Below are 70,958 nucleotides of genomic sequence, written 5' to 3'. Positions count from 1 at the left end.
AGAAATATTCTGAAATATAATTTGTAATAACTGATTTTTTGCAAGGAACATACAACACTAACTGGATATATAGTGTGAGCCAGAAGCAAAACATCAAAATATGGTTTTCTTATAACGTAAATGACAAGGACTGCATACAGTTTTTGCTGTGACCACCCTAAAGCTTCCATTTATTGATATACCCGCACCTCCTCCCATAACAATGCCATCAATTAAAGCAACCTGCCAAGATAGAGATTAATGTTTAATGATCACCGCATGAAAAACCTACAATTATATCCGAGGTGTATACACATTGATGTGCTCTCAGCGTAGCCACTCACATGAGATTTCTTATAGGTTCCAACTAGGTAGTTCACATTATATTCTTGAGAAAAGAAATGCATTGACTTGTCATGGCGCCCTACAACAATGTCACATATTTTCAAGACCAAGAACCAGGCACATCTGATATTGCATGAAGAAAAGGAAAATTACTATCAGTCTAATTTTACCTTCCTTCCAGAAGCGATAGACCTCTGCAACATCACCACCAGCACTGAAGGCTCTTCCAGTTCCCTACCATAATCAGGTTTTCAATGTTCAATATCCATTTAAATATGTTCAGATCAAGGAAAAGCGAAGATGGACACATACTTTAACAAGGATCAACTGAATCTCCTCATTCTTCTCCCACTGTTCATATATATCTTTCAAATATCCAGTCTGTGCAAGACATGCAACCTTTAGATAATCAAGAAAAGAATTTATTACTATGTTCCTTTTGCATTTAGATTCATGTATGAGCTTGAATGGTACTAATTTTTCATTTTATGTTTTCATGTTTTTGCAGTTACCACAAGGTTCAGTTTTCTTGATCCTATTCTTCTTAAATTTATCATACAAAGAGATGCAGAATGAGTGGAAACAGCTACAGAAATTTATCATTTTGTAAAAATAAAAAATCCCTAAACACTGATAATGCTTATAGATGCATCCATGCAGCCATAGTGCATGACCATGGTTCTGCTTATGCGGATCAGAAGAGGCCTCACCATCCAATAGGAAATAGCATTCAACTGACGTGGACGATTGAGTACTATCGTCCTTGAATGACTAGTCTCTTCAATTAACACCTGCCATTACGAATTCAAGTGCCAGAAAGGTGTCAACATCATGAAGTTGGCTTGATAGTTATACTTGCAAATTTAACTTTTTCTTCCATTAGTGTTTAAATAGATCTCATTTGGGTGCATTCTTATATGCAGATCATTGCATAAAAACACAGTTGCTTCAAACTAGAGGATTTGAGATCAACTTAATAAATATATTCATTTTCTGCATGCGGAAAGGTGATCGTCATTATCGAAGGGCTGTCAATTTAAACCGGAAATGAGGATTTTGACATTACAGAAATATTGATAACGGCAGGCAGGATTTCATCTGCCAATCCTAATGCTCATAAACATAAAACAAAAAATCCAACTAGGTGCCTATGTAGATTATTAAATCCAAAGCAATTACGAAAGCCATTTTACACAATGGTTTCTTGTGAGGCATTAATCCTGAACATACTTCAAATACCAACTTAAATGAAAAAGTATAGTGTCTATGAAACTAAAATTTATAAATAGCACTCTAGATCCTTGATGTCAATGGGTACATAAGCATAGATGTTAAGGAGCAGAATCTTCACCAGAATCTCAGGAATGATTAATGATGGCTTAATGATAAAGTCCATGCACTCAAAGAAGCTATGTTGCCAAAAATCAAAATTTAAGAAATTGAGTACATCTATAATTAGCAAAGAGAAAGTCTCCATTTGCAGGCATTTATCAGGTTTAATTCCAATTATTGAATCCAGGGCTAACATTAAACAGAGAAGCAGTGTGGCTTTGAGGAAATGCAATCGTCAATTATGCGGCTGAAGGCAGCACAAGTCACCATACTGAACAAGTCTATTGGAGATCTTCTCTCTTTCCTGGCATTTCAGCTGATCAATTGAAGCTGATGTACCAGGATACATTAAGATTACTAATATTGCAAGATCTAGAAAAAATAATTAAAAGAGAAGCTTAATGTACCTGTTTTTCCATTTCAGTAGGTGTATGCTCAGTAGAGAATGCAAAGGCCATAATTTTCCTTGACCTTTCAAATAATCTTTCAGACTTAAAACCTGAGGCTGCCATGAAAGTGAGAATTCAAGACAGGAAAAAGAAACGAAAAAGTACTTGCCAGAATCAAAAACATTGTAGCAGAAGAAGCAAGTGAAAAAAACGAAGTTTGATAGAATCAGCAACATTCTAATAGAAGGTGCAAGAAACGGAATTGGGAACTTCCAGAAGCAAGAAACAAAAGCGAAAATTGAAGGAAGGATCCGAGGCTTCAATTCAGAAGAAGGTGATCACTTGAAACAGAAGGAGAATCGTGATACCAAATACGCAGGATAAACATTAGAAAACAACGGATCAATCCAAACTCGGAAAGAGAATTTAAGACTTGAAGCATCAACAAGAAAACCAGAAAATGGAGGGAATGATTCAAAATTCACACAGAACCGATAAGCATTCGGACAGAAAAAAAGCATCCAAATTTCAGAAAAGAATGTCTACAGGATGGCAGGATACAAACAGGTGACACAATGAGAGAACACTACAAAACAGGAGAAAAAAAAAACATGAAAAATTCGAGACATGAGAAACAGAAGATGAAGAATGAAGGAAGGAAGAAAAGGGAGACGAGACAAATGCGACAGGAGCAGAAGCATTGTGAACAAAATCCAAGAGCGTGGAAATAACAAGGAGGAGGATAGATGGAAAGAAGGGGTTGGAGAAACGCAGGAAAAAAAAAAACAGAAAAAAGAAATACGAATCCAAAGAGAAGAACGGATAGGAGGGTGAAGGAATCAGAGACGTGGTGACAGAAGACATGATGAAATACCTTGGTCCCGATGAGCTGATCGCAGTGAACGTGAAAGCGTGGAGAACATCGTCTCCCTCGCAGGCTGCTTCAGTGTGTCAGGTCTGTGTGGGCGTGACGGCTCTCTGCGGAACCGTTAACGAGCCCCATTGAAATGGAATAATAATTCATGGGCCATCGCCATACATTCATTCAGTTCATTCATTCAATTCATTCATGAGGAAGAAGATCAATCATCATCACACACACACAGTTATTATTATATGCTCATTGCCTTCATTAATCCAACCCACCCAGGCTAGGCTATAGGCTATCATGCTAACACTCAACAAATATTGGGGTTTCACTGCACATATACAATGTACATAATACATATATATTATATACATATCAATCGATGAATGAATGTATGTATGTATGTATGGCGATGGCCAATGAATTATTCATTTTCAATGAGGCTCGTTAACCGATCCACAAAGAGCCATCACTCCCACACATACTAACGATCGATCAATGAATTTATGATCAAATCCGTAGCTCGTCGTCCTCCCGATCTGCCGATCTTGAACGAAAACCTGCGGAGCCATAGGAGTGGCGATTAAATAATGCATCAAAGTCCAAAAACATGCGCATAACGTGTGAAGGCTCGGGAACCTGCCCAATTGTACGCATTCTCGAGCGCGTCGGCCTCAAGAAGCTGAAAAACTACTCCCTGCTCGTTGTCAAGTGGATATTATGATAAATGATGTTTGCTCATATGTAGCCACCGGTGCCAAATGTGGGCTATTGCAAGGAGAGGGGTGATGTCGTTTGCACAATTATTGCTCATGTAACAAAGAGGTATGTTCTTTACTCACCTTTTCTAATAAAATAATAGGAGGCTCACTCCCACGAGAGTACGTTAAATGAAACCATACATATAGACACAAAATGTTGCCTATATTGCTCTCCTCTCCGTTCCTTTGCCCAAGTGTTTTGAGAGTGTATGTCTACACATATGTACATCCAATGGCAAATTCCAGGGCCATTTCTATTCATTGCACTTATTGAACTTGCTAGGAGAGGGTTGACTATCATTTGACATCACCTTGGTTGTTTAAAGCTTATATCATTTTTTCAAAGCATGGATACTATAAAGCTTATAATCCAATATGAGAAATAGCCAATGCCAATAGCTACCACAAAGCTTATAATTCATGCAAAAAATAGTCGACGCTTCTTTGTGTACATCCTAGTTTCTAATGTTAATCAGCAAAATATATGCTCCATGTCTAATGCTTGTCTTTTAGTTCAAATGGAAATGCACGTTTTTAATTCAAATATTCATAAAACACTATATATGGTCAGAAATTTTGGGCTTTCATGAAAACACTAAACACTAATTGAATGAGAACAAGATACTCACTATCCACCACCCTCGAATGGAATTCACATTTTCAGCAAGATACTTTGGACAAATCCATATAAAAGCTGCTCCTCACTAAGTGACAAATTCATCAAATTTATGGGTTGAATCCTGGTTTCTCTCCTATTTGTCTCACATACACCCTTTTTCAACATAATTTGTCAACTTTGCTTATAGTTATAACCATCCAACAATTTTGTTTTTCTATGACATCAAAACTTTATGCTACAAGTTACAAGTACAACAACCCATATAAACCCTCAATGTTGGCAAAGAACTTGTGGAACACAGTGATTTCCATCAACTTTAGGGGATAATTTCCCTTTAACAGAACAAAGACTATCAAAAGCAGATCAAACCTTCATCCAGTTCCATCTCAAGAGATGCAGGTTTTATAAACCACTCAAAGATTTCATGGACTAGACATTAAAACACATGCGTATATGTCCTGGCATAGTATCATTCGATGTAAACGATATGCACTAATCTTTACATTACTTCTCTTACTAGGAACACATTGCTTATTCATGATAATCTCTCATCCTCATGCTTGACAATTGTTTTTTGTTACAAAGAACTTCAGGGTCATCCAGATGAATTATTAATGGACTTCAAACGTCCACAAAACAAATAATATTGTTATTAATGCAGTTCTCTACTGGAGTTGTAGCTCCATACATAAAAAATCCAATGAGCAATTTTTGGAGTGAATAGTTCGGTATAGGAAACTGATCAAAAACCCTCTTCAAACGTCTACAACTTCAATCAAGGAAGGCTCATAGTCACTAGGAGCTTCGAATCCCAACAGATTCATCATAGTGGCAGCCACATTGGCAAGGCCAGCTTGAGGAAGATCAGTGCGAAACCGAACTCCAGGTGATAAACCAGGCCCACCAATGGCAATAGGTACCTGGAACAACACAAATCACATTATAAAACATTTTCTCCATTCTGTTATTTGTGATGAAGCACTGCACCAACTTTTTAAGCTGGTTAACTACGCCTTGCTACAATACAACTTATGTTTCAGTATTTTTTGCAATTAATGCCAGAAATTTGTGGTGGTAGGGAGGGATTCAAAGCTGGAAAGAGAAGTGCCTCCATTCCACATTTTTCTAGAGAAACAAATCACCCAGGAATTATCTAGAGAAATTAACCATAAAACAAACTTATATCATCAAAGCTTAATTAACCATGATGGTGATTCTGGCTATGAACCCAGCAACCTAATAGAGGACGTATAATGTAATACCAAGGGCAAGTAATAGCTTGCTCCCACAATTTGCTGCATAGATAGCCAGCCTATGAATTACCTATCAACATTGAGAACATAGAGAGGCAGATACTACATAGTTTTATACATGAATTATATATATATATAGTTTCTCGAGAGGAAGGGCCAAGAAAAAAGAACACAAAGAGATGTTTTCAATCGAAAGTTTCAAAGAACATGAGTATGCAAATAACTGAGTTCCACAGATGGAGCAATGTCATGAAGCTATTTAAAACAATTACCGGAGAGCATGTATGCGATGTGAGAATTTGGATGTTTCCACTTTTGTCTAGCAAGGGTTGGGTAGTCTTAGGGTTCCTTTTCACCATGTCTTCAGCATTCCCATGATCAGCAGTTACAAGATATATACCTCCAACCTCTTCCACAGCATCAAGCATCATCTGTTGACATGACTGAGATGATAAGCTTATGCGTGCTAACACCAAACTATGCAAGAAACATAAGCTATCAAAATTAAATTGATGTAGGACATACCGCTAGCTGTTTATTACTAAGAGAGAATAGATTAACTAGCTTGTTTACAATTAAGAATAATTATTATGTTATCCTCACTGACTCATGATGATTAGCTACATGTGCACGTAAAATTAATAGGATATTGGAATTGTTTATGCATGTGTAATATTTCGGTCATGATCCATAAACAGTACCTTAACAGCCTTATCAGCTGATTCACAAGCAACAATTGTAGCATCCAAGTCTCCTGTATGACCAACCATATCACCATTTGGCAGGTTTACGCGTACCTGTATCATGATATTTATCAAGAGTTAAGGTCACACTGATTATAAGCGAACTGATTATATCCAAAACAAGAGCTATGCTTAATTCCTATAAATATATATACACATGTACCTGATCATATTTGCCACTCAAAATTGCATCTCTTGCTTTTTCACCAATTTCAATGGCTTTCATCTTGGGTTTCTCATTGAATGTAATGCCCTGATCACTTGGAATCTCCACGTATGTTTCCAATGCTTCATCAAATAAGCCTGATCTATTTCCATTCCAAAAGAAGGTAACGTGACCAAATTTGACTGTCTCACTGCACAGCAAGACTCACACATCGTCATATATTATAACACTGAGTAAAACCAAACAGAATGCTCGATAATAAGAAATCAAAAAAATTACCTGCATGCAAAGGTTCGAACCCCATTCCTTGCAAAATATTCACCTGAAGTTCGATCAATCTCCGGAGGGCTCACCAAGTATTTACTAGGGAGCTTCAATTCACCATCATATTGGAGCATGCCAGCATAATGAATCTTAGGTACTCGAACACGATCAAATTTATCAAATTTCTCATACTCCAGGGCTTTCGCCAACATTATCATTCGATCTGCCCGAAAGTTAAAGGTGACAACTGCATCTCCATCAACGATGGGACCAACGGGTTTACCATCTTCACCAACAATCACAAATTCAGGGCAATATTGATCATTAAAATTAGGAGTCACTTCTTTCAGGTGTTTGAGGGCTTCTAAAGCACTCTTATATTTATTTGGAGCTTCTCCCAACACTTGAGCATCCCATCCTCTTTTCACCACATTCCAATCATTCTAAAAGGAAAAAGAGGAAACAAGAGCAGGCAAACATCATTATTTACTATCTGCCATAGATGTTGGAAAAGCATTCAAGTTCATATTCTTGAGGTTTATGTGTACATTCGTCTAAGAAATGGGATCTAGTGAGTTCAAGTATAGTTAGAGAAGTTTTAGTGTCTTTGCTAAGCTTAGTTGTTGGATCAAAGGAAAACTGAAATGCATGTATTTTTCTCTAGCATACAGTTTGTAAAATACTATTCAAATAAAGTTTTTAAGATTTAGGGTTTCTCATAATGTTCTATAAAGTTGAAACATAATGATAAAGGTTTAGGTTCTCTCAGCTATAAAATATTATATGAAAAACATAACACCCAAATATATTGCAGTGTTTTGCTTTCATACTACCAGAATTAGATATAGATAGTTTGTTCTATACCATCATGCATTATACCTCATATCGATCCATGGTCACATGCATGCGGCCACCTCCAGAAGCAATCAAAGCATCAACACCTTGTGCTCGAAGCTTTTCTAATTCTTTCTCTAATTGTTCCACAAACCCAAAACTGGATCCATCCAAGACATCTCTACCATCAGTGAGGATATGCACACGAATCCTCTTAGCACCATTGGCGGCAGAACCTCTCAAAAGACCCTGCCAATAAGATCAACTACATATTGTGAGCGACGACAATTGTATTTGTCACTAATGTCAGTGTTTGGAAAAAGATGGCCTCGTTTAATAAAGAGGTGGTTCAAATTTCAAACTTCCCCATTGGATTTTTTTGTAAATGTACACAAACTATTTCAAAATATATACATGTACACACACAGACATATACATACATACACACACTGTACCTCGTTTACAAGCCCTATCCAAATAATATCGAACACGTATACATACATACACACACTACATATACACTTGTATGAATTCCAGATTTTTTTCATAAACTTCCAAAAATAATTTCTTGCATGATAAGGAAAACTAACTAGCTTTCTAAAAACATTTTTTCCCCTGATTCACATGACACATGCTCGCATGAGTTAATATGTGAGCTACATACCTCTAATTGATCATACCGAGAGTGTACACCACCATCACTTAATAGGCCAATCAAGTGAAGTGTCCCATTGGGAAAGCATTCCTTTATATAATGGAAACCCTCACCCTTGAAAAGCTTGCCAGTGGCCAATGCTGCATCAACTAGCTTTGCCCTGTATAATAATATTCCATCAAAACCCGGATGATTTTTAGTTTATACTTTTTCCAATCAGTAAATGGTCAAATCACAAGAAGTGAAAAACAAAGAGAATTGTTTTAATATACTCTCAGCAAATTAGAAACATTGTACTCAAGAACTAGCAAAAGGGAAGGAGGAAAGTAACCACAGAAAGTACATAAGGTTGTCGACGCAGAAAGCTATATAGGAAGGTGATTATTGTAGGAATTAACGAGAAAAATATGGGCTCTAAAATAAAGGAAGAATTTTTAAGTTGTTTAGCAATTACCCTTGCTCAAATATTCTCCCTGCACCCAAAGCATTGTGCCCAACTTCACTGTTCCCCATATCCTCCTCTGTAGGCAAGCCCACAGCAGGGCCATGTGCCCTCACTAATCTCCACCGCTCTGGAGCTCCCTAGTAGAAGTAATACAACATACATATCATGCATACATTAACCCTATGAATCAATTCAGACCCGGACAAAAAACAAAGAGAAGATAACAACGAAAAACTGGCATATACAGCGGCACTAGAGTCTGGTATTAAGGCTTGCAATGCGAACATAGAAAAAAAACAAATTGACAGATATAATAATAACCCTACTAATAAAGACATAGAAGAGAGGGAGTGAAAAAGAGCACATTGAGATTTGTGTATGTGTTTTATACAGAGAGATAACACCTTCTTGAGGGCATCCATGGTCGGGGTGTTAGCTACGTGGATTGCATTGTATTGGTCAGCAATCTGTTCGCCCCATCCATCCAGTACAATCACAGCGAGGGTCTTCCCTTTCTGAAGCTTCCGGTGTGAAGGTAATATCATGGAACTCTCTTCAGTGCTACTCGACATTCTGCAAAAAAATAAGCACACCATCAGTTGCGAACCTTAGATTCAATATATCCCATGCACAGTAGTTAGTGAAACATTAACCCTACAAATTTGCCTATAAGGTGTATAAAGGAAACAGAGAATGAAAAGAACTAGAAATTCCGTGCATAAAATGAGGAAAAATCTGTTGCATATAAGAAAATAACCTATATATCTAGTGATTAAGAAAAAAAAATCTGGAGATTTTCACGTGCATATATATGAAAAAATCCAATACAATCTAGTGCGGATTTTAAAGAAAAATTCCTAGGGTTCTGGGGTATATGAGAAAAGCCTCGAATTCATGCGAGGGGTTATTGATTCATACAGCAGGTAAAGAAAACCCTAGAAGTCTAATGCATAACGTTATCAACTAATTAAAGAAACCTAAGTGTACAAATTTGCATATAAGAAGGAAAAAAACAAAACCCTAGCAACCCACTATACAAATAACAATAGTAAGTCTCGAAATCTGAAACCCTAGGGTTGAAGGCAGGATGTTGGGTTCTAATACAGGTAAGGATGATATGCGACTGATCTGCATGATCATTATTTCTCAATGGGTTGATGCGAGAAGAAGCTCTAATCAAAGGTCGTACCTTCCTGTGTGCGTGCGAGAGAGAAAGAAAGAGACAGAGCCCTAATTAGAGATAACTTTCTTAGGATAAATACGCAGAGAGACAAAGATGAAGATGATAAAGAGTAAGGAATCAGTATGTAGACAGAATCGACGAAGAGAGAAAAAAGATGAAGGCTTGTTTCTTTATTACAGTAAAAAATAAAATAAAAATTGATAAAAGAAGCACTGACAAGTGTATGAATGGATGGATATACATACACATATGTATACGCGGATATACGTATGTATAGGGGGGGAATACGTATATACATAGACAGTTAAAAAGAGAAAGCATTCGAGTACGTGTTGCAATGATTTTGTATGGAGAGAAAAGGGAGAGGCAGGATTCGAACCCAGAGCGATTGAGACAACTGCTGACCCATTTGCAGAGGAGGCTCGATGACCCCTTCTTCTTCGGCGCCATTATTGTCGTGATGGATAAATAAAGATCAAACCAAACCAAAAAAAAAAGAAGCTTCCTTTGTTGTTTTTTTCTTCTTCTAACACGATCACCTCCACCACCACGACAGAAACACAGAGAATAAACTGCGACAAGAACAACAAAAAGAAAAGAAGAAGAAGAAGAAGAAGCAAAAAGAGCAGGAGGCAGCTAGCTAAGAATGGTGTGTTGTGTACGTTCTCGTCTTGCTTTGCTCTCTCTGTCTCTCTCTCTCTCTCTCTCTCACACACACAACTACCACCACCAATAACTGCCGTCTGTCTCTGTCTCTGTCTCTGTCTGTGCGTATGACTGACTGACTGTGTCTTGGGGCTGTTGTTCTCTGTCTGTCTGTCTGTGTCTGTCTGAGAGTCGTGAAGGAACACGACGCTTCCATCTGAACCATCACCCCCTCCCGGAATTCTCTTCGATAATTGTCTCTCTATTATTTCACATATGTACATACATATGTATCCTGCAGGATTCCATTATTCTGTTCTCCACGGAAAACATTTCCATTCGTAATGAGAGACGGCCACCCCCGTCCTTTTGGCCTGAGGAGTCAATCAATCGGTTGGTTATTTCTAATGACTTAAGAAACCCTACCCCACTTTCTAATGTACTAAATGTACGCTCTCTCATGTCCGGCCGCCCGGCTTCTAGCCTCTCGATCCCAAAACAGATGTGTCACAAATGTGTCTCGCACACGAGACACAGGACTTGCCTCTGGTTTTTGAATCCAAGAAGGTCGAAACTGTTTGCGAGAAAAAAAAGGAGGTATAGGTATGAAGTGTGCACCCGAGGTGGACCAAATAGGCTCTCAGTCTTACTCTCCTTTAAATTTGTACTCTAATGTTTGAATGACATCCTAAACAATTATACAAGGTTTCTAAGGTGTTGAGCCCTCCATAATTTCATGCATAGTATGAACCATACGTGCATTCGCATTCGAGTATGTTTCAATCCCTCGAGTATGGAAAACACCCTCGAAGTATGGTAAATACCATACTTTTGTATTCATGATTAGTAATTACTATCAGGTAAAGCTTTTTTTAAAGGTCAAAAAGTGAGAAAATAAAAAATAAAAAATGTCAAAAAAAAAAACCTGAAGTATGTTTTCATAACATGCACTATTACACACTTGTTTGCAAACATATGAAAACGAATATTTGAGCATAAGGATGCGAATATTACGTTCTATGATTTCATGCATGTACAAGAAAAGGAAAACACAAAACCAATTTTCCTTAGACACTTATTCCTTTATAAAGTTTTCCCATATTCGTTTAATTCTATTTGGATCCATTCCCTTTATAAATAATATATTCAACGACATTTTATGAAAACGGGCACACCTTCTTCCGACTTCACAAACCACACACGATGCACCCACTCAATTTTAGCAGCAATACATAACAATCAGCAACGGTTCGGTTCGGTTTGAGAGGGTCCAAACCAAACCGCGAAACCTTTAAACCGAACCGTTAAACTTTTTCAAACCGTTAAACCTTTAAACCGTAAAAACCGCGATTTCGTGGTTCGGTTTCAGTTTTCCACATAGGTCAAATTTTTATTTATTTATTTTTTTTAATTTATAATATTTCATTATTTAGAATTTTTAAAATTTTTAAGATGTTCCTAAAATGTGAGAATAAGAGTAAAAATGAAAAGATTGTTTAAAAACAATTTTTAAAATTTTTAAGAAATTTTCTTTAAATAAAAACCATTTAACCGTTTAAACCGCGGTTTTTGACTGTTGAAACCGAACCGAACCGTTAAAAAACCTAAACCTAAACCAAACCAAACCGGTGAAACTGTTAAACCGCAGTTTCGCGGTTCGGTTCAGTTCAAACTGAACCGTTGCCAATTGTTAGCAATACAAGAGAAATATCCAATAGGAATTCAATTATGGTCTGACGTGTTGCAATTGTATGCTACACTACAATATGCAAAAAAATGTTGCAAAGTAACCAAGATACGTTGGTTGTATAGATCATAAGCTCAAAATGCACACTTGCTTGTGTATCAAAATATGTTGGCTTAAATTTGTAGATCCTCACCCCATGAATTTTGTGATAAAAAGCATTATTAAGAAATTTCATAAGCAACATAGGACACATTATATTACAACACGATCGTTTTCTAATTCACATAATTTCTTTCCTAATTATTATAAATTAAACAACATAACTTTACATGTACTTCTTAAAGCTTAACTCCATCTATAATAGTGATGTTCCAAAAGTCACTAATGCTAAATGCCATTATGCAATTCCAATCTTTTCATTGGAAACAACTATGAGTCATTGTTTTAACAATATTCAAAAAGTTTAGCAAAAAAGTATTTAATGTAATCATGTGTTAGGGTACAATCTTGGCGTTCATTATTTATGTCACCAAACGGCATGGTTATCAATAACGTTCATAGAAATATCACTTGGATTCTAACCATTACATGTTGCTAGCCATGAAATGGATACAACAAGATGAGCTGATTCAATGGTGGTGCATTGTGTAGTGTTTGGAACATAAAGCATGAAAGTTTGTTCATCCAATGTCCTCAATCTTGATTCATTTCCCATTTCAAAGGGTTTCATTTAATGTGCAACCATTGCATTCCCTTTGTCCATACTGCAAATGTTATCTTCTTTGATCAAATTCTTCCTCTACCTTTCACATGATACATGGTGGTGCTCTGGTATAGTTTCTGCACACTCCATCTTGATGTCATGGATATGATCATCTCCTTGCTCAGTTTCTTCTTCTACCTTCTTCACATGATATAATGATATAATTTTCACACTCCATCTTGATGTCCTAGACATGACCATCGGTGTTGTTTTCTTACTCACATACAAAGCCGATCCTTCTACTTCAGCTCATAAAAATCAGCCTTACATAGCGTATTTTCATCAGCTAAAAAGGACTGAAATTTTCGGCATTCCAATATCTTCGCCCGTAGCGAAACTGGTGGAATTTTTTATATGTTTTTTCTAAAATTAACTACATCTTTGGGAAATTTTACGCATAAAAATCTAGTTAGTATTCCAAAATACCGGCATACAACCAGACTGGTGGGGTATTTCAACCTTAAGTGCACTCTTGCAATTGCTTGTATTGTTTCTTACCACATTAAGAACATCTGTGAAGTGGCGCAAAAACAAAAAAATTGGAATAATGATGAACCATTGTCACTCTACAGCTACATTCTGCAATCTACAGCAGAAGCTTACCAACAATAAATGAAGTCAGTGGAACAGTAAAATTATCATCTACCCTAGTGCTTATTGGCAATGACTCTACAAATGTTGTAACTAACGAGATCACAAAAGTAGAGATCACTAGCTTCGTGTTTAATGTATAGAAGCCGAAATAAGCGAAATAAGATTCATACCTGCATTCACACAAGAAGATATAATTAGGCCTTAGTAGAAATGCTTATCTATCTCTGGACTTCAAAAGTATGCTTCCTTATTTTTTTCAAAATTGCTTATATATGCTTGCTCAAATTTGAGCCCCCTAATCACATCAAAGTTAACATTGAGCATATCATTATACTTTGAACTGCTAATTATAGGATTTAATTAAGTTAAATCAGAAGCAAATCAGACCTAACGCTAGAAAGACTGATATATCTAGAAAGTGAGCACATCCTAACCAGGTAATTAGAAGAACAATTTGCTACTACTGCTTCTAATCTGCTACTTTGGCAAATAGGAGCCCTCATTTGACCAAGCATATTCAGGAAATTCCAAAAATAAGCAAGCACGTATTTCGAAATTCTGATGTACATAAGTTTGGCTATGTTTTGCAAGACGGAACTTGGGGGCACAGGTAGCCTCATAAACTCATTAAAGATTTATAAAGTACTTGCTCGAAGCACCCATATTCTGATACGTATAAACATAGTTTTCCCAGAGTTTAAATAGAGAACCTTAAGATAAAATTTAGGGATTAGAATGAAGATGGTTTGAGTTTGAATACCCGATACAAAAGATGAATCCAAACATTAGCATTGCAAGGCTGCCGATATATGACTTCTTCTCATTATATGGAAGCTTTGCACTACCAAAACGCCTTCCAATAAGATCAGCAAACCCTAAAACATACATATAAACCATTAACTTCAGGTTTTAGAGTTTCGAACTGGAAAAAACATATGAGACACATTCCCTTACCATCTCCAGCACACAAGTTTGCAATCATGATAGGAGCAAGAGGGGATGATCGCCATACACATATTGTTGCAAATGCAATTGTCATTGCATAATAGAACGGCCCTTTTAAAAGCTCCCTACACGTGATAATTGTGAAGTGCTATGACACAGAGTGTTCATATTTAAAACTTGGAAGCTTAAATTGTGTTATAATTTACATCATAATCATTACAGCATGCTTTTTTTATAGTACTTACTCTGGATTTCCATCTCGCGTCATGGCCTTCACAGTAGCATCATCTTTAAGGACTCCAAACCCTAATGCAAGTACCCGTAATCCATTGATAACGACTGAAAATGCTGCGATGTAACGTGCCAAATCACCATCACTGAAAGACAAATACAATAATTTGAAGACAATGCATGACCCACACAACGAGCTACCCCTCTCTCTCTCTCTCTCTAAATAAACACTTTAAACTCACCTAAAGAGTGGCCAGAACAGCATGAAAATCATACCAATACTTATGTGCACAAGTTTTCTGCTTACATTCTGTGAAAAAACGAAACCAGATTGGCACAACATTTTTACCAACCAAATCGCTACATAATTTGTATTACCATATAAACAGATATTCATACAATCAGTGACATTAATACGGCCATATTCTATCTGCATGTCCAGATCTGATGTACATTTCACTGAACAGTCTCAAAGCTTATGCTACCTGAGAAAAGACGTTCCTTTTGGCGAGAAAATCCCAGAATTTGAGAGACGTTAAGCTTCCAGCCATGGTGACAACGCCCATGGCGAGGTCGTGGACAGTCTGGTTATCAGAAATCATGGCGGGAAGGTTAGCCCTGCAAACACAGCTAGATCGAGTTGAACGCAGAGAATTAGGAAAAGGTACTCTGCGGGTCGTTTTGATTCTCTGCCAAGAAGAAGGAGAAAGAGGAGAAGGCGAAGGCGAAGGAAACAGAGTGCGTGAGTGAAATTGGCTATGGCGATGGAGAAGAGAGTCCATTTTTATTTATGAATCACTGGCGTAATCTATAAAATAAAACCAAAATAAAAGGTCAATCCTTAAAGGCTGGGTCTTTTGGTAAGGTTGGGTCATTCAATTGGGAACCCCCTTAGTTTCACGCTCTAGAACCCTCTAGAACCCTGCTATTGCAACCTCCTCTAAACGGTTTTGGTTTTAAATCGTTTGTCTTACCTTTCCTTGAATGGTTTAGTTTAAATGGCTTAAGAATTCATAAACGACTTGGTTTGGTTTTTGTTTTATACAAATGGTTCGCACTCTAGAGCCTTCCTAGCAACTTTCACTAAACGGTTTTAGTTTACATGGTTAGGCTTCCCTTTCGTAGAAGGGTTTAGTTTAAATGACTTCATATGTTCATAATTGGTTTGGTTTGGTTTTTGTTTTATATGAATGGTTCGGTTCGGTTTCAAGGCAAAGAAACCAAACCAAATCAGGCCTATTGCTAGGCATCCTAAACCCTAAGAATTCATAAACGACTTGGTTTGGTTTTTGTTTTATATAAATGGTTCGCACTCTAGAGCCTTCCTAGCAATTTTCACTAAACGGTTTTAGTTTACATGGTTAGGCTTCCCTTTCGTAGAAGGGTTTAGTTTAAATGACTTCATATGTTCATAATCGGTTTGGTTTGGTTTTTGTTTTATATGAATGGTTCGGTTCGGTTTCAAGGCAAAGAAACCAAACAAAATCAGGCCTATTGCTAGGCATCCTAAACCCTATGCAAAAAAACTTGCTTGGAACCACAATGGGATGTGATAATATAATAGTCACAAGTAAGCCAACATCTTTAAGCAACTAGTCTGAAAGGCTACTATAGTTAGTAGTGTCGATATCACTTTTTCATCACAATTGTTACCTAGTGCGAAACATACACTAAATAGAGTTACTTCCACCTTGTAATGGCTAAGAGATAAACTTAGTTCATCTACCTTAATGAGAATCCAACCTCATAAGAAACAATTAACTCCTACACACCAAGATGGCATAGTTACACATGGTTAGATGGAGGATCATGATGTGTAATCAAGTGGCAAGACTTGAGGCACATTCTACCTATTATTTCAAAGTTCTTTTGGAGCAAGGATAAACAAGGCGGACAAAGTTTGGAGGTAGCCTTGAAAAGTGTAACCCGAACAAGAAATACTTCATACACCACAAAACATTTCATTAGGTACTCTCCTCGAACCAAACATTTGTTTTCCACTTTATATTCGCAAAATCATTATCAATTACAAAGAGGTTTAGTTTCTCCTCCTTAGACATGGCTCCTCACATGTTTACCTCTAAGTTGAACTTCCATTCAGAGAATAAAATAAAAGAAATACTCTTTTAACTTTGCATATGAGAGACCTTGCACCTCTCAACAATAGAAAACATACCAAACTGTTATATGGAAGTTGGCGTAGTGGTTAAGGCCCTTGCCCTCTAAATCACATGTAGGGGTTCAACTCCCTTCCGCCCACCTTCACATCCTTACCTGGGGAAAATAGCAATCAATAATACCCCATCCCGATACAAGGCGGCAAAAGTACAAATCTTTTACTTTTGTATCCAAGAGAACATGCACATCTCATCAATAAAATACACAAGATAATGAAGCCATATTCATAAGGGGATTAAGTTTTTGGTCTTTGAAGGTTCAACAAGCCTATCAATCACATCATTAATGTTTGTTGAGTTCTTGCAAGAAACAATGTAGGAACACACTTCACGGTCAATTAATGTTGAAGGAGTCCTACTTTTTGGGAGGAAAAAACAGATGAGATGCAAAATGGAATTCTCTTATGTACATGAATGCAAATATGGAAGTGCCTAAACTAAATAGCATATAATTTTGTATAAGAGGAAGAGAAAGGTGCCTATGTAGTCACCTTCTCTCTATACAACCACCACTTACTAAAGATAGGTGGAGACTTAACTACACTAAATATGTGTCATAGAACGTTAAGGTTCTATGGCACACTATTAGGAGGTGGGGTGTTCACACACTTGAGTATACTAAGGTGTGTTCCCACACTAGAGAAGTTGAGTTTGATTCTCAACACACAACTTCCGGATGCCGAAAAGTTGGTTCCGGCTCACCCCTGTGTTAGGGTAGGATCCGGGTGTGTCTGGAGAAGTCATCGATGAACGTCACATAGTATCGCCAACCACCGAATGTTGTCGTTTGGGCCAGTTCCCATACATATGAATGTACAACATCCAAGATCCCTTTGCTCACGTTCCTCTCTTTCGAGAACGGTTGACGATGTTGTTTACTGAACTGACAGGCTTTGCATATGCCCGTAATCTCCTTCTCAGTAAAAGTCTGGAGTTTGATGACAACTCCTGTCGACTACATTCCTTTGAGCTTCTGGAGATTGATGTGACCGATTCGTTTGTGCTATAGTTCTATGTCGGCATCGGCTTTATGGCCCTTGGCAAACATTGTTGATTTCATCTCATGAGAATCAAGGATGAACATTCGACCTTCTCTTCGACTACGAGTGATAATTCGGCCTTCCTTTTCGATGAAGCACTCGATGTCGTTGAAGTGAATTTGCATGCCCTGTTCCACGATCTGGCAAACCAAGACCATATTCTTCGTTATCGTTGGAACATGCAAGATGTTCTTAATGTAGGTCTTGTTGTCCTCTTCGTCGAATGGGACATTACCAACATGGTGAATGGGGTGAATTGTGTCATTCCCAGTTTCCACATAGCCAGGTCGTTCGGGTTATTGAAATTATCGAAACCAATATTCATGAGACATCATGTGATTGGATGCACCTAAATCAACAAACCATATATTTTTCTGAGTTGGAGGTGATTGTCGGGCATGATTCCCCAACCTTGTCCTCTTACTCCATCGAAAATCGAATAGAGCATATGTCCTTGCACATTGCCTCTTGTCTGAACATGATTTTCTTCGACCAATAGCATCGATTGGAGATTGAAGGAGGGCGGATTCTCCCTCACGAGGACAACCGACCTTATTGCACCGAACCGAGGTGTTAAGCCACCGCAACATATCTGCACCATTTCATCGTTGTTGATGTTGACGTTAATGGACCTGAGGGCATCGCACGACTCCTTGATCTTTAAGGTGTAGTTGGCGATCCATATCCCTCTGTTGAATATTGTTCAACTCTTGACAGAGTTGAAGCTTTCTTGCGGTTGTGTTGGCCGTGAATATCTTTTTGAGATTCCACCACGCCTCCTTCGAGGTTTTGGCCTCTTGCATGTAGTCGAGCATGTGATCATGAACGCATGATGCAAAGTAGTACAACACACGACTCGTTGCTTGCTCCCAAGCTCGGTAGTCAGCATGTGTTGGGTTGGGTTGTGTTTCTTGTGCTCCTTCAATATAACTCCAATAGCCTTGGCTAACAAGGTACTGGTGCATCTTGTACTCCCAAGATACAAAGTTGTTTCTATCGAGTTTCTCGATGGGAAGAGCACTTCCTATCCGAGTATTCATGTTGAGATGACTTGTTTGGAGCGAGTTTTCTTCTTCTTCTTCTCTTGATACGGGTTATGCAGATTGCTGCTATAGCGAGTGAAGGTTCTTCGTGAACATAGACTTAGACACAACACATGTGGATGGGCTTGGATCAGGCTACCAATCGCTCTGATACCATGTAAAGAACCGTGAGTGATTTTGTGCAGCGGAAGAGATGTGTGTGTGTGTGTGTGTGTGTGTGTGTGTGAGAGAGAGAGAGAGAGAGAGAGAGAAAACACAATGTATACAGAAAACGAGAAAAACGGTATTAACACGATAAGAATGCACCAACAACTTACAAAGAGGAAGAGAAAGGTGCTTATGTAGTCACCTTCTCTCTATACAACCACCATTTACTAAAGAGAGGTGGAAACTTAACTACACTAAATATGTGTCATAGAACTTTAAGGTTCTATGACACACTAGTTACTATATTAGGAGGTGGGGTGTTCACACACTTGCGTATACTAAGGTGTGTTCCCACACTAGAGAAGTTGAGTTTAATTCTCAACATATATCACACACACAAGTGCTTGAAGTTCCACATTTGATAATGAAAGTCTGCTTGGATAATGCTTTGGGTTGCTGATTGATTCTGTTGCCAAGCACTAATAATGGAATTCCATGTAAAGAGGGTTTTCTTCGCAAGTCATGAAGCTCACCTTTTGCAATAGATAAGGTGTCCTTGTTTGTTGCATCAACAACATATCTGGGGAATAACTTGTAGCTATTAGGATTGTTTGTGACCCTCATAACATAACTTGCCTTAAACAAACAAAAGTTAAGATCTAAAAGTACATTTGTATTAGAATTTATAATGTATTTTGCAACATTATATCCCACATGTTTTCATGTTTAAATAAATTATTTTCATTGTCTATTAAATCTCTAAAACTAGGGTTTTCATTAGCGTTAAGGATTTTAAGAGGATCTAAGAAATTAAAAATTCTCATTATTACAAGGAGAAGAATGGAACTTCCAATCATGTCAACGTTCACGGTAAGACAAGATGAAAACCATGACATTGTCACTTACACAATAACAAATACACAATATCGCTCCCATTTACTCCAAAATCGAGGTTGACCTCCCAGATCCCACAATTTGATAGTAACATTTCATTTAATGACCTTATCGCATGTTAAATCCAACCTATAAGACATTGACTCCTTAATTTTCTGAGAAGTATCTTAATTTATATTTAGCTTGCTGAGGGATTTGAATGTAATCTATTATTTTTTGCCTATAGTCAAATAGTCAAAGAGATCTTTCAACATATACCACAGTTTCACTCCGTTAATGCACTATAATTTGTATCCAATTAATATAATTCCCATTACTGAGAAAAAGTAGGTTATTTTTAGTTATTCAAATCATTTTACCTTACCCCAATCCTCCAATAGTTTGGCTTCTTATTTCAACGAAGAAGGTTGTTTCGAATTATTTATATGGGGCTAAAAACTTATAGTAGGAATCATGTCCTCACTATATCCACCAGTCTGCAAATGCAATGCCCCATGTCATTGTACACTTTTGATTATTTGATGTAACAAATTTAAAGTGCATACAACCGCATTACTGAAATCACATTTACCAATGTATGTGTTCTACTATTTTAGAAACATATCCTTATTCCCATATGCACTTCTTTGAGAGCTTGCTCGTCATTACACTTCTCTAATCTACTAGCCACAGTCAACTTATCCATATTCTTCAATGCTTAGTTAGACTTTCAACATTTTAATGTTTCTCCTTCCATGTGATCTTCATGAAATCACAATGTAATCTCTTTGAGAGAGACCACATGATATGGATGATGATCATTAGCTGTATCCTTTTTTATTATATAATAAACAAAAGTGGGGCTTTTTATGGATATATGCCTCTTGTATAAGCATCATCAATTTAAGAAACAACAAAATACCAAATTTCTCCAAACGTCTCGGATGTTTTGGATAAAAGCTATCAAGACATATTCTACATAGCTGCTGACTTATTGTGCAGAGATTAACAGTATTTTCGCCTGATTGAAGGTGAGCATTCACTGTAGTAATGTTTTTAACAGTAGGAACGTATCTATTCTTTTCAAATTTTAAGGAAAAGTCCGTTCAAGGAAAAGCCAGTCCTAAGTCGCCATCATCAATCAGAACCATAGGCATTGGAAATCTATATGCGTATGTATAATTATACATACGCACATGGACACATGTTTATGAATTTAAGCAGATTGATAAGCACGCACTTATTTTCCCCTCTTTCCCTCGGTTGGAGAGGTTATCAAGAGGTCTGACGTGAGCTAAAGAAAGATGAATGCACAGCAAAATCATCAGCTCTGAAGGGTATTTCTAATAGATCCATAACCCGATATATGATGTGCAATCTCTGATAAACCGTGGGGAAGTTTTGTTCCGGTTAATTACAAAAACTAGACCTATAGTTTCAAGAATAACTTATAAGAAGCAATACACCAAAATAGGTGGGCGATGGGGTCCTAGAATAATTGGAGGTGAAATCTACCGAAGCCTTTTGTGGGTCGTTGATTGTCGCCATGAGTCCGAATGACTTCTTGAATGCCCTATTAAACAATGTCCCGATCATCTTTTGGTTCCACGTTTCTCTCCATCCTCGAATACTGAGTGTTCTCGCACCACCTTCCTATCATAGGGTGTATCCCTTTGCAATGAGTTGTGAACCCACTATTTTTGTTCACTTGGTTGCCCTAACAATGTATGAAATGCAAGGTTGGTTGTGCCAGAGACATTAAATTGCATGATATGTGTGGTGGTGGGTCAATTTTCCAAGTTGCGAGCAACTTGCCTCATGAAACTCGGAGTCGCCTATTTCCATTCAAGAGGGTACAATTTCCAAGTTGACAACATGACAATTGTCCGTTGGATTTGAACAAGGACAACGATTTGACAACAATCTCTTTCTATTAATATGACCCTCAAAAAACACATCCATGTTTTTTTTCCTCCCCAAAGGCATTGCATGTTCGTTGAAAAGAACACAACTCTATGTGTGTATGGATATCGAGCCATGACTTAGAATAGGCACAAAAGGATGTGTCAAATATTTTCATCTACTCTTGCGGTATAACAATATCTTTTTTCTTTTATGTTGAAGTGAGTGTGAGAACATAAAAGGATATATGTTTAGAACATAACATAGATATATGTTTATTTGCACAAGGATATTGAATATACTCATATGCAACTTGATGCATTCGTGTTCAATATAAGATCAACGTTGAATCAAATACTTTATTCTTCACCTACTTCTCAACATCCACCTAATCCCGCAACACTAACAAATTTGTTCGTCATTAGCATATGGTTGGCTAAAAGGACATGTTGAATGATTCATTCACAATAGGATTGTGAACGACACATTTAGAGATTTGGTGAAGGTTGTACGATAACATAAACATTAATGTTAGATTATACAAGAAACAAAAATGATATGGGACTGTGTGACCATTGTTAGAAGCCATCTTATGGTAGGATATACTTCCATGGAATAATGTTCTAGGGAGAGAATGAAAAGCGTATTACTGTCTTAAAGGAAAATTAGCAAACCATAAATAATGATAACAATGCAAGAATGTAAACATTGCCACATTGATCGAATCCAAAGCTCCATGAATACATCGTGTCTCAACTATACTACTAGATTTGAAGAATCTTGACTCAAGCATTTGATGCTTCCCAATTATGGCTTTGGTGTTTTTGCCAAATGGGAACCTTGTTATTCTCCCGAGTCGTTTCGGCCATCTCTTGACCATTGAAAATCAAGCTCACTCGAAAGTGATCCTTATACATGAGTTCATATGTCTCACTTGTACTATATTTTTAGCTAAAGTGGGTCACAAGGCACATGGCACGTGGAGCGGAAGGTGCACTAATGTCAATGGCCATACGTTATTCCAGCTGGGATGTGGGAGTACACAATCCCTCATATATGGCCGATACATTCGTTTGAAGTTCTCCAACAGTAGAACTCTAAACACATTTGGTGATTAACGACTCACACAACACAATCCGAACCCTTCACACGAGAATAGGGTGCAACCTAAACAAATGGTATACATGCTACATCTAGAAATGGTTCACTTGACTCAGAGAGCTCGGAGAGAGAGAGACGGATCACCGAGCGAGGTGTTACCTGCAACGTACAAGTGTGACCTTCTTTCCTTATGGGTGGAGATCGATATGTATTTATGTATATATGTAGATATATGTATACAGTATATGTATGGTGAGGACTACTTACACTACAACCACTTTCAAACAACAACAAAAAATAAACATGCAAAAAATAAACTCTCCCTTTTTAAGTTGCATGGGAGTGAGTCTCTCTCTCTCTAGAGCTCTAGTCATTCTTTTCATCTCTCTCTCTCTCTCTCACACACACACACACGCACGCACATTGTACTACTCTACCCTCTTGTATCGAGGACCTGGCCATGGCGATCTCTTCCTGCGACCTCTCCATCGCACCGGGTAAGTCTCATTCTCTCTCTTCATGTATTTCTCTTTACTGCAAGCTCTCTAGCTTCTGCTGGATCGGATCATGATGATGTGTGTATATGTACTCGACGGAGAGAGAGAGAGAGAGAGCTTAATTCAACACAGATTTTTATGTCTCTAAGAGCACAGTTGATTTGAATAACGATTCTAGAATTTTCATTTGCCGTTAGAGGCAAGGATCATCAGTTCTGCATTATATTCACGAGATTCTGGAATTTTCGTGTGAGGACGAACCCTTCCAAAGCATCTTGGAGATATGTAATTTGGGGAAATGTTTTGTTTGCATTTTGCGTTTATCCGTTTGACAAACGCAAATTAAGAAATATCAGAGTTCATATACAAGACGTATGCAAAAGAAAATCTGTGATCATTGATGAATGAAGAGGAATTTGAGGTCTTAACAAGCCAGTAATCATCTGGATCAGGAGCGTCATTATTATTTCTTGGATTTATTCTCATTGACATTGGGGAGGGATTCAGAAACATCATAGATATATGTTAATTAGTAGAACAGTTTCATCCGCTCTACAAACTATACAAGAGATGCTAGAATTTGCATGTGTCACATAGGAGGAATGGTATGCAAAAAATTTAGGATGCCTTATCAAGATGTATGCAGTGATAAATCTGAACTTTAGAGTTTAAGCGTGTCAATAAGAGGAATGACAAGAAAAAAATGACAGGGTGCCTCATCAAGATGTATGCAAAGGTAGATCTGAGCTTTTTAATAGAACAGCATGTTCATCTGTCTCTATTGCTTACATATCATAATAACATCAATGGAGAGAATATTCATTGGGATTGTTTATAATAAATATAGTTTTATTCAACTGGATCAGAAAGATGCATATTAGTCTCCATTGTTTGCATGTCACTTTTGTCAATGGGGAGGATATTCATTTGGATGGAGAGGATATTCATCAGTATTTGTTTATTACTTGTAGGATATTGGTATTGTTTTATTCATCTGGATTGGGAGGATATTCATCAGTATTTTTTCATTACTTGTAGGCTTCTGCAAACTTGGACAGGTAGACACATCTTGCTTGCCAAACTTATCTCCAAGGTTGAAGAAATATAAAGGTGTACAATGGAAGAGACCGTCTCAACATTGCAAACGGAATTTCTGCATATCTGCCCAATACAAGTAAATATTTTGACTTATAAAATCTGACTGTTTTTGGTAAAGAATTTATGCCAAATAATTATGTTGAACTTTTCATTCATTCAAGTAATATCTGTACTGATTTATGATGTAGGAATCATTGTGTGATTGCACTATATCACTCATTATTAAAGTGGATGATATACATGTTTAAAATATCTTTATTTGTTGAGTATGGACTACTTCTTTATCTGAAAGGATTGTGGTCCTACATCAATGTCATGTTACACAAGCCAATCTTTGTTTATGTAAAAGACTGTCAGTAAGACAGGTCACCATTGATCTCACTAAGTCTATCTATAGGCTCTCGAAGCTTGCAGTACATTTACAAAAGCTCAAATTGATGTAGTGTTAGGGAAACTTGGTTTGTGGAATTTTGGCAACTCTTAGTTGTGAGATATGGCAGGGATAGAAGAGGTGGCGGTGGTGTTGATTTTGTAGCTGGATTTATGCTGGGGGGCGTGGTCATTGGAACATTGGGTTATTTATTAGCACCTCAGGTAATTAAATAGATATCAATCATGTTTTATGAAGGTTCAAAAACTTTTATGTTTACTGTCTAAATCACATTTTGTTTTTTTCCCAACAATAGATTAAAACATTCTTTGGAGAAAAGCAAAAAGACTTCTATAATATGAGGATCAACATAGATGATGATGAAGGCATTGAGGTTTGTTGTGTGGTGCATAGATTGTACTTTTTACTCCTATAAATGGCTAGGTCAAAGGCGGTCTTCATGTATGAGAACTATAGTGTTTGTGTTCCTACTGTATTCCCGGTGCTACTTGTCAGCTTGGGTTACTGTGTATGTTTTATTTCTTGTGACTCTCTGATGGACTGAAAGAAGCTAAAAGATATAACTTTCAACCTTTAAATAACTTGTTGCACCTATGGAGGTTCATTTAGGCTGCCATGGAGAACGTGCAAACAGTAGTGGTTCAGGCTAAAAACTTGAGGTGGTATCTGTTGAAGGGTAGCAGAACCAGACCTGCTCTTTATTATCAGCTAAGGTTTTATTCTTGTTTATTTAAAGCATGTTGTAACTGTTTGGTAGCCCAACTGTTACTCGATGACCAAACAGCCACCTCACATACATCCCCACTTTGTATTAAATTGGCTATTCTAGAGTCTTTTGCTGATGTAACTCATTTTATTCCAACTATGCAAACATAGGATGCTTGGCTGTGCATCTCTATCTTTTCTTCCAACTCTTTCCCGCTACTGTGGTTTATCTGAACCATACACTGCCTCCATATTTGGCTTCTATGATAGAAACTAAGTCATTTTGGTCCGATCTATCCTTGGCATGATGAACTGTGGTTTTGAATCAGAGGTTTTCTTTGGCACAACATAGTTTTTTAACTCAACCAAAGAGGATGAGTTGCCGTAGACTAGTTGGGCTTCTTCTCTAGTCATTACCCATTCAAAGTTTTCCCACACGTATTATTGAGCTGGATTTTTACAAATACCTTTCTTACAATTTTCTGCAATTGATACAGTTTTGGTTATTCTATATCAAGATTGCTTACTGCTCTTTGCAGATACATGAGAATATGTAGACACATGAGGTTTCATAATTAGGTGGGTCAACTTAATGAAAACCAATAAAATGTTAGTCAATGGCATGCTGCAGCCTTTGCTGCAAAAATGAATTCATTCTCGACAGGGAGGTTTTCACATTTTATGAGACCGTATCACTAATATAAACATTGAGAAGCTATAAATCAAGAGAGATAAATGTACCTCTTGCTTTTTGCGAAGATTTATGGCAATATAAATTCAGCTTTCTGAAGGGCATAAAATGACAGATAGTTTGTACTCATGTTGTCGTGAAAATCCGCTAGCTAGTGCGGATCGTGAGGCGGAACCGTCGGGTTCTGGACCAGAAGGATTTATGGCTCAATGATTAATGCACTTTAAGCTTAAAGACGAGAGATTGTCCTCGAATAAAAGTAAATTGGTAGTACTAATAATACTTAATTATACGTAGGTTCAAGAAAATCTTCGACTAAGAGCGTATGTGAGATCGAATAATACTTAATTATGCTTATGAATAAACAAAGCTTAGAGTAAGAGAGTATGAATAAGACTAAATTATACTTATACATAAGCAAAACATAAATTAAGAGAATATGAGAGAGGAAACATGGAAATATTTTCTTATTCAATTGATCAATCTTAGGGTATAAGAGTATGAGAGAGGAAACATAAATCTTTTCTTCTTCAAATCCCTATCAGCTCTCCCTCCTTCTTAAGAATAGCTCTTATTTATAGGTTTTCTATGGCTTGTTTTTTTTTCTCCTAAAAAAAGCTCGTCTATATGAGGCGTTTTTTATTTCTATCACTATTCCTCTTTTGCAATCTCAAATTACACATGCAAAATATATTTGGAAAGCCCTTTGTGTTAACTTTCTTATGAATCTTTTCTTTTCTAATTTGGACATCGAACGAGGAAATTATGAGCTTTTTTCTCTACTTTACTCCTTATATCCACGCCAAGGTTTTTTTTCCTACTTTTGAAAACCCGCCTCTAACTTTTTATCCTTTCATTTATTACAATATTTGACTTCACAACATTACTTCATTTATTTGAACTACTATTTTATTCTCTTTTGATGGTGGTTTCACACTATGTGTTGAAAACATTGCGACAACATTAGATCATTGCCATTGCTAGTTTAAACTTTATTCAAGCTATGTGGCTGCTCCATTTATCATCGTCTTATCATGAACTCTTCCCATTGAGAAGTGACGCATTGAGAAGCTATGCCGGTTGTTTTGCAAGCTGAACCATGCAGGTATCTGGATACAGAATGCTGATTACTCATTAAAATAGGTGCTTTTCTGAATAGGCAATGCTAAAATACTCTAATGTTTCTTGATTACAAGGGGACTCATGATATTTAGGATAAATGTTATGGCATGCTATTGGTCTTTGATGCTCTGTTCATTGAAATGTTATTCAAGAGCGAAATGGTTCTGACCGACTGCAGACACAAAACTCATGCAAAGTATTTGGGCTTTCAGGTTGGTCTTGGTATCCCACTGGAAGAGTGAGTTTTCCATAATGTCATATATTCAAGGGAAACTCATGCATTATTGGTTTAACTTCCCATCTATCCTTTGTAGCTTTCTAGGATGGCTCCTAATCTTTCCCACCCAAAAGCACTATCCTACTGTAATCTTGCATACTTTTGAGTTCTCCCAAATCTTCCTCAGCAAGCTTTTGATATTTGAAGAACAAATTGCATCCCCATGTGGCATACATGTAGAACACATCCAAATAGCCAGGAGGCCACCGATAAAAGGACTCTACATGTAGCCAGAAGTAATATGTGATAGACTTTCTAATGAATTTCTGTCCCTTGAAGCTTCATCCTTTCAAGTTGGACATTACCTCTGTCATTTGCCATTTTGTTCCCTGGTTTCTTCAAAATCCTTCCATTCAACCTCAGTTCCCTTGAAGCTTCGTCCTTTCAACTTGGACATTACCTCTGCCATTTGCCATTTGGTTCCCTGATTTCTTCAAAATCCTATCAAACCTTTCAACTTTGGTTTGGTTAATGACATATGTATGTCATTGCATGGTATTATAAGACCAGGAGAAGGCAATCTGATAGAGCATGACATATCTCTGGTTTTTTTCTTAATTAAAAGAGGATAGGCTACATTAAATCCATGTAGATAGAGAGACTTTACACACTTTCAGTGGTCCATGATACAGCTTTATTATTTGATTCCCAACCAAATGATTCAAAGTTATTCTTGTGTCAAAAGTCTATTGAAGTAATGAGATTCCATAACTAACATAGTGTCTACGTCAGTAAATGGAGACATGTCAATCACAGTAAGTTTTCAGCAATATGTGAAAAGGTAGGTCAAATATCTGGATACCAATTATTTTGAACTTTTTAAATGCGCAGCTATAAAAGCTGATCACGTAGTGGAACTTAAAGCCTGAAGCTTTTATAAATGAAAGTTAGTGCGTCATGTATGAAACTGTGGTAATTACAAACCATGCACAAAACTCTGTATGTATGGAAACGTGATGCCAACTGCCTGAAGCTCTGTTTAAGCATAGATATTGATTTTGCCCAACTTATTTGGCAATATTCTAAATTGAAATATACATCGTGGATTATTATTGGTCTGATATGAAACACAGGAAAAGGTGTATGATGACATTTTATTGGAAGTTTATGAAATTCATAAATCATGCATTTCGATATGGAATTGTATGCAAAACTATTGTTGGATAATATTTTTTGAATATTTTATTTTGCAGAAAACTAGGAGAAATCTCAATGAGAAGATAGCTAAACTGAATGATGCAATTGATAATGTTGCTGCACAACTGAAAGCTGAAAATGGAACCGCATTCTCGGATGACAATGTTGTTAAGTTGGAGTCTACAGCACAATGAACCAACAATTTTAGAGGGCCTTTTTTTTCTCCTTCTGCAACAAGAGGCTCTCATTATCTTTCTCTTTCTTTCCGTAAGACCTTAGCATAATGATGTTGTGTTTATGTGAATGAGGAAATACATACAGGGATTCTGTGATTTATGTGAACTGGTGTTTCTAATAGTTCTGTGCAATAAAATCCAAATTTTCGTTATTTTAAGGAGCCAAGGTACACGCCCATAGACTTCTTTCCTTCTCTCTGAATATCAGTGCATGCACAGTAAGAAATGGTATAATACTTTACTCTTGTTTCACATGATTAACATCAAAATCAACATATGCACCTTCAGAAATGATTACAAACTGTTCTTATTTTGTAAAGGAAATAACCATACGGGTACTCTACATCATTGAGTGGCAGCCTTCAATTAAGGTTTCAGTCAACTATGTCCAATCATTGCTGGATAAGACATGGCGAAGCTGCTTTAGCATGTGTGGCATTTGAAGGTGTCTTATAGTGCCACCATCTACATATGTGAAAGAATACTTTCGACAAAGGAAAATGTAACATTCGACTGAAAATATCATATGTAGGTCTTATGAGTAATAGTTTTGTTCATGGAAATGAGGTAAACATGAAACGAATGCCGATGGAATTTGAAGACAATTTGCTTATACTTGCCTTGTGGATACCTACCATAATGAATTGGAGAGTTTTAGTATATTGAAAGAGAGGGCATCTTGGTGAGATGTATTAAAAAGGTTAGGTATATAATATATATTGCCTCACTGGTCTGTTTGAAAGGTGTATTATTGGTTTTAGTATCTTGATTGGGGTTGATAAGCATGTGGGAATAATTCATGAAGGCCATTGGTATGCTTGGGTGCTCATGAATAATTGTTTGATGATATCAACTAGAAATAAATTCACTTAAGAATGGTATTATAATAGAGATTAAGACAATTGATAGCAAAAGAAGATGCAATAATACCAACTAGCGAGAGGTTTTGGAGCTACATTAAACAAAATGATAACAATGAGAGAATCATGCATTGTTGGCACTTACAATAAAATAAAAAAGGACTCCTATTGGTTTAGAGATTTGTTAAACAAAAAGAACCAAAAAGCTCCTACTTAATGGCGTACTTCAAAAGGTACTTGAAATAATGAAGGGAATATTTCATGAAGGATACGAACATGCTCAACCAAGATTCGTCGTCGCAATATTGTGTCAGTTAAAAATGGTTTCATCACTTATCACACTTTTCCATTCAAAGTGAGGCATACTAATGTGACTTGAAGTTCTTGGCTTCCAGTCAAGTTGCGAGTAGCCAACATATACCCCTGAGAGAATGTCCCAATTAACTTAATGGTAGTGTAAATTGAATTCTACATCTCAATTGTTATGTATATTTGTACACCACGAGGATGTTTGTCCTTATTGTATTCTAAATAGATTTCTTGTTTTAAGGGATAGAATGTGTTGTATTATGTGAAAGAAAATCCAAAATTTGTGAAACTACATTTTGCCCTATCAACATTGGGGTTAATATCATTGTGCACTTCAAAGAGAATTGAAATTTGAGCCAAATTTGGTACCAAACTTTTTCACCTAGTCATGCCATGTGTCGAAGATTTTCTCTTCTAACGGGATTGCAACAAGGAAACAAATTAAAAATGGGAAACTTCAATTGTATCCTTTTTCAAAACAAATTAATTTCCTGTTGTCGAAATTTGTGCTTGATCTTGTGAGATTTGTTCTTCATTACCTTAATTAACTTTAAATAAGCAATTGTAACTTAAATTACAATTCTATGCTCGTTGTTTGATGTTTCTTGCCCCTTCCCAAATTTCAAGTAACAATAAGAAATATATATACAATAACACACACACATATTGCATAAATTGACATTCTCCCTCAATTTTAAGTGGCCATATTAAAAATTATATAATAAGAACACTTGAATATAACTGCTTTAACTAAGTTATAGAATATCAAATGAAGAAGACTAGAGAAGATAAGATATAGCTTACATTTTAGATACTAGTAATATGGTGATGACCCAAATGTGATTTCAGGAACCCATGTTGTAACCTAACTTCAAATGCATACATATTATGCGTTTTAAGCCACCTCCCATCACATCTTGTTTTCTAGCTCGAGCAATTCCTTCTCTTAAACTCTAGAAAATTTGGACAAATGTAGAGAAAAACACATAAATGTATCTCCCCTCTACAACGACAACTCTCATTATCTTCTTTAATCTAAAATGCAAGTAGATTATGAGTTTGTCTTTGAAAGTATGACAATGTAGAGGGTAAATTGATATAACAATAGAGACCATTTTCAACGAAATTATGAATTCATTCAATTACAATGTTGGGTGCTTTTATGTATAGTAGAAACATTATTTTGTCGAAAACATGATTTGCAAGTAGAAATACCTCAATAATTTTGGTTGTAAAATTGAAGGACATATTAAAAGTTTATCTTATATATCTACATCAAAGTTGTATTGGTTTTCAATATAAGAGTCATACTCCAAGTACATGATGGTAATATATACGAAGCAAACTTAAAGTAGGGTCCAAGATGCTAACAATAAGTTTCCATAAAAAGTACATAGCCTCCTAATCCTCTATGAAATGTGTGAAATTGCCAAATGGGATTATCTCTTAGAGAACCCCATGAAGAGCCATGTTGATGGAATGAGAATGCATATGTATAGAGAGATTTTGAGACTTTTTATGCTTGTTGTTTCCTTGTCCTGAGCAACTTGGGGCAACTTGGTGCTTATATATATTTTAACAAACTACGTCCTCTAGATTCCTAAGTGAAACAATACGGAAAGCATTTCCAAAGTATTTATTTATGTTATAACAATGCCAAATACTTCCTTCATAAAGTAGAAACATCTAAGGGCATATGAGTGGACACTTTGCACTATAGTAGGTAATACCCAGTATAGTATACTCTTGCAATATTCTTCGAATGTACTGCAATGCCAAGTTAATGGGACCAACAATTCCACTACAATGCTATCTCAAATATATTAGAAATTGTATGCATAAATGATTATTGACGAATGGGTTATTATGATTCCAATCATCACCTACATCATGGAATAGATCATTTATCATGTCTAATAATGGCCTTAAGCCAATTGGGTTTATAACATACTTAGTGGGCATGGGTAATAAGTTCATTATTAATATTATGGATATATATTAGCATGTTGGTTGGTATCACCTTATCAAATTGTAATATTTACTCCCAAAAATGATTACACAATATCATGTTTTCCAATCCAATGATTGAAAACAATACCATTCCTTAGCAACGAGAGAAAAGGAAATAGTTGTAAAAGTTGTCATCTGAGAATGTTATGCATGCGTCCTCACTGACCTTTAGTGCGCCTAGATATCATAGCATCGACTTATATGCATCCCAATTGTTATTGTTAAACATGCACACTGTAGGGCATGAGCTAAAAAATAAAAGTCTCTCCAAATAGTTAAAACAAAAATTCTTGAATTAAACTCTTATTATAACTTGGAACACATATCCTCACATGAAAATATGGTAAAGAAAACAAAAAGGTGATATGAGACAATTACAACCACATAAGGATATATTGTAACAAGGCAACGATTAGCCTTCATCCAACAATGGTCGTCCTCTCCCTTCCTTGAGTCAATGGACCTCCACAAAAGATAGAACTATCACGTCCCTACTAGGATTTGTATATAACATTCTTAGTTGTAAAATTTTATAACTAATAAAAGGAGTTTTGTTTTTGGAAAAAAAACATGATATATTGTAACAAAAATAAGTGAAACATTCAAATGGAGAAATATAAAGAACAAAGGCTTCACTTTAGAATTTAATAAGTTGTATCAAAAGTGCAGTTTACAGGCTCAAATACGCAATATGTGTTTCCACTCATTTACTCAGACGTGATAGATTGTAGTGGACATTATGCTTCATGCTTCAAACCTTGTATAAAGTTATCAATGAGACTAATCGAAATTGCAGAAGGAGATGAACGATAAGCATTTTTTATAACAAATGGATGTTAAATCAATATGAAGTTGTTCATTTTTCTAAGAAACCGATTTGAGCAACTTAACAACCATGTGATGGCATGTGTTTGCTTCACAAAATTTGAGTTAAAGCTCACCCTCGTATGAGAGGACTAGGTTTGGGTTACCATGGTGTTTTGGTTAATGAATTACCTTTCCACTCTATTGTGAGACTCGTTCTTTCATGAATAATCCCACTTTCATGAATAATCCCAATGGACACAACGATATGCCAAATGTGAGAGAAAACGTGTTTGACAAGAGATATGTGCTTTGATCAAAGGGAGTAATTTCACATTGGAAAATTTCTAACAAAACATGGCATGTCATAACCTAGAAAAGGTTGAAACAAACTTGTGCATTCTTTTGGGATTTTGGCCTTACCTTCGATTATTGATAGACAAATGATCGTTGTTATGATAGAGCATCAAATTTCTATTTGTTTGTGTGATGGTACACATGTGTTGGACCATGAACTTGGTTATATGTTGTTGCTTGTATGAGAATCTAACATTTTATTAAACACTCATAGGACTGTCATTGGCAACTAACTATAATTTACAAAGGTCAATAAACTAGCATGAATCACTCATGCGTCCCATACAACAAAAGAGAATGCCGGGCTCATATGTTAGGTAAATTTATGGTGTATCCAATTTTTTCGTTAAACATCACTATGCCATTAATTTTTAAGGGTGTGGGGTGTATTTGCTTTTTGACTTAATAGGGAGGCACAAGGGGATAACTTTGGATAGAATCTTCATGGCAAGGGAAACATCAATAGTGCATGTAGGTTTAAGTGTCGGTACTCTAGTTTCACGGAATATTCTGTAAATATCCCCCATCCAATTACATAAAAATATGGAAAACAACATGTGTACATTTCAAAACATATATTCTATGAGGTGCTCATTGGCCAATTGGTCATGATTGTGATTAAAGAAGGATAATAGGGAGCGTTTGTTTTCAACCTTAATACACAACCAACTTTGTTGAGTATTTGTGAACCTCATCTCTAGGTTTTCAACCACTACGAGGGTGCCCCTAAAAACCATTAAGTGTATTTGGTAGTTTTAAAAACTTATGGGTATTGTTGTAATTGGAATGGGGGCTTATTGTTGCTACCTCTCCCTTGGAAAAGCCATGACTTATTATTAGGGTGAAAAACAACTTTTCTTTCACATAATTTCTACATGATATGGTATTATGGGTCACATATACTTTTTATATGTGTTGGGGCACTTGTTAGAAAGTAGGATTGAAAATAGGGAAAAGTACCAGGATACCCCTAGAAGTTTGTCTATTTACTAGAATGCCCTTGGAAGTTCCAAACTTACCAAACTACCCCTATGTCCAAAAAATTACACTTTATAAAGTAATTATACACTCAAATATTTGGTAAATAGGGCTTGTAGATTTGAGTGTATAATTACTTTATAAAGCGTAATTTTCTGGACATAGGGGTAGTTTGGTAAATTTGGAACTTCCAGGGACATTCTGGTAAATAGACGAACTTCCAGGGGTATCCTGGTACTTTTCCCTTGAAAATATCCCTAAAAGAAAAAATCTTATTTGAACGACGGTTTTTTAGGAAATTGAAGGCTCCTGATGTTTGTGTGGCTTTAGACAAATTACATTTCTTATTGGCTTCTTTGACAATAAAAGTAAAAAAACGGTGCGATTTGGACTATTCTTCTTGCCGAGGTCTGACAAAAATTGAAGCCGTCTTCCAAGATTGCTCACCTTATTCGTGGACAATCCATTAAAAAAAGTGTGGTTTATTGACTTGTAAAAAACATGTGATAGGATCTAACGTGGAGAGTAATGGTTACATGCGGACAACAAATGATAAAAGCACTTGTGAAGACATGATATAAGTGTTATTTGTGGGTCCCAAGCTAAATGTAATGTATTTAGTTGAGTGTATGTAATGTCTGCTAGTCAATGAAAAACAATTAGATTCGTCAAGGTTGGCTTCTCAATGGTGGAAGCTTTTATGGAATCTTTTTATGAAAGAGAAAGAAAATCAAAGGGCTACCGAAACAAGAATGAAACCACATAGATAGGTGATAAGAAACGATAAATGCGATGAGTGAGATGAACAATCTAAGTGGGCCATGAAAGAAGATGTGGTATGAGCCTCGATAAATTGATGAAAAAAAGAAACTGTCTAACAAATTCTCAACGAAGGGGGCGGGGTTTGCATAAATCCACGTGGCTAGCCAAAAGCTCTCAAATGTGATTATTGGATAAGATGTAGATATACTGCAACACAAGCAAGAGACTTTGGTAGCCAATGGCACCATATTTGTCAATGGGCGTCCTTATATTTCATCAGATTGGCCCACATTGGAGAATAAAAATTTGACATTGTCACGTGTTCCACAATACACTGCCAAATTGCCACTAATTTGTGTTGTGGTGTGTACTCAATAATGTTCCAAACCTGAGCACTCATTTTTGGGTGTATAAACCCCACCGATGCAACAAAATACCACTTATAAACATGTTAATTCATGCCAATACTTCAGATCGTGCATAGTTACTCTACATCTAAATTAGAATTAAAACCATTTGAAGAACACAGATAGGGTTGAAGGTCGATATCGATAACGCAACTTCTCGACCCTCTTTTTAGCTGCACACATTAGCTTGCATCACATAAAGTGAAAAGTTATGCGTGTCTTTATTTTATTTTAAAGTGATCCCAAAGAGAGCGCACACACGCATGCACGTGCGTGCATGTGTTGCGCATGTGTGAGCGCATGTTGTCATATGAGTGCAGTTCACGAAAGTGTATTTCTTATTTTTTTTATGTCTACATTCATTCAAGAGAGGTAGATGTTACCAATGTGTGTGGTCCATGGAGTTCTTCTAGACACCACCCAACCCCCCACATTTTCGAAAGGCCCTCGTGGATTCATTGCGACGAGAGAGAGTCCATAGCAATGCAGGTGGTATAGAATAAAGATTAACCCCACCCCACCATCATCACATGCATGCAACTTAATATATATCCCTCACACACACACACACACACTACAACCATCATATATGTACTACATATAATAATACACACACACACATACAATTAATTACATTACAATATACACAAACACACATAATTTAATTTACATATATGTACATATAAAATGTATGTATGTGTGTATATCATATATGTATATGCCCAAGATTCCAAAAAACACACACATCATGTGAATATGTGGGTGTATATTCCTGAGCATATGCTGACAGAGGAGTAGTAGACTTAGTTAAGTTGGTAGTGGCCAGAAGAGAAGAAAAAACAGAAGGAAAGCAGCAGAAGATCCAGTACATATACATATGTAGTAACATATGTAATGTATGTACATAATGTACTCAGGAGAGAGAGAAGAGAGAGATAGAGAGAGAGAGAGAATGTAAGAAGGAGGAGGTAGGTAGGTGTCTAGAAACTTCTAAAGCCAATACATATAATAATATGCTTTATTATTATTATTATTATTATTATGTGAAGAAAGCATCCCAAAAGACACGAAAAAGCAAAAAACGCAGAAAGCAATTCCACCCTCTTCATCTCTCTCTCTCTCTCTCTCTTGTCTGTCTGTCTGAACACACACACACACACACACTCTCTCTCTCACTCACACTCTCTCTCTACTTTCAGTCCTTTCTTCTTCTTCTTCTTCTTCCAATCGCCATAGCTTCCCTGCTTTCTGCTTTCTGCTTTTAACTCCTCCATTTCCCTTCTTCATATCCAATTTGTGCCCCATCCTTCCTTCTTCACATTGTCCACCCCTTTTCCTTTTCCTTCTTCAGGGTTCAGTTCCAAGACAATCAAATCTGCTGATCCTCTGCTCAGCCTGGCTCTTGTGTAGCGTGATTTTCCATCACCTGACCTTGGAGCAGTAACTAGCTGAGATCAAAGTGAAAAAGAAAGTAGACACACACAGACACAGACACAGACACACACACTGTAAAGAATCTCTTTTTGGACCCTTTTGAACTTTCCCTAAATTTGGCTGATGCAGCTTTTTCTATAAAGGCGACCCACACACCAGCGAGAAGGGTGGGGGAGAGGAGACAGAAAGAGATAGATAGATATATAGATAGCGCGAGCGAGCGAGAGAGTCTGTCTGTCTGTCAGTCAATCAGTCAATCAGTCGAGCTTATTTTTAATTTAGATCGATTTTTCTGAGATCGATCTTCATCTAAGCTTTCTTCTGAGAGAGATCGATCATCCATCGCTTTACTCCTTGATCACATTGCTTCTTTCTTTTCTTCTTCTTCTTCTTCTTCTCCTTTCTCTGTTGTAATTATGGATCAGATAAACCATGGCTCTAGCAGCGACAGTATCAATGGAACCAGAAGTGCTCTCGTTTCTTCCAAGTCTTTGGACGCCCACATGCGGCAGCTCGTTCCTGATCGTGTCTCTGAAGATGATAAGCTAGTTGAATATGACTTTCTGCTACTTGATCGTTTCCTCGATATCCTTCAAGATCTCCATGGCGAGGACATGAAAGAAACGGTAATTGTTGATATTATTATAAATCTCTCCCTCTCCCTCTCTCCCTCCCTCTCTCTCTCTCTGACACTCACAGTCACACTCCCACACACACACACATTCTGCGGCACAGTACTTTTTCAACAACAATTTCCTTGTCGTTATCCTCAGTTTCTTCGTTTTGATCCTCGAATGAGATGAGATGGGGCGGATAGTTTGATCGTTCCATGAATCTTTTGCATGATTGTTTTATTTATTATAGTTAAAAATCTCAATCTGGCTCTGGAAATCGCAGATTGTTTTATGTATTTATCGTCAGAAATACTCAAATCTCTTTGTTTCCCGGATGGAATGGAAATGGCCGTGTTCTGACGAGTTTGGTTAATGAAAGCCTCAGTTTTCTCGTTAAGGATATCAGATTAAATAGATATATTTGTGTTTCGATTGACCTTTTCTCATGAATGAATTCTGTTTTATTGTCAGAATCCTAATCTATTTCACAGATTCTTGCATATGGATGAATATTTTAATGTTTTGATAGCCTTTTGCATGAATTGCTTCAGTTTTCTTTTGGAAAGTCTCCATGTTTGTATTTCAGATTTGAGCATGTGAATCAAAATGATTGGATGAGCTTTTTTCTCATGAATGTCTTTCCTTTCCCTTCAGGTTCAAAGATGCTACGAGCTTGCAGGAGAGTATGGAAGCTCTGAAGGCCATCTAGATGCAGAAAAGCTTGATGATTTAGCCAATATCTTGAACAGTCTTGACCCAGGGAGCTCCATAGTTGTCTCTAGCTCCTTCTCCCATATGCTTAACCTCGGAAACTTGGCTGAAGAAGTTCAGATTGCATTCCGACGAAGACTCAAGAACAAGACTGGAGATTTAGGTGATGAGAACTGTGCTCTCACAGAGTCTGATATTGATGAGACCTTCAGAAGGCTTGTTTACGATCTTCAGAAGTCTCCTAAACAAGTCTTTGAAGCTTTGAAATGCCAGACAGTGGATCTGGTGTTGACTGCCCATCCTACACAATCGGTTCGGAGGTCATTACTCCAGAAACATGGCCGGTAAGCATTATTTTTCAGACTACAAGTCTCTATTTGTTTTGCTTCAGAGTTATGTGTTTCAGTTTCTTATACTATTATGTTGGACCCTAACCGCGATCTAAAGCTGTCATTCTTTGTTTTTGCTTCGTGTTTCGTACTTCCGTTGTCATATATTCTTCTGTTTGAACTTTGAGCTCTTAAGTAGTATAAATTGTTCTTTGTGTTGCTTAAGAGTTTCCCGATGTCAGCTTCTTGTTCATCTGCTGGACACTAAGCTCTTTCACAGGCAGCCATTCTTTTGTTTTTGCTTGAGTTTCCTATTTTATCAGATTCAAATGCTTTAAGCTCTTTCATGTAAGGATATATAACAGTTTTGTTTGGCTTCAGAATTTCCTATTTTTATAAGTTGCACATGCTTTGAGCTCTATAACAGTATGGATACTAACTGTTTTATCTGTTTCTTATATTTTTCTTTGAACTTCATACCAGCATTCGCACATGCCTGTCTGAATTATATGCACCAGGCATCACACCTGATGAAAAACGAGAGCTTGATGAAGCACTTCAAAGAGAGGTGCATACTTCTCTTCTCTAAACTATTACACGCTTTAAAATTTGTAATGACCCTCACTTTCTGCATGCAAGGAAAAAGGAAATTCCCACATTCTTAAAAGTTGAAGATGAACAAGAATATACTTTTAACCTCATATGAGAAGGGAGATGGAGAGGGAGAGAGAGAGAGAGAGCTCTATTTTTCCCTTTGTTTTATCTTTCAACTATCATATTTGCTATGAACCATAGTGGGCATTTAGCAGAAGGTTATCAACTAATAGGTAGAGTTTTTATTCTTCTGGAATTATCAGCAGATGAAATTCCGAAATTGTGGAGTGTCATCAACAAGCACTGATGATTTATTATGTCTTTTGGTAGATTCATGCAGCATTTAGAACTGATGAAATTCGACGCACCCCACCTGCCCCTCAGGACGAGATGCGTGCTGGAATGAGCTATTTCCACGAGACGATTTGGAATGGACTGCCCAAGTTTCTACGCCGTGTCGATACAGCCCTAAGCAACATTGGAGTTGATGAGAGGCTACCTTATAATGTGCCGCTTATCCAATTTTCCTCTTGGATGGGAGGCGATAGAGACGGTATGCCAGAAATACCTGGTTTTCCTTCTTTCTTTTCAACGTTCACTTTTGATGAAGAAACTCTTTTATTCGACTAGCTACTGCTTTTCTTATTTAGGAAATCCTCGTGTAACACCTGAGGTGACACGGGATGTGTGTTTGCTGGCAAGGCTGATGGCTGCGAATTTGTATTTCACTCAAATTGAGGAGCTGATGTTCGAGGTGAGCAATGACAATTTGTGTAAACTTATTGACATCTCCATCTGTACTGACACGTTTGGCTCTTGCCTTACATTTCAATTTTATATTTTACAGTGTTCATAAGGTTGATATAGTGAAATTTGTGTACATTTGGCAGTTGTCTATGTGGCGTTGCAGTGATGAACTCAGAGGCAGAGTGCAGCAAATAGAGGCTTCTAACCGAAAAGATGCAAAACACTACATGGGTAAGGATGTTCCCACAACTCTATGTTTGAACTTCTCTTAGTATAATTGATCATCTGATTACAACTTTTGACGCAGAGTTTTGGAAACCAATTCCGCCAAATGAGCCTTTCCGAGTTGTATTAGGAAATGTGAGAGACAGACTGTACAATACCCGTGAATACATGCGTGACCTACTCGCGTTTGGGAAATCTGACATAGCTGAAGAGGATATATTCAACTCAGTTGACCAGGTTGATACCTTGTTGTATGTCATTGCAGATCTCAGTTTCCATAGACCTCAATATATCTTATTGATACATGGTTAATATTGAAATTTTAGATTCTCGAGCCTTTGGAGCTTTGCTACCGATCGCTTTGCTCAACTGGTGACAAACCAATTGCAGATGGAAGCCTTCTCGATTTCATGAGGCAGGTGTCATGCTTTGGTTTGAGTCTTGTGAAGCTAGACATTCGTCAAGAGTCTGATAGGCACACAGATGTGATGGATGCTATTACAAATCACTTGGGCATAGGTTCTTATAAACAATGGTCTGAAGAGGAGCGTCAAGAATGGTTGCTATCAGAACTGAGGGGGAAACGCCCTTTATTTGGTGCTGACTTACCAAAGACTGAAGAGATAAAGGATGTGCTTGGCACATTCCATGTGATAGCAGAGCTGCCCCCTGATTCCTTTGGTGCTTATATCATCTCCATGGCCATGACTCCATCTGATGTGTTATCTGTTGAGCTATTGCAGAGAGAATGCAGAGTACCTCAGCCTCTTCGAGTTGTCCCACTTTTTGAAAGATTAGCTGATCTACAATCTGCTCCTGCGGCCATATCACGGTTGTTTTCTATTGATTGGTATAGAGATAGGATTAATGGGAAACAAGAGGTTATGATTGGTTACTCTGATTCTGGTAAGGATGCAGGCCGACTGTCAGCTGCATGGCAGCTTTTCAAGAGCCAAGAGGAATTGATTCAAGTGGCAAAACAGTTTGGAGTGAAACTTAATATGTTCCATGGGCGTGGAGGTACCGTGGGGAGGGGAGGAGGACCTACCCATCTTGCTATTCTATCTCAACCCCCAGATACAATTCATGGTTCTTTAAGAGTCACAGTTCAAGGGGAAGTTATTGAACAATCGTTTGGCGAGGAGCATCTTTGCTTCCGAACTCTACAACGGTTCACCGCTGCAACATTAGAACATGGAATGCACCCTCCTGTTAAGCCAAAGCCGGAGTGGAGAGCTATCATGGACGAGATGGCTCTGATTTCAACAGAAGAATATCGATCAATCGTGTTCAAGGAGCCGAAGTTCATTGAATACTTCCACTCTGTAAGTCTGGTTACCTATGTATAGTGATCTAATCCAGTTCTCATACATCTTGTCTTATTATTGTTTTTATCTGAACTCTCCACATATGATTCTTGTTTATAATGAAGGCAACACCTGCTCTTGAGTATGGGCGCATGAATATAGGGAGCAGACCGTCTAAAAGGAAACCCAGTGGAGGCATTGAATCATTAAGGGCTATTCCTTGGATTTTTGCATGGACTCAGACTAGGTTTCACCTTCCAGTCTGGCTTGGTTTCGGTGAAGCTTTTAAGTTTGTTATTAAAAAGGATCCTAACAACCTGAAGCTACTTCAGGAGATGTACAACGAGTGGCCATTTTTCAGAGTCACAATAGATCTTGTGGAGATGGTCTTTGCTAAAGGAGATCCTCGTATTGCTGCTATCTATGATAAACTTCTAGTGAGTGATGAGCTTAAATATTTTGGTGACATATTAAGAGCAAAATATGAGGAGACTAAGGATCTGCTTCTTCAGGTACTTGTTATTGCTGCACAACACGTTAACTTGCTTGTGTTCTATGATAAACATATTCTGCGATTGGTTTTTCATATTAATTTGTGGGGTGCTTTGTAAATTTTGTTTGTAGGTGGCAGGGCATAAAGAGCTTTTAGAGGGTAATCCATACTTGAAACAACGGTTGACATTGAGAGATCCATTTATTACTACTTTGAACTTGCAACAGGCATACACGCTGAGAAAGATTCGTGAAGGTAATGTTAGGCCAGGCCCCTCAGTCATAAAGACAAAAACCAGCGCTGCTGAGCTTGTGACTCTTAATCCAACCAGCGAATATGGCCCTGGTCTTGAAGATACCCTCATTCTTACCATGAAAGGAATTGCTGCTGGCATGCAAAACACTGGTTGAGGTAATAATCTTCCAAAATATATTCCTTTGGAACATTTGCTTTGCATTCTTTTCCAACTTCTGAATGTGAATTAGGTGAGAAATTCACAAATTTGTTGGGAGTTTAGCAGGATGCATATTTTCCCGTCAGATTTTTGCTCTAACTTCTCAGTGTGGCTATGACAGGACTCATAAAAATCGTGCGATTTTAATTTTCCAGTTCTCCTAGGGGAAGTAGATCCCAAATTAATGTGGTGGTTCGCAATCAATCAGTTGGGGAAGGGGAGACAAGAGTAGTTGTCATAATAAAATATAGTAAATGTATAACTAAGTTTATGGGTAATAACTGGGTAGTCTTCAATAAGCCAATGTTTTACCTAAATGATTAATGAGACCGAATCTCAACTTGTTCTATTATATGCCTAAAAGATTGTATCGGTCTATTGTATACCTTAATATTTAAAATTGAACTTCTCTACTTTTTTTTGCTAATGATGGTTTTTTAACCGGACAGTACATAAGGTTGAGAATTAATAATACACATTTATATAGATGAATTTGCACATTCCATAGGTCATTAATTAAACTAGTCTATCCACTTCAACCAAATTTCAGGGAAATGAAATGGATGCCAGCAAGTTTGAAATTTTCTTCCATGTGTGTAGCTATCTAATTCTAATTAATCCCAGAAGAGTACAAACCATTAGCGTGTTTGTAAATTTTCCAAGTTCCTTTCATCCACATTAAAATAATGTCAATGCACTTCATAACTTCCTTTCTTCCACCCACCTATCTAATAAATTGAGAATCCCAAGGTAATTTTGCAGTGAAATATTAATGTTGTGTGCTCAATGTAACTCAATTACCTGATGATAGAGTCTGGGGCCAATGGTTGAGTACAGCTCTTCATGTGATTGTATGCCCCTGAGATTAAGTTTGAAGTGAGATGTTCACGAGTTGAGCTTACATATGTCCTTAGCATAGGTCAGCTTGGAACAAGCCATGTTCAAAATAACAAATAACTGCCATGCCCTCCCCATGCATGAGGAGCTGCACCTTGAACAGTCTATTAGAAATCATTGTACCAAAGCCACGCTTACTTCATCATCCAGGTCTTTGCCGTGAAGAAGTAAATATTGGGTTGTATGGTATTATTGTGTGTTTTTTTTTCTCCTATAAACGTATGGTATTATTGTTTTTTAGTGTGAGGGGAGAAGAAGATTAGATAAGGTCAAAGTCGTAGAGAGAGACAGGTATCCCACATGCAGAAGCACGTTTAAGACGTCATATAAGTATGGAAGTAGAAGCGCAGAACAAATCATGCTTTTCTCGGCCTTTTGGCTAAGATCAAGTGTAGTATCTGTCCTTACCAGTTTAATATATGATTTTAACTTAATTTCTTTCATGGGGGCAGCCCCTGCACGAGGCAACTTGCTGTCTCTGGGAGCTGCTTGCTTTGACTAGGTATTGCGCGAATGCCGAGATCATACAGGCGCATATGGCAAGGGGATGTGATATATGATGGGTGTGCACATGGAAAATACTGTGTTTTTTGGGTGGGAAGGGCCCATACATTGTTCTGAGACCAACTGGTGCGATTCACACGGCAAACGCTCTCTATTCTCTGGTTGGGTCACTAATGCCACTAGTCATAGCCGTGCCCAGAAAATGTAAATAATGCACGGCTTGAACAAGCCATGGGCAGTGTAGGGCTGGTAGTATTTGACATCTTGATGTATAATATTTAGTGTATTTTACATATTCATGTATGTATTATAATATCTTCTCTATAGTTATTGTGACACTCCTTACTATGAATGACAACGAAGTCGCATCCATGACTGCTGAGTGGCCACTGGTAACTATGCATAGAGAAGACATTCTCTTGTAAGAACCATCTAGTTCAACCCCAATCTCTAACACATCCTCAATTGAAACCAAGCATAGATCAATAAACTTTCTCTATCGCTGAAGTAGAACATTTATAAGAATGGAGATAGCGGCTTAACTGATTGAAGTTTTAATTCAACACAAACAAAAACAAAAGCTTCTCTATTCGTATGTTAATTATAAGCTCCCTTTGTATATATATGAAACATTAACAAGTTAACCTTTAATCTAAATTTCATACATTTGTTTGCCATTTATATTTCCTTCTCATTTATCCCACAGAAAGTACAGAAGAATGTCTTCCCCATTGTTTCAATTTGGGATTTTTTGCAGATATGATACATGGTAACAAAATAAAGTACTTTATGTTCAGAGAACAATTTACAAGGAAGCTGCTGCGACCAGACTAGAAAATGAATTGTCACAAAAGGAATCAGAAAACCTGTGGATCCAAATGATAAATTAAAATTCTCTATAGCGTTTCCAAAGTGCCTAGAATTCTTCTCTGAATGTGTTTAATCTTGCTTTCAAGTTAGGAGTCCTCAGGCTTGCATGTAGAATAATGCCTGTTTGCATGTAAAGAGATGATCAAAGAAGTATTAAGCCAAAAGGGTACAAAATATTTTTGAACAATATATTATCTATGGTTTGTTCCTCTGTAATTTATCATGGCTCACATGGAATAGTCTTCCACTTACATGCCAACGCAATTGCAAGGGTTCCAAAGGCAGTGAGCGAGTGCCGCAAAAATATACTTTAAAAGTCATTCAGTAATCAGGACCCAGATGGCCTCGTAGAGAAGCGGTCCAACACCTGCTGGGCTATCTCTTGCAGTCCTCCAGAGAAAATCCGAGTCCTTGCTTAAAGGATTCATTTCAGTTGGTGATCTTAAAGAAGCGAGACTATGTGTTGAAGAGCCGCAAAGCCCAGACTTCCATTCTCAGTTGGTGTAAATGGTCATGACAATCTTATTAGAGTCATTAGAAGGCCAACGGCGGGAGAGAGGGATCTGGTAAAGAAGCTCTTCGTAGATTTATGGGCAGAAAAGGTTTTGTTAGGTAAGGATATTAAGACTCACAACAGAGCAGCTGGAAGATGTTGTCCTTGACAATCCTTCGGCACCTAAGCATTTTGGGGATCTTATTGGGAAGTTGATACTTTCTTATGTCATTTGATTTGGATTCTTGAGGATGCCTTTCTCAAGAGGCAAGTGTATGATTCAACATTTAGGGCTGTCAAATCTGAACCCAATACATAGTGTGCTGAGCCAACAAGTTGTTTGAGATGAATGTGAGAGGCTATTATTAGCCTCCACACGAGGAGCGACATGTTTTTAAGATTGTCTTCTATACATGTGCCCCAACACCCCATCTCACATCGCGATGTGTGTGAGCTAAGTTGCATAGAAGCAATGGTTGAGATGGTAGACAATCGGATAGGCTCTAACATGTGTCGATGTGTGTCGTGAAAAATATGGTTTTATCGTTAGGTGCAACTTGTGTAGTATAATGTGTGAAGCGTGAGCCGCCACATTTTCCCCATGTAATGATACATTGTTGTTGCTATTAGGATTCTTGTGATGCATGTTAAAGCAAGTGTGTTGCATCCCATTTACCAAACCATTTTTCCATATCTCGCATCTAATCAGAACACAAAATTTTGCTTTTATGCATCTTTTTGCTTACTTCCTGTGTGATCCTAAGAAGTCGATATGAGAGACTTTTTTGAACCTTGAGCATGTATTCGACAGTCCTTCCCATGGTCACGATCTCAATGGGAAGTGATATCATCTCAAGTAGGAGGGTGTATGGCGTTTGTTTCTTAAATTGTAGAAATGCTTTTGGACATTCTCAAACTCTTTCCAAGTAGATTTAGGGATGCTACCACCCATCACATAATTTCTCCATGATATCATGTGTTTTGAAATGCATAATATGCTCTCTTTCCCACCTCTAGTTGTTGGGTAGCACATTGATTCCATCTATGATTTAAATAGATTTGAAGTTTTCCACACACTAGTGGTTGATTATTGTACATAACGATTTATTTATTTGGCTCTTTGCAAGCATAATCTTTGTTTTAGCGCCGTTGACACTAAATGTAGTGTGCATGCAATTCATTTCCAATACCTTTATAAGCTTTTGTGCATCCCCTAAAGTATTTGCAAACAAATATTATATCATCAACATATAACAAAAGCATAATGACTACATTCTCAATGACAACTTCTTCAATGCTTCTTCCTTTATAAACTTTGCAACTATTTCTTCCAATTGATCAATGCATAGACCAAATAAAGATGGTGAGAGAGGGCATCCTTGCTTAACACCAATAGTGCTAGTGAAAAAATATGAAAGTCTATCACCCATATGCACACAACACATAACCTTCTTATAGATTCGGGAAATTGCAAGTCTATATTCACTTGGCACTTTGAGTTCTTCTATTCGCCTCCAAAGATGTTCACGAAGTATCAAAAGCTTTCTTGAAGTCTAAGAACCAACAATATAAGCATTTATCTCTTAAGCGACTTTCCTCTTGTGTAAGCAAGTTTGAAAAATTGTAAGGGCTCTTTGAAAGCGAAGGCTCTTGGGAGTAATAATGTGTGGATAAATACATTTTGGCTTTCCTAAGTTGTATCGGGGAAAAACATTGAAGGTTAACATTCACAATGTAATATTCCAAATTTGGCATTTTAGCATCTTGCCAATTCATCCTCAACGTGTCTAGTAATATTTATGGTGGAGACTAGAAAGAATGAGGCTTTGGGAGCAACCTTTCCGTTTTTTTCCTTTCCTTTCCTTTTCTCCTCGGTGATCACCTATTTCCCCAACATACCTTCTATTTCCCCATTTCATAATGTCAGGCATCCAAACAAATGAGGGGATTTTGCTCTTATTTTCTTTTTTACCTTGCATCCTACATTGCAAACTTGTTTTGGCAATATGTGATCAAGTATATTCTTGGCTTTTGTGACATACTGCATATATAATTGTCATATGACTAGCACCTCTATTGGTTGAACACCTACTTCTAATAACATGAGAGAATGCGATGTTGAGAATTTTAATCCTAATTGTCCAGGTTACAATTGTTTGTTAATTTTCTCTATTTCATCCCATGCACTAAGTGAGATAGTTCTACCCTAAACTTTCACTCCATAAAGTAACACTTCAACTAGTAATGTTCGATAACATAAATCTTACTTTCCATAGTTAAATGTCACTTTAGTTTCATCTCAATTGTACAATTACTATTTCAACCTACTTGCAGTCTAGACCAGTTGCACACATTCCACCTACTTGTCAGTGAGACATAATATTAAGATATTTGAGGCTTTACACCACTTGTATTACTTCTCCTGTATATATAAAAGTGGGGTAGTTTCTTGGTTGTATTGCCGTCATTTTGGTTGTTCGCATTGATAATTAATTTGATGATTGACAAATTGTTTTTGTGCCAAAGTTCTCGTATGTCACCAACATTGGGGAAAATTGCGATGTGCCTCCATTGAATTTGTTGTATTATCTTCTTCTTACTTTTCCCCATATCACCTGATTGACCTTGGAAATATGAATCTTGTAGGTATGTTCACATTTTCGCTTTTGGGTGTGTTGGTCGACATTGGATAAAAGTTGCCCTTGAATTTCATAAGTCTTGATTGAGCTCTTGAATGTGTCAAAGAGTATACAAATCACATGTAAAGTATGTGTATTAATTTCAATAAATTGGTGAACCTATCTTATCATGAATCTTGTCCTGATTTCAATGATTCATGAAGAAAGTTTGGTTCAGTGCTACCACTTTTAAACGAATTTGGTAAATATTACTTATGACCCATTGCTATGTCTAGCCCTAAGGTGGAATAATTATTTTGGAAGATGGAAGGTAGATGGGTATGATGTAGACTTTATGTTTAAAGACAATTGATTGTACATGTGGGCCGGACAAGAAATTGTCTTGCATTGTTGAGGGTGGTGAAGAAACAATTCAAACAAAATCGTTGAGGTTGGGAAAAACTTCAAAGTAACAAAAAAAATGCAATGATTGACTAGCCTTGTGAGACAAACTTAAACATTAGAGAAGAAGAGAGCATGCTTTTACAAAAGTTTCCCGAATCTAAATAAACTATGGTAATGGTTGTGTACAAACATAATTGTTTCTTCAAACGCAGAGGCTATGGATAACGAAAACTCGAAATAGTAAATACGGAGGAATGCATTATAATAATATTTTTTTGTAAAATATTTAAATGCTAACTCAAGAATGTCATGCCAAAAGAAAGTTTAGAAGTCCCAACCTCAAAGTGATGTCCAAGCTCAAATAGTTCAAGTTGATGTGGAATCTGGATATTGATGATTGTCTCAAGGATCATTATTGTTATAATGAATATTATGAAAATGGTGATAGTTATGAAGATGTTCGTGAAGCTTTCATTGAGGAAGCCATTTCGGTCACTATTCCAAAGTGAATATATTGGATGAGCTTTGGAGTGAAAAAAATGCTTGCAGAGAGGTTGGGTTGTGTGGTAATATAATTATTGTCGTGTTGTTTGGTGTGAAAAAGGGGAAAGGTTCATGTTGAGGGGAGTCTGTCGAGTACTTCCGTGACGAGGCTTTGTTGCTTCATTTATACATGATGTTTTCTTGTAGCCATTGCAGAGTGGATTGTAACATATGAGTAGTGGATTGTAACGTATGAGTTGTATATTATGCTACGTACTTTTTCTTAACTAATGGAAGTAGACTTTTTTTTGGAAAAAGAAAAAGAAAAAGGGGAAAGGTTTTAAGGTCAATGACCCTGCCTTGGAAATCAATTACTCAAAAGTCTTTCTTTTGGAAGGACAAATATCAAAATCTCCGGAGTCCTGTCTTTGAAAACTGGCCTTTGAAATCAATCACTCAAAAGTCTTTCTTTTGGAAGGACAAATATCAAAATCTCATGTCTTTGAAAATCGTTCATTCTATAAGAAAAATTATGCATTCCAAATTAAACTTGTCCCCAGGGGATCCCACCAAGAAGAGGTGTCGATGGACGTGGACATGAAGAATATTGTGTCTAGTGCTGAATTCATCTGACCAACTTGGTCCCACCTTCAAATGTAGTCATTCCCTTAGTGCTGTTGGTTTCCTCTACTCCATAGTTTGAAAGTTTCCACCTCTTTCACTCACTCACTCACTCACTCCTCTCCATCCTCTTTATCCAACACTCCGTTCCTTCTCCGTTGGTTTCCACCATGCTTCATATTCCGTTCACGAGATGCTGAGCTTCCCATGCACTCTCCATCTCCTCTCAATCCTTATTCTCATCATACATTCCGCAATGCCTGCGGAGGTTCTGGCTCTGCCTGTGGCTGTCACGCTCACTCCCACTCCCACTCCCACCACCTCCTCTGACATGGCCGTAGTGCAAGCCCAAGCCCAAGCTCTCATAGCAATCAAGGATGCCATCACCCATGACCCCACTTTTTGCCTCTTCTCCTGGACCACCACTACCACCACCACTATCCACACAGCGGCACCGCCCTCCTACTGCCCCTCCAACCGCACTGTCGGCTGGTACGGCCTGCTCTGTGATGACCGCTTCCACATCACCTCCCTCGACCTCTACTCCTGCAGCCTCTCTGGCTCCATCTCCCCTTCTCTGTCTCTCCTCTCTTCTCTTTCTCTTCTCACCCTCTCCTACAACAACTTCTCAGGCCCCATTCCTTCTAGCCTCGGGAACCTCACCCACCTACGGTCCTTGCGTCTCGAGGCCAACAAACTGGGAGGCCCCATCCCTTCTAGCCTTGGGGACCTCACCCAGCTACAATTCTTGTACCTCGACAACAACAACTTCTCAGGCCTTATCCCTTCTAGCCTTGGGAACCTCACCCAGCTACAGGCCCTGTACCTCGAGGCCAACAAACTGGAAGGCCCCATTCCTTCTAGCCTCGGGAACCTCACCCAGCTACAGACCTTGTCCCTCAACAGCAACAACCTGGACGGCCCCATTCCTTCTAGCCTCGGGAATCTCATCCAGCTACAGACCTTGGATCTCGACAGCAACAACCTCTCAGGCCCCATTCCTTCTAGCCTCGGGAACCTCACCCAACTACTGTACTTGTACCTCGACAGCAACAACCTGGACGGCCCCATCCCTTCTAGCCTCGGGAACCTCAACCAGCTACAGACCTTGTGCCTCAACAGCAACAACCTCTCAGGTCCCATCCCTGCGAGCCTCGGGAACCTCACCCAGCTACAGACTTTGTACCTCGAGGCCAACAAACTGGACGGCCCCATACCTTCTAGCCTTGGGAATCTCACCCAGCTACAGACCTTGGATCTCGAGCTCAACAAATTATCAGGCCCCATCCCGTTTAGTCTCGGGAACCTCACCCAGCTACTGCACTTGTACCTCGACAACAACTACCTGTCAGGCCCAGTCCCTTCTAGCATCGGGGACCTCCCCCAGTTAGGGACCTTGGAACTCCAGAGCAACAACCTGTCAGGCCCCATTCCTTCGAGCCTCGGGAACCTCACCCAGCTACAGACCTGGTGCCTCAACAACAACAACTTCTCAGGCCCCATCCCTTCGAGCCTCGGGAACCTCACCCAGCTAAAGACTTTGTACCTTCAAAACAACAACCTGGACGGCACCATCCCTTCTAGTCTCGGGAACCTCACCCAGCTACAGCACTTGTCCCTACAGAGCAACAGCCTGGAAGGCCCCATTCCTTCTAGCCTTGGAAACCTCACCGACCTACTGGAGTTGCATCTCGACCACAACAACCTGGAAGGCCCCGTCCCTTCTAGCCTCGGTAACCTCACCCAGCTACAGTCCTTGGTTCTCGAGAGCAACAAGCTGACAGGGAAGATACCAGTTGAACTCGGTAGCTGCTCACAACTCATGCAGCTCCAATTAGGGTTCAACAATCTCAGGGGTCCCATCCCCAGTGAGCTAGGAATGCTCATAAACCTCCAGGAACTCTCTCTATTTACAAACAGCCTAGAAGGGATTGTCCCTGTTGACGCTTTACATAATCTGGCAGCTCTTCAGGTCTTACGTCTCTTTCAAAACAATTTGACTGGGAAGATAGAAAGCTTGGATCTGTCCAAGTTCCCGAATCTCAGGAGTTTTAGTGCCTATGAAAATGCTTTAGAAGGGGAGCTACCTGCTGGTCTAACAGAGAGTAAGGCACTGGTCGTCTTTGAAGTGCAGAGGAACAAATATCTCACCGGAACCTTAGGTAATAATGCTACTCCTCACATCACTGGTTTATCCAAACTAAGGGTGCTCTCCGTGAGCTACAACCAGCTAAGCGGAGACATCCCTGGTTGGGTTTGGAAGCTTCCCAGTCTACAGGCACTGGACCTCTCCAACAATCGCTTTAGCGGCCACTTCCCTGTGACTCTCACACACCTCTCCTACTTCAAGCTCAATCAAACCTCAGACATGAACCAGACCACCCTCTTCGAGGAGGTGCTGGTCACGATTAAGAACGCTGTCTTCACTCTTAAATATATTCTGAGTACCCGTATCTACTTTGATGTGTCCATGAATGATCTGGAAGGCGAAATTCCGGAGAGCTTCGGGGAGCTGCAAGGTTTGACAGGAGCCAACCTGTCCCACAACCGCATCAGCGGCACAATACCTGCGGCTACATTCGGGAGATTGATGCAGTTGGAGGTGCTGGATCTCTCCTACAACCAGCTCAGCGGTGGCATCCCACAAGATCTCACGTCTCTGGACAGCCTCTCTACTCTAAACCTGGCCCACAACCAACTGGAAGGACCCATTCCCACACTGAACCACTTCGACACCAAGTTCACGTCTTCAAGCTTTGAGAACAACCCTGGGCTGTATGGATGCCCTCTTTCCTCCTGCAACATAAGCGACCACAATGCGAGTATTAGTGATGTGGGCATGGGCAGCACAGGCAGAAGTAGAAGCACAGGGGACCCGAAGCAGCAGGTATTATTGATTGAGATCTGGTTCCATGAGTTTGTATCTCCGTGGGCAGTTCTGGTGGGATATCTCGCTGGGCTTGCACTTGGCATATTCCTCCGCCATCTCCTCTCCTCAAAATTGAAGTGAATCTAGCTCTTGGTCAAGACTGCTAGAATAATTAAAAATATATAAACATTTTAGTTTACCTATTATAAAACATTTTAGAGGAAATAAATGTACCGCTTCCGAATTATTTTAGAAAAAGAGGTGCACGTTTTAGTAACCACTTATATCTCAACGTTTTCTAACCAATATTCTCGATCACTTTATGGCCCCGTTTAAAAAGAGAATGCATCTTGCCACGATCTTACCAAATGTTGTCCACATATAGAATGTCGAATCTTTAGAGGAATACTTCCTTGAGTAGTGACCACCATGATGTTTGAATATTTGTTTTCCCATTCACTAATGTTTCATGCTCAATAAAATATTGCATCATAGATATCCATGGTTGATCTTGTTGACATATATCTTGTAATAATGCAAATCTACGATCCATCAAATGTCTTTCCAAATCTAATATTATTGCACCACCTAACCTTTTAGGAGTAGCCAAATAAATGACTCTCTCTCTCTCTTGTAAAGGAAGAATATGTTGAAGAAGTTGCTATTGGGAATGTTGTGATTATGCTTTTGTTATATGTGGATAATGGATGATGTAGTACTTTTTGCAAATACTTCAAGAGATGCACAAAAGCTTATGAAGGTATTGGACAAATTTTGCATGCATGCTAGATTAAGTGTCAATAGCTCAAAACAAAGATTATGGTTGTGACGAGTCAAAAAAGAGATAAACCATGCATTATGTACAACAATGAGCCACTTGAATGCGTGGAAAGCTTCAAATATCTTGGCCTTAAAGTTCCTTCAAATCATAAATGGAATGAATGTGTTACACGCCGCTTAGAAGCAGGTAAGCGAGCATATTATGCATTTGAGAACACATGCAATCTTGGAGATATTAAGTGTTGGGTCCTCAAGAAAGATCTTTTTGACACCTTGGTGACCCTAGTTCTTCTCTATGGGGCAGTAGCATCCCTAAATCTACATGGAAAGAGTTTGAAAATGTCCAAAAACATTTTCTTACAAAGTTTCTACAAGTTAAGAAACAAACGCCCTACACCCTCCTCCTTGAGACGGGATCGCTTCCCATTGAGATCATGGCCATGGAAAGGGTTGTTGAATACATGATTAAGGTTCAAAAAAGCCCCTCACATCGACTTCCTAGAAGTGTATGGGAAGCAAGCAAAAAGATTCAAAAGACACATAAAAGCAAAATTTTGTGTTTCGGTTGGATGCAAGATTTAGAAAAATCGTTTGGTAGATGGGATGCAAGACACTTGCTTCATGATGCGTCACTAGATTCCTCTATAAATGAGGCCTTTTTGCAACACCAATGTATCATGACATGGGACAAATGTGGTGGCTCACGGTTCACACATTGTACTACAAATGTTGCACCTAACTACAAAACCATATTCTTCGCAGAACGGGGAAGCCGTACACATCGATACATGTTAGAGCCCATCTCGATATCTGCCATTCGAACCATTGCTTCCATGCGACTTCCATGAGATGTGAGACGGGGCGTTGGGGCACAAGTGATGAGAGTAGCCGACTATGCACACTTTGCCCTAAACAAGTTCGAGAGTCTGAGTATCACACTTTGATACAATGCTCTGCCTTTGATCATATTCGACCATGCTTTCCACATCTCTTCGATCGAGCCCAATCCTTGAACAAATTTCTCTCACAACCACGATGTGCACTCTCGATTGCAACATTCATTGGTAAAGTTCTTGAACATCGAGAGTCACTACTCACCTTCACACGTATCACGTGAAATGTAATATTTTTGGTCTCATAGGTCATATTTGGCCTCCGAAGATGATAATAAAATCTCTCTCTCTCTCTCTCTCTCTAATTTCTAACATGGTATCCGAGTGACATACGTCACGTTAGATAAGTAATCTATGAATAAATAAGTGGCATACATCATGTTAGATTGATTTGGACAATCTATACAAGATGTCGTCGACCACCAATACGGAAAACCAATCAGAATTTGTCGGAAAACCAATCCGAATTTGTCAGAAATCCAATTAATGTTGCATCAACAAATCAAATGGCAAGAAAGTATGTGGTGGAGAAACTCTTAGACCACAATTATAGAATGTGGAGAACGAGAATCAAGTTAATTCTCGAAAGAATAAATCTTAAAGGAATCGTAAATGGTTCTGAAGTCATTCCGTCAACAGAACCTGAATTGAGCGATTGGAAAAGTAGAGATCTAGATGTGAGAATGGAGATACTTATGCATCTAAGTGATTGGCAAGTTGATCATGTTCGAAGTTTTGGATCCACACGAGCAATGTGGGATCATCTTCAAACAATTACACCAACCTTTTGACGGTACGATCAAAATCTTCTCTTGCCCAACCCTAATGAACGTGGATATGCGTGAAGGAGAACCAACCAACACTGTCATAAGCAATTCGCAAAGACAACTAGATATTGCAATCTCATAAGGCAACATTATTGATGAACATCAATATGTGAAATACTAATGGGTTCCTTGCCAGAATCATGGATCACATTCGCGAGCATCCATAGTTACGAGAAGTCACATGGCAATGGCGGTGTCCATGAGACACCATTACAAAGGCAATTACCACAAGTCAAAGACATTCCAGAAATTTCATCCAAAGAATAAGCCTCCTCAAGGAGGAGCGAGAGCAATCACCATGTTACAATGTTTTTTGCAAATATTGCAACAAACGGGCCATCTTGAACATGAGTGTCGAAAGAAACAATACAACCAAAAGGGAAAAGGTAGAAGGTTCTTTCCACAAGGAAACAATGCTTCATTACAATCTAATATTAAAGAATATGAAGAGGGAGACAACAATTTTATACAAACATTCACATGTGAGATGGAAGTAATACAAACAAAAGATGAAAGTGGATCCAACAAAATAGAATTGTATATGGCGGTAGCAAAATTGAAGAATGCCTCAAATATTTGGTTCCTTCACACTGGTGCAACACACCATCTCACTCACAACAAGAACTTGCTCCACAATTATAAAACTCTTCCACAAGCCCTAGAAGTTCGATTTGGAGACAATGGCACAAAAGCCGCAATTGGAAATGGAGAAGTTCACCTTTCCATTAATCAAACAAGGTCAATGAGTATTCCAAACGTTCACTATGTTCCAAGTATCACAACAAATTTATTTTCGGTTATTGAAGGAACCACAACCAGAACCATTATCGAATTTCATTCAAATTGTGCAATTATTAAATACAAACTACCAAATGGTGAAATATTAACAACATCATGCCCAAAACTTGGCCGCCTTTATTCTCTTTGTAAAGAATCGATGGTGCTTCTGTGCAACGGAATAGGTTAGAGATGTGTGTTGTGTGTGTGTGTGTGTTTGAAAAGAGAAGAGGAGAGAAACACAAGATAGGTGAAAAATAGAAATACGCAAGAGAACTGTATATTACAAAGGAGATTAACCAACACATTATAAAGTAGGAGGGTACTTTATATAGTCACCCTTTCTATTCATTAACTAACGAAGCTCATCGGTCATGGGAAAAGTGGAAACTCATTAGTTATGTGTCATAGAATATGATTCAATGACACATACTTAATGTGTAGAGAGTAGTGGTGACTTTTGACCTTGGAGTGTTCATACACTCTCAAGGTGTGTTCACACACTATACTAGGTTGAGCTTGATTCTCAACACTCTTCAAATGGAGGAAACACAAATTGACGCACATACAACATAGGCAACATCATCACCAATACCACCCTACTTTGGCAGTATCGTCTTGGACATTTGAATCCAAAGTCGATGAAAACCATTCAAATACAGAAGTTAAGTGACAGAATGCCGACAACACCTTTTAGGCACTTGCCATTATGTGAAGCTTGTATTTTCGGAAAGCAAAGTTGTCAACAATTCCCACATAGTGCGAGTCAAACTGAAAGAAGGCTACAATTAGTTCACTTGGATTTATGTGGACCAATGCCGACTACGTCATTGGATGGTAACAAGTACGTTATTTCGTTTATTGATGAGCATACAAGATTCACAATTATATATTTCTTGAAAGCAAAATCCGAGGCTTTTAATGCTTTCACAACTTATAAAGTTTATGTAGAAAATCAATGTCAAAGTAAAATAAACACAATAAGAACGGACAATGGTGGTGAATATTCTCACATGGATGGATAAAGTTTTGTCAAGAGCATGGCATTAGGCTTGAACATACCGTTCCTTATTATCCACAACAAAATGGAGTCGTCGAACGTAAGAACCGAACACTCTTGGATGCTAGTCGGAGTATGCTACAAGTTGCGCGACTGCACATTTTGGCAAGAGGCAATCACAACCGCTTGCTACCTTCAAAATTGTAAGGAATCGGATATGGATTCTTGTGAAGTGGAAGAGATATGAGTTATGTGTGTGTATGAGAGAGAGAGAGAGTGAGTGAGAGAGACAAGGAATAAGACACAGAGAATACGCAAGGTAAGAGTATATTAACAAAGGAGAAAGACTCAACACAATACAAGGTGGGAGGAGGGTGCTTTATATAGTCACCCTCTCTCTTCATTAATTACAAGACTCATGGAGCATGGGGAATGTGAAAGCTCATAAGTTATGTGTCATAGAATATGATTCTATGACTCATACTAAATGCTAGAATACAAAGAGGTGACATAATGGTGACTCTTGACCGTTGGAGTGTCTATTCACTCTCAAGGTGAGTTCACACACTAGACCAAGTTGAGCTTGATTCTCAACACGCCCCCTCAAGCTCAAGCCAGGTCGGTTTCAGACGGTATCTGAAATCCGCTTCGACTGGCGTTCCGAAGTCCGCGTTGACTCGCATTTACGTGCTCCAGCTTGCGTTGTGCGTAGTTGCGAAGTCTGTGCTTCGACTTGCATCTTTCTTTGCGGCTTTGCGCGGTAAATCGGCTCTTTGCGGCTTCGTTGTGTGGTTGCGTAATCCACGCGTTCTTGCGTAGTGTGTGCAGCTTGCGAAATCCACGCGTTATTGCGTAATGTCTTAAGTACTCCCCCTCAAGCTTGGTAGGTCAGGGATTGTCAATCTGAGATGGGTCATGAATTGTCATAGCTTGTTGGCTCCTAAGGCTTTAGTGAAGATGTCGGCCGTTTGAAGATTTGTACTAATGTGTTGTAGGTCGACATCGCCAGCTAGAACGCGCTCTCGGATGAAGTGATAGTGCACTTCGATGTGCTTTGTCCGCGTGTGGAACATCGGGTTCCAAGCCAGATAGATACTGCTCATGTTGTCGCAGTAAAGGGAAGTCGGATCCTTGATGGGTACGCCCAAATCCTTCAAAATCCTCTTGAGCCATACGACTTGACACGCAGCTACGGCTGCGCCCCTGTATTCCGCTTCCGTACACAAAAGAGCGACGATAGGCTGCTTCTTGCTACTCCAGGATATTGCTCCGCTGCCGAGGGAGAAAACAAATCCGGAGGTTGATCTTCTATCGGCTTTGTAGCCGGCCCAATCGGCGTCAGTGTACCCCTCGAGTTGTATTGGCATCACGGTCTTGTAGAGGATGCCACAATCCATTGTGCTGCTCACGTATCGTAGAACTCGCTTAGCGCAATCCAAGTGAGTATCACGCGGTGTTTGCATGAATTGGCTAAGGAGATCAACTTGATAACTGAGATTGGGTAGTGTGATCATGAGGTAGATGAGACTCCCGATGAGTTGCCGATATTGAGTCGGCTGGCACACTTTGGTGCCATAGTTCGCATCTAGTTTGAGATTGCGATCGAGCGGGGTTGCCGTGGATTTGCACTCAGCCATCCCGAACTTGTATAGCAAGTTGAGGATGTAGTGCCATTGAGAGATCATGATTCCGGCCGGAGTCCGAATTACCTCGATGCCGAGGAAGTAGTGGAGCTCCTTCATGTTCGTCATCTCGAACTTATCGGAAAGGAGGGATTTGACGTTATTGATTTCGACGAGATGCTCACCTCCAATGACTAGGTCATCCACATATAAGATGACGATCGGACTTGTGGAATTGCTTCGTATGTAGAGGGAGTTGTTCGATTTTGACATACGGAAGCCGATTTGATGAAGATATTGCATTATCTTCGAATGCCAAGCACGCGGTGCTTGCTTGAGGCCGTAGAGTGGCTTCTTGAGTTGGCATACCGCTTTCGGATGGGTGCTCGAGTTGAAGCCGGGTGGTTGTATCATGTACACCTCCTCTTCTAATTCGCCTTGTAGAAAGGCGTTCTTGACGTCCATTTGATGGAGGTGCCACCCTTTCGCCGCGGCAAGCACAATTACGGTTCGCACCGTCGTCATCTTTGTCACCGGGGCAAAGGTCTCCTCGTAGTCAACTCCGTGAGTTTGGGCGTAACCTTTCGCTACGAGTCGCGTTTTGTAGCGGTTGACGGAACTGTCAGCGTTGTACTTCACTTTTTAAATCCATCTGCATCCGATCGCCTTTTTGTGTGGTGAGATGGGAATGAGATCCCATGTCTCGTTCTTGCATAGTGCCTGCATCTCCTCGTTCATGGCTTCAATCCATCGCGGATCCTTGGCTGCTTCGGAAAATGTTTCCGGCTCGCGTACTGTCGCCACTTGCATCATAAAGGCATAGTGATATGCCATGTAGTCGTTGTAGCCGAATCGGCTGACCGGATTCTTTTCACAGGTGGAGGGACGGAGCTTTTAATTTGCAGAGATGAGGGCTTTCTTAGCTCCGATTGGTTCATCGAAGCTGTCGAACTCACTGTCGAGTGAGTGAGTCGACTCATCGTCGTCGAAGCGATCGTCTGCGTATTCCGCCATTTTTGCCTTGCCTTTGTCCATCTTCGGGCTAGGCTGTGATGTGCTTTGATCGCTCAAAGGCTCTTGTGGTCCGCTCAGTCAGGTAGTGATTGGACTTTCTTCGAACATGCGTGTAAAATGATCTTCATCCTCTATTTCTTGTTCGACGAATTCCGGGTCGAGCGGAGTCGAGGTCGAAGTCGTCTCTGGTGTGTACCAAGATGCGGACTCGTCAAAAACGACGTCTCGACTTACTTGAGATTTTTGAGTTGAAGGGTTGTAGCACTTGTACCCCTTTTTCTCTAGTGAGTATCCTATTAGGATACATTTCTCCGACTTTGGGTCAAGCTTTTGACATTGCTCGTCGGGGATGTGCACGTACGCTATCGCGCCAAATATCCGGGTGTGCGATAAGTCCGGCTTCTTTCCGAAGTATTTTTTGTGCGGAGTGACCTCGTGCACGCCGGATGTTGTGCACCGGTTTATTAGGTAGACGGCCGTATTTGTAGCTTCGGCCCAATATGACTTGGGCATATGCTTCTCGTTCATCATAGCCCGCGCTACTTCGAGGATGTGTCGATTTTTGCACTCAGCTACCCCGTTTTGTTGCGGAGTGTGTCAGCAAGTGAATTCTCGCCGAATTCCTTCCTTTCGGAGATACGCTGTGAAATCGTCCGAGAAGTACTCCTTGCCGCCATCCGATCGAAGGCAACGTACATGTCGGCCCGTGGCTTTCTCGACTTCATTCTTGAATGTTTGGAAGTGTCCGAACACTTTGCTCTTTTGCCGCATCGGGTAGATCCAAGTGTGCCTAGAGAAGTCGTCGATGAAGAGCATGTAGTATCGGCATCCGCCAAGACGCCGGTCCCCATACGTCGGAATGGACTACGTTGAGTAGACCTTTGCTCACGTTCCGCTCTTTTGGGAATGGGTGTCGGTGTTGCTTGCCGAATTGGCACGCTTTGCATACACCTTCAATCTCCTTTTCTTTGAATGTCGGGAGTCCGATGACGACTCCTTTCGATTTCATTGCTTTGAGTTTGTTGAGATTGATGTGACCGATTCGCTTGTGCCACAACTCTATGTTGGAGTCGGCTTTCATGCCCTTTGCGAACATGGCCGATTTCATCTCGTGTGGGTCGAGAATGAACCATTGACCCTCTCTTCGTCCGCGTGCGATGAGTTGGCCCTCTTTTTCGATGAAGCAACCGCCTTTATTTAATCGAACTTGCATCCCTTGCTCTACAATTTGGCCGACGGAGACCAAATTCTTCGTAATGGTCGGTACATGCAAGACATTTTTAATGTAATTTTGCTTACCTTCTTTTCCAAACGGAACATTGCCGATGTGCTGAATCGGGTGCGTAGTGTCATCTCCGGTTTCGACATAACCGGGTCGCTCCGGCTCTCGAAGTTCGAGAAACCATTCTTTATGAGATGTCATATGGTTTGAGGCTCCGGAGTCAACAAACCATACGTCCTCCGGATTGAGGGCACTAGTTGAGGTAGAGGCCGACATAGAGTTTGCTCTATGTTTCATCATGAACATTCCGCCACAGACAGAGTTCTATGCGTACATTCCGCCACGATCCTCGTAGTCGGAGTTGTGCCCGTACATTCCGCTATACTCTTCGTAGTTGGAATTGTGCGTGTAATTCGTGAGTTGTCGGCTTGTGGAAGCCGATTCACGCATCTTCTTTCGACACTCTTCTTCGTGGTGGCCGAGCTTTCCGCAATATCCGCATTCGGTTGCGTTTTGATGGCTCGGGCCGGAGTGGAAGCTCTCCCTTCTTGCGAAGGTTCCTCGTTGGCTTCCATTTTGCGGCTGAAATTGGGAGTTGTTATCGTAGGTCGGACCTCGTCCGCCTTGTCCTTGGCCGAATCGGTCTCTCGACCGTCCGCGTCCTCTTCCTCCGTTCGAGTGCGTGTAGAGCATGTGGCCTTCTGACTCATTGCTCCTTGTACGCATGTGGTTTTCTTTGACCAATAGCATTGATTGGAGCTCAAAGAAGGAGGGAGATTTCTCCCGTGCTAGAACGGCGGTTTGCATTGTGCCGAACCGTGGTGCGAGGCCGCAGAGGCATATTTGAACCATCTCATCATCATCGATATTTACGCTTATTGAGCCGAGCGAATCGCAAAGCTCCTTGATCTTCGAGGTGTATGTCGTGATGGACATGTCCCTTTGTTGAATGTTGTTCAACTCTTGGCGGAGTTGAAGCTTCCTCGGGGTCGTGTTTGCCGCGAAAATCTTTCATATATTTTCCCATGCCTCCTTTGGCGTCTTGGCTTCGCGATTGTAGCCGAGCATGTGATCGTGAACACATGTCACCAAGCAATACATCACGCGGCTTGCGGCTTGCTCCCATGTCGCGTATCCGGGAGCCGCTTCGGCGGGTCGGTCTTCATGCGCTCCTTTGATGTAGCTCCAATAGCCTTGTCTGACAAGGTATTGGTGCATCTTGTACTCCCAAGATGCGAAGTTGTTTCGATCCAACTTCTCGGTAGGGAGAGCGCTCCCCATTTGAGGATTCATTATGTCGATTCTTCTTCTTCTTCTTCTTCTTCTCTCTTTGAATGCGAGCCATGTAGCGAAGCTACGATAGCGATGAGCTGGTTCTTGGTCGTAAGCGTGGAGCACAACACACGATCACGATGAGGCGAATGTGCTAGATCGAGCTACCAAATCGCCCTAATACCATGTAAAGAATCGGATATGGATTCTTGTGAAGCGGAAGAGATATGAGTTATGTGTGTGTATGAGAGAGAGTGAGTGAGTGAGAGAGACAAGGAATAAGACACAGAGAATACGCAAGGTAAAAGTATATTAACAAAGGAGAAAGACTCAACACAATACAAGGTGGGAGGAGGGTGCTTTATATAGTCACCCTCTCTCTTCATTAACTACAAGACTCATGGAGCATAGGGAATGTGAAAGCTCATAAGTTATGTGTCATAGAATATGATTCTATGACTCATACTAAATGCTAGAATACAAAGAGGTGACATAATGGTGACTCTTGACCGTTGGAGTGTCTATTCACTCTCAAGGTGAGTTCACACACTAGACCAAGTTGAGCTTGATTCTCAACAAAAACCAATCACCTCATAAAGCTCTTGGTTTGAATACTCCATATGCAATGTGCTTTGATGATAAACCAAATCTTTCGCACCTTTCTGTATTTGGTGTCACGACATACGATCATATTCCACAAGAGAAAAGGAGAAAATTAGATCCACATGCTAGAAAAGGAATTTTTGTTGGTTATAGAGAATCGACCAAAGTCAAAGCCTACAAATTATTTGATCTCAAGACAAAGAAATTTTTATTTAGTCGATCGGTTACATTCGATAAGGAGGGTCTCTTATCAAATCTCCCTACCAAGGTAGAACATTCTCATCAAAATATTAATACAAACTTGCTAATGCCTTTGAATATCTCGCATAGAAAAGAGCACAAAGGCACTATTACTAGAGAACGAGTGCAAAAGCTTGTTGAGGATGCAACAATTCAAAGTGAAGTAACACATTATCATCATCAAATTCCATTTAAATCGAGTGTCCGCCACTACCATCCAAATCAATCAAGTAAAGATGAAGATGGTGGACAACAACAACAACAATCAAATTCACTGATGGACAAACTTCATCAAATGAACAAAGAACAAGTTCGTGTTTAGAAGTGGAAGGATCGCGCATTCCATTATTAGATTCCTTTTATAATTTGTGATTTTAGGCAATTTTCAGAAAGTTGATACACCAGTATCACATGTCGTAAATAACATATAAAATTCGCCGCTTTTTTGAGATTTAAAAAGTGTCGAAATGATCATTTCTAAAATTCAATAGTTTTTCGATAAATGTTTAAATGTTGATGGTCTGCAGATATGAAATATGGTTAACTTAAGGACAATTAAAATGGTTAACTCAAAGAGAAAAAAAAGATTAATGGTTTTACTATCTTGAGGAGATGTAGGTTCTAGAAGTGTCATCAACATCTATAAATTTAGTGCTCATCAACATCCATAAAGTCAGAAATCCAAAAATGTACACAATATTCATGAACTATCAAAACTGTCAAAAACCTAGATGTGAACGTTAATGCATCCTTCAAACATATCACACAGTTATTCGGCTATCCACACTGCTCTCCTCTTCTTCCTTTTGAGAACTCTCCTCGAAAATTTGTGCAATAGTATCTACCCCACATAGCATAGCAATAGTAGGGTCCTCTACTAGCTCCTGAACCAAATCAATAAGCTCCCTAAGTTCACCAATTAATGGAGGAATTGGTTCATGCGATCCATGGTGAAAACGTTAAGGCTTTAATCCTCATGTGAATGAAAGTCACTTGCTCATCCAACTTTTGTTGGTGTAAAGTCATACACAATGATTACCATCAACGCAATTATTTTTAAAACAGAGATTTCAGTACAATTCGATACAATGTAACGAATTCAGATGGCAGTACAATTCGATACTCGGGTTCAAAGTGTTTTCATCACTATTCGATTCTTAGTATCAAACTTAGGATCAAAGTTTTTATTTTATTTCGAAAAAAATAATAATTCAAAACTTTAAACCTAAATTCGGTACTAAGTATCGAATTGTGATGAAAATATCACAATTCTTGAAACTTGAATTCGATACTAAGTATTGAATTGTGATGAAAATAGGTTGTTTTCATTACAATTCGATACTTAGTATCGAGTTCAGGTTTAAAGTTTTTTATTTTATTTTATTTCGTAAGTATCGAATTGTGATGAAAGCATCACAATTCGAAACCTGAATTCAAGACTAAGTATCGAATTGTGATGAAAACACTCTATTTCCATCACTACTCGATACTAGGTTTAAAGATTATTTGTTTCCAATTTGTTTTCAACTCTTTTTCAAAAAATTGGAAAAAAATTGGAAAAAAAAAAACCTTTGAACTTGAACTCGATACTTAGTATTGAGTTGTGATGAAAATAGAGTGTTTTCATCACAATCTGAGTTAGTATCCAATTTAGGTTTTGAATTGTGATGCTTTCATCACAATTCGATAGTTACAGAAATAAAAATAAAAATAAACGTTAAACCTGAACTCGATACTAAGAATCCAACCAATTGTGATCAAAACATTTTGAACCTGAGTATCAAATTGTATTGCAATCTAAATTCGTTACATTGTATCAAATTGTAATGAAATATTTGTTTTTGGAATAACTGTGTCGAAGGTAATAATTGTGTATGACTTTACACTGACAAAAGTTGGATGTTTAAGGATGTCAACGATAGAAATAATAAAAGAGAAATTACCAAGTTTAGAAGGTGTCCTAGATTGAAGGTGAACCAGATTTAGTGCACATAATTTGGAGACACCATCTGGTTTTAGATGAAGAAAATGCTTTGATTGGTACATTTGAAAATGAGGATGAAGAGTCATAATTGTATATTAGCTATAATAGTGACTCTCATGAACGGAGTCATTACCGTGATGCAAATAACTCATGAATGTATATATTTTGTGCAAGATATGTAACAGATTTAGACAACATTTTATTCAATGATAAAAGCTGATTGTTTTGAAATCTTTTGCTTTTGATTTCTTTAAGATCTAAAAAATTAGTAGTTGTCATTTTTCCTTTAAAATACACAAAGTTAGTTTTCGTATTTGGCCAAATTTTGACAATTCCCAATTTTAGCAAATGGTGAAATTTTTAGCATTTTTATCAAGTTTTCGAGAACATGTGATACTGGTATCAAGGTGTTTTGTGAAATGGCCAAAAATGCCCCAAGATTAGATGAAATATTCTTTATCCTTCCATTTGTGCACGGTCCTTCCACTTGTGAACGCGAACATGTTAAAGAAAGTCAATCAACTCTAGCTCATGTTTTGTTGTCTTCATCCTCTCTTGATATCTCCCCTAAAGTTGCTGATAATTTCAACGACCCTAGAGGAACTAATAAGGATGTCTCACATGCAAATTTCTCTAAGAACTCAATTCTTAGTGCTTCACCACACTCAAATATTAAGGATGAAGAGTATTTTCAACAATTAAAATGAAGAAAACCTACAATCAAAAGAAAATTTAAGAATATTAATGAGCTTATGGAGATTACTGAACCAATTGAAATGTTATTGGTTGATGTCGACAATAATGATATTGATGATGACTTTATGGATGATCATGATCAAGTTTTTGACTTACCACTAGAGAAGGCCCCTCATGGTCACGATGCTACACAATGGGAGGCCACAATGCAAGCCGAAATGGGTGCTTTAAATCGAAATAAGACTTGGACCTTAGTTCCATGCCCCCAAGATCGAAATGTCATTTCATGCAAATGGGTCCTTACCTAGAAAACTAACGCCCATGGCGTTGTGGTTTGATTTAAGGCACGTTGTCGTGGCGTGGCTTGCCTAGAAGCGTAGCGTTGCGTCGACAGAAGATAACGTGAAAGTGAGGAAGGAATCATTGGGATTTTGGACAGAAGAGACGAAAGAGTAGAAATAGATAAATAGTGATCAACAAGATATGACAAGATAGGATGTAAAGGGATAATTGAGGGAATGTAAGAAATTTATAATTATTTCATGAAAGAGTTACAAAATGGTTGCAGGCGTTGTTGAACCATCGAACTTTGTCTCACAAGGTAGTCGCTCTTCTCTTTCTTGATAGTAGACCACTATCTTCCCTTCTATCTTTCGATGAGGATAAGACTCGAACCTCCACCTTTTCGTTGCGAGTTGAGCACCACCGTCGCCAAACTAGTTCTTCTCTTGTCTTTTGAAGATTGAATATAGCTTTTACCTTCTCTCCCTGTTTCTCTATTATGATATCTCTTACAATATAATTTCGCTCAATTCCATACAATAATTCTATTCAATATGATTGATCAATTCCTTGATATCCCTTGTGACCATACTCCCTTCTCCTTTTATAGGGAAGAGATGGTTTCTACATGTGGGCCATGTGGCGCACATGCAGAGAGGCTCTTGCATGTGTGCTATATGGTGCACATGTAGAGAGGCTTTTGCATGTGTGCTATATGGTGCACATGTAGTAAGTACATTTCATGGTTTAAATCATACAATAGTACAACATATTATATATCACAAGTATAGGCTAAATGGTAAGATTTGAATGCCATAAGGTTGGGGTTGTTGGTTCAAGTCCTCTTTTGCCCATGTGATATGCTATATGGTGTGCATGTAGTATATTACATGGTTTAGACTATAAAATATTACTTCAAATAAAAGAACGCATATAATCTCTTATAAATTATTAGTTAGGCTAAATGGTAAGGTTTGAGTATCATAAGGCGGGGTTTGTTAGCTCAAGTCCTCTTTCGTTTATGTAATATAACATATATATTTATTTATTTACCTCTACATATAATGTATAATATTATCATACTGTGTGTTGTTAATATTATCTTTATGTATAAAATATTATCAACGTTTATTTTATTTTAGTTACGTATTTATCTTATTACAGTAGACTTTTAATGTGAAGCTTTCGTACTTCACAACAACGTGTTGTTGCTAGAGGATTTTCACAAATCCTGGGCATAGATTTTAAAGATACTTTTGCACCTACCTTAAAGATGGTGCCTCTTCGGTTAATGTTCTCAATTTCTATTAGCCTTAACCTCGAACTCCATCATCTCTATATTGAGACCGCTTTTCTACATGGAGGTCTCGAGGAGGAGATTTATATGGAGCAACCAAGTCATTTTTTAGATCCTCAATTTTCGAACTATGTTTGTAAACTCCACAAATCATTGTATGGTCTAAAACAATCTTTGCAGATGTGCCATTTCAAATACATACTTACCTTATTTCTATCGGTTTCATTCCTCTTCAAGCCGAACCGGATATCTATATTCGCAAGGAAGGCGTTATCTGTTGATGGGTGGTGGCTCCACCCCCCTCCCAAGGGGGTTTATATGCGTGGGGACAAAGGTAGAGAGACGCACCGAGAGAGAATGAGAATATGACCTAAATTGGCGCTCGAATGGTTGTCCTTAGTTGTCACTAGCTCGACCATCTCTCAGATGGCGCTCAAACAGTTGTCCCTCGGCCATCACTCTCTCGGCCGGATATCACTCGGCTGTCCGACTTTATCTATGGTTGTTTTCGTGTCACCCGTCTTTGTCTGACAGTGTCCAGACCGTTTGTCCGGCCAACCCCATTTGGTCCATTGTCTCGGCCGAGCTCTCTGGCTATCTTAGCTGGCCCGAGCTCTTCTCGCCAGCTTTCTAGGCCATCTCTGGCCGCCGACTATTTCTATAGCCAACTATCTCTCTATCCGACTGTCGTTGTCCAACTAGTTGTCAGTCGGCTCTGTTTGCCTCTCATGTTGAATAGCAACAACACGTTTCAAGATGAGGTTGTGATGCACAAATACCAACGCTTATAGCCTTCTTATCAAGACTATAAGCAATAGTTGCAACACTAGGTACATTGTTTATATGCATAGCCTTCTTTTTCACGGGAGTATCAAAGAGAGAGAGGATGAATAGATGATTTCCAAATCTAATAGGTGTTCTTCTTGCTCTGTTGCCATAGCCATCGCAGGTTGGCTCTCACACAGAGCGTCCATGCACAAACCACACTCTCTAACATAGAGGCTAACAAACATGCAGAGAGGGAGAGAGAGATTAGTGATGGAGAGGGAGAGTGAGTGTATCCTGCATAGACAAACACGGTGAGAGAGAGACTTCTTCTCTTGGGAGGGTCGGCTTTAGGACATGCCATGTGTTGATGGGTGGGGGCTGGAGCCAAGAACGACTCCACCCCCCTCCCAAGGGGGTTTGAACGTTAGGCAAGAGAGAGAGAGAGATACACACACACCAAGAGAGAATGAGTGGGAAAATCAGACACAAATTGAGGGGGGTAACTTCACTATCATTCTTCCCTGTTTTTCATGCACCATGGGTGGGGGGTTTATATAGTACAAGATGAAGACAGTACAAAAAGCCAAATGGGGGTATTACACCTACTTACTCCTGTCTCTCACATTTGTACACATGCACACAAAAAGCCAAATGTGCATGTGTACACACTCTTCCTCACACTTACACATTAACATTTCATGTTACACATTACACCTTACATAATACACCTTAACCCTCCCGTACACCTATATGGTAACACTGTCTATGTAATTATTCATGTTTATGTGGATGATTTACTGATTACTTCTAATTCTATCGCTTCAATAAGGAAGACAATAAATCGATTAAAAGAGAAGTTCCCGATGAAAGATCTTGGACCTCTCGAATATTGTCTTGGAATCAAGGTAACTCAATCTCATAGAAGGAACTCTAACCTTAACACAACGAAAATTGGTGGATGATATTCTTCAAAAGTTCGAGATGGTTGATTGCAAGACAATCTCGACTCCTATGATGGTGTCGTGATGTGGCATGGCCAAAGGTGGAAAACGAGGAAAAGGGAGGTTTCACAGGTCAATTACTTTTTGAAGGGAATAAATAGCCAATGCATTTAATGTTGAGAGAGGCGCCTCTTTTATTCTATAATGGGAGAAGAGGATTTATTTAGGGTCGGCCATTTTGGGCTTTAGAGGTAGACCATTAGGGTTTCATGTTCATCTTCCTTTCTTTTCTTTTCGAGGGTTGGTGGTCCCTCATCTTGAGTTGGAGGTGTGTCGTTAGGGTTTCCCTAACTAGTTTCTTTACTCCTACTTCATCTTGGGTTTAGGGTTAATGGGTTCTTCTCTCATCTTCCTCTAGGCTGGTATCTAGGGCTCCTTCTTTCTCCTCACCATACTAGGGTTTTTGCTTCTACTACTTTTTCTTCTCTTCTTTCTTTTGGGGTTTCTTGAGGTGCTTGAACTCTCTCATTCTCTCTCTCTCTCTCTCTCTCTCTCTCTCTCTCTCTCTCTCTCTCTCTCTCACCCTCTCCTCTTTGAGGTGTGTCCGCGACCTTGTGTTGGTGTTGGCACTCAAAGTGCTTGAGTTGTTGGCGGTGCTCATGAGCCTGAGGCTCGCTAGTTCGGCGTTGCACCCCGTTCGTCTTTGCGAGCCCGTGTGCTTGCTATTCGGATGTTTCGAGGTTCGTGGTGTTAGTGCGGTTCACTTTCATGGTACTTGGTCCTTGGTTCATGTGGTGTGTGGTGTGTGGTGGTGTGCTCGTGCTCACTCCCTAGTTTGAGACCCCTGTAGTCCCGCCCGGACAAGAAGCTCGAGAATCTTCGCGACAACGGTTCCATGCCTGATGTCAATTTAACAAGAACAAATTATGAAATCACTCCCTTATTGCCCAAGCTTAGGCAGTATAAGTTATCTTGTGAGTTGCACTCGTCCCGATATTTCTTATTGTGCAAGTTTTCTTTCTAGATTTATGCAAAATCCTAAACTTGCACATTGGCAAGCTCTTAAACATGTTCTATGATATCTCCAATATACCAACTTGAAGGATATGGGTCTCATATATCGAAGCTTCCAATCCTAGAATTCGTCACAACCTAGTGAATAGCTCAAGACTTCTCTAGTTGGTTGGACGGATTCGGATTTGGGGGGGGGGGGGGGGGGGATCTTGATACCTCCCACTTAACATTAGGCATGGTTTTTATATTTGGTGGTGCCGCAATCGCTTGGAAACACAAACGACAAATATTTGTAGCGCTTTCAAGCATTGTAGCTGAGTATGTGGCAACCACTCTGACGACCAAAGAAGGATTGTGGATCAAAACCATAATCGAAGAACTTGACATCTTTAAGCTTATGGACATGAAGATATTTTGTGACAACCAATCATGTATTAAGTTATTAACAAATCCTAAGATCACTAATCCAAACAAGCATATCCGATTGGACACCACTTTCTTAGAGAATTGGTGGAATGTAAAGAAATGTTGTTATATTACACCTCAACAACAACAACGTCCTTCCCTCCTTGGACTATAAAAGGAGGGAGGGGTTTCTTTTGAAGGGGTCGCCCATTTTGTGTTAGAAGGGTGCACCACTTAGATCTAGGGTTTCCCTTTTCTTTCATCTCCTTCACTAGGGTTATGTAGTTTCTTCTTCTTCTTCCTCTTTTAGGGTTCTCCTTCTTGAGGTCTTTGGGGTTCTTCTTGAGTGGAGGTTTAGTGTTTCATATTGGTTCTTCATCTTGTGAGAGTTCATAGGAGATTTACGGTTTCGTGTTTCTTGGTGTTTATCTTGGTTTCATGATTTTGGGGTTTTTGGTGTTACTCTCTTCTTTTCTTTGTGTGAGAGTTTGGTTTAGTTCGGGTTTCTACGACAGTGGATCTTCTGCATTCCGGTGGCGGCATTTGGTGGCTTGTCTCCTTCTCCTCGATGGAGAGTGTTCCGTGTGGCGGCCGGTTTGAGAAGTGAGGGCGAAGTGGCACGGGAGCACTCCACCGACTTCGGGGTGAGACCAACAATGCACGTCATGGTCTCGGGGCCAACTTGACTCGCCTTTGTTGGTTCCCGCGTTTCGTGTGGCGGCCGGTTCAAGAAGGGAGGGCGAAGTGGCATGGGAGCACTCCACCGTCTTCGGGGCAAGACCAATGGTGGACGTCATGGTCTCGGGGCCCACTTGACTCGCCTTCGCCGCTTCCCATTCTTAACTTGTTGTATTGGCCGATTGTTTGTAATAGCCACCATATTCGTGGCATGTAAACGTCTTGTTGTAAACCCTTTTGTAATATATATATATATATATATATATATATATTGGTCTACATCTATCTTCTATTGTAACATATTCAAGTTGAGTCTTTAATCGCGGTGAACCATTTTCTTGAACCGCGCC

General features: G+C 38.9%; 6 protein-coding genes and 2 pseudogenes across 11 annotated transcripts in view; 4 read left to right on the top strand and 4 right to left on the bottom strand.

The window, feature by feature from the left end:
* Positions 1-3,117, bottom strand: part of LOC147852820 (3-hydroxyisobutyryl-CoA hydrolase 1-like) — an 8,254-nt gene extending 5,137 nt beyond the window's left edge. The window contains exons 1-7 of one of the 2 annotated variants that reach the window (XM_087333392.1): positions 2,920-3,117; positions 2,064-2,155; positions 1,035-1,115; positions 637-705; positions 495-558; positions 324-403; positions 139-222 (exon numbers count right to left, since the gene is read on the bottom strand). In XM_087333392.1, the coding sequence (XP_087189518.1) occupies positions 139-222; positions 324-403; positions 495-558; positions 637-705; positions 1,035-1,115; positions 2,064-2,155; positions 2,920-2,968 (519 nt within the window). In that variant the 5' untranslated portion in view covers positions 2,969-3,117. Of the gene's footprint in view, positions 1-138; positions 223-323; positions 404-494; positions 559-636; positions 706-1,034; positions 1,116-2,063; positions 2,162-2,919 lie in introns of both variants that reach the window. The other variant, XM_087333391.1, reaches the window with a different exon arrangement.
* Positions 3,118-4,945: 1,828 nt separating this feature from the next.
* LOC147852819 (2,3-bisphosphoglycerate-independent phosphoglycerate mutase-like) lies at positions 4,946-9,226 on the bottom strand. The gene is made up of 9 exons (XM_087333495.1): positions 9,058-9,226; positions 8,663-8,790; positions 8,218-8,368; positions 7,599-7,802; positions 6,735-7,162; positions 6,453-6,645; positions 6,248-6,343; positions 5,819-5,977; positions 4,946-5,213 (listed from the first exon to the last, which is right to left on the bottom strand). Exons 1-9 carry the CDS (start codon positions 9,223-9,225, stop codon positions 5,049-5,051), a joined length of 1,692 nt encoding a protein of 563 aa, XP_087189621.1. The 5' UTR covers position 9,226; the 3' UTR covers positions 4,946-5,048.
* A 4,231-nt stretch (positions 9,227-13,457) lies between these two features.
* LOC147852818 (putative phytol kinase 2, chloroplastic) lies at positions 13,458-15,502 on the bottom strand. Its single transcript, XM_087333697.1, has 6 exons — positions 15,187-15,502; positions 14,944-15,011; positions 14,716-14,847; positions 14,480-14,595; positions 14,286-14,400; positions 13,458-13,695 (listed from the first exon to the last, which is right to left on the bottom strand). Exons 1-6 carry the CDS (start codon positions 15,481-15,483, stop codon positions 13,518-13,520), a joined length of 906 nt encoding a protein of 301 aa, XP_087189823.1. The 5' UTR covers positions 15,484-15,502; the 3' UTR covers positions 13,458-13,517.
* A 1,601-nt stretch (positions 15,503-17,103) lies between these two features.
* LOC147852817 (ADP-ribosylation factor-like protein 8a) lies at positions 17,104-20,687 on the bottom strand (annotated as a pseudogene).
* Positions 20,688-23,329: 2,642 nt separating this feature from the next.
* On the top strand, positions 23,330-29,290 carry LOC147852816 (uncharacterized). Of its 4 annotated transcripts, XR_015531282.1 has the most exons (7): positions 23,330-23,481; positions 24,520-24,655; positions 25,080-25,173; positions 25,266-25,343; positions 27,334-27,471; positions 27,563-27,700; positions 28,959-29,155. XR_015531282.1 is itself a non-coding variant. In XM_087333227.1 (5 exons), the coding sequence occupies exons 1-5, from the start codon at positions 23,445-23,447 to the stop codon at positions 29,094-29,096; spliced, it is 483 nt and encodes a 160-aa protein (XP_087189353.1). In that variant the 5' UTR covers positions 23,330-23,444; the 3' UTR covers positions 29,097-29,290. The 4 variants fall into 4 exon arrangements, 1 of the variants encoding a protein (XP_087189353.1); XR_015531281.1 differs by having other exon boundaries at positions 27,334-27,700; XR_015531283.1 differs by having other exon boundaries at positions 27,334-27,700; positions 27,803-28,999.
* A 7,909-nt stretch (positions 29,291-37,199) lies between these two features.
* On the top strand, positions 37,200-42,956 carry LOC147852815 (phosphoenolpyruvate carboxylase-like). Of its 2 annotated transcripts, none has more exons than XM_087333366.1 (11): positions 37,200-37,685; positions 38,328-38,728; positions 39,197-39,281; positions 39,638-39,860; positions 39,958-40,061; positions 40,198-40,285; positions 40,362-40,516; positions 40,606-41,604; positions 41,712-42,098; positions 42,211-42,490; positions 42,641-42,956. In XM_087333366.1, the coding sequence occupies exons 1-10, from the start codon at positions 37,476-37,478 to the stop codon at positions 42,487-42,489; spliced, it is 2,931 nt and encodes a 976-aa protein (XP_087189492.1). In that variant the 5' UTR covers positions 37,200-37,475; the 3' UTR covers position 42,490; positions 42,641-42,956. The 2 variants fall into 2 exon arrangements, with proteins under 2 accessions (XP_087189492.1, XP_087189491.1); XM_087333365.1 differs by having other exon boundaries at positions 37,205-37,685; positions 42,655-42,956.
* Positions 42,957-43,788: 832 nt separating this feature from the next.
* On the top strand, positions 43,789-43,966 carry LOC147852814 (U2 spliceosomal RNA; annotated as a pseudogene).
* A 5,633-nt stretch (positions 43,967-49,599) lies between these two features.
* Positions 49,600-52,502, top strand: LOC147852813 (uncharacterized). Its single transcript, XM_087333238.1, has one exon. It carries the CDS (start codon positions 49,618-49,620, stop codon positions 52,432-52,434), a length of 2,817 nt encoding a protein of 938 aa, XP_087189364.1. The 5' UTR covers positions 49,600-49,617; the 3' UTR covers positions 52,435-52,502.
* Positions 52,503-70,958: the final 18,456 nt, after the last annotated feature.

Source organism: Azolla caroliniana, unplaced genomic scaffold (genome assembly GCF_043228905.1).
Source record: "Azolla caroliniana isolate FFs.n. ecotype wild unplaced genomic scaffold, voAzoCaro1.0.p SCAF_17, whole genome shotgun sequence".
Taxonomy (NCBI): domain Eukaryota; kingdom Viridiplantae; phylum Streptophyta; class Polypodiopsida; order Salviniales; family Salviniaceae; genus Azolla; species Azolla caroliniana.
The sequence above is the reverse complement of the archived record's forward strand: the minus strand, read 5'-3'. Positions and strand labels throughout refer to the sequence as shown.

Bases quoted from the DNA above. Each gene is read 5' to 3' on its own strand.
- LOC147852818 (XM_087333697.1), bottom strand. From the start codon at position 15,483: ATGGACTCTCTTCTCCATCGCCATAGCCAATTTCACTCACGCACTCTG. The intron at 14,848-14,943 runs GTGAGTTTAAAG...TTTGTCTTTCAG, and splicing joins CTGTTCTGGCCACTCTTTAG to TGATGGTGATTTGGCACGTT. The intron at 14,596-14,715 runs GTAAGTACTATA...TATCACGTGTAG, and splicing joins ACGCGAGATGGAAATCCAGA to GGAGCTTTTAAAAGGGCCGT.
- LOC147852815 (XM_087333366.1), top strand. From the start codon at position 37,476: ATGGATCAGATAAACCATGGCTCTAGCAGCGACAGTATCAATGGAACC. The intron at 39,861-39,957 runs GTATGCCAGAAA...TTTCTTATTTAG, and splicing joins GATGGGAGGCGATAGAGACG to GAAATCCTCGTGTAACACCT. The intron at 40,062-40,197 runs GTGAGCAATGAC...TACATTTGGCAG, and splicing joins TTGAGGAGCTGATGTTCGAG to TTGTCTATGTGGCGTTGCAG.
- LOC147852816 (XM_087333227.1), top strand. From the start codon at position 23,445: ATGGCGATCTCTTCCTGCGACCTCTCCATCGCACCGG. The intron at 23,482-24,519 runs GTAAGTCTCATT...CATTACTTGTAG, and splicing joins CGACCTCTCCATCGCACCGG to GCTTCTGCAAACTTGGACAG. The intron at 25,344-28,958 runs GTTTGTTGTGTG...TTTATTTTGCAG, and splicing joins ATGATGATGAAGGCATTGAG to AAAACTAGGAGAAATCTCAA.
- LOC147852813 (XM_087333238.1), top strand. From the start codon at position 49,618: ATGCTGAGCTTCCCATGCACTCTCCATCTCCTCTCAATCCTTATTCTC.
- LOC147852819 (XM_087333495.1), bottom strand. From the start codon at position 9,225: ATGTCGAGTAGCACTGAAGAGAGTTCCATGATATTACCTTCACACCGG. The intron at 7,803-8,217 runs GTATGTAGCTCA...TCTTATTGGCAG, and splicing joins CTCGGTATGATCAATTAGAG to GGTCTTTTGAGAGGTTCTGC. The intron at 7,163-7,598 runs GTATAATGCATG...TTTTCCTTTTAG, and splicing joins TGACCATGGATCGATATGAG to AATGATTGGAATGTGGTGAA.